Below are 72089 nucleotides of genomic sequence, written 5' to 3' on the forward strand. Positions count from 1 at the left end.
CATCCATACATAATCCACTCAAATTTCATTAATCATACATAATTCATAGAAAATTCATGATTCTTATATAATCTATATGTTTTATGATGTGAATGAAGTAGAAATGGTGAACTTAATAAGATGAATTAAAAAAATTTAAAATAAAAATAGGTTATTATTGAGGATTTTTAGGTGGGGGGTAAAATTTTCTTCAATAAGGTACCAACTTTAAGTAATAAGATGTGATATATAAAGATATATTAGTAATTTACTTAATTTATTATCGGGTATGGGTACCCATAGGTATGGATACAATCCAATCCGTGTCTATGTCCATATAATAATGGGTAGTCAAATACCCGTTTATTATACCCGTGGATACCAGTTTAGCTACCCGCTCCATACCCGTGACGGATTTTACCCACGGGTACCCATGGGCATGGGTATTTTTGCCACCGCTAGCAAAGGCAGATATTAACTGCAATTTAGTACCACATATATAAATCCTTTCACATGATCTACAACAAAGGTAGATAGTAACTGCAATTTAGTATCCATTCCTTTCAGGTGAACAAACTTCTGAATCAGACAGATAGTTGAATGTCTCTCTACTTGATTTATATCATTTTGCCTTTCAGTTTCAACGTATATAAATCATTTCACATGATCTACAGCAAAGGCAGATATTAACTGCAATTTAGTATCGAGTCCTTTCATGTGAATTATACGCACTTTTAAAAACTTGTTTTAAAGGAGAGATGTTCAAATTACGGAATATTACCATTCTTAGTAAATTTGAGAATGAAGTTCGCATAATCCAAATATTTGTGATGCATGGTTTAAGGCATGGGGTTCAGTAACGTATTTTGTAAAAAAATTGTTCCGAAGGAAAAATGAACAAATTAATGAATATTGCACAAAAATTAAAAAACTTTATCAAAATATTTATGAAAGCTTTATCAAGAGCAGGAAAACAACATAAATTACATAATAGTTAAAATTATAAAAGTGAGCGCTACTGTCATAGAGTTACCAAAAAGGGATTAACACCAATATTTACATGACACAAAATGAACGAAAGAAACACATTAAACTCTTTAGCGTCTTGTGTAGGAACTTGGTTATTAATATTTTGACCGTTAAAAAATAAAAAATCTCTTTGACATCAAAAAAGTAATATCATCTGAACAATATTCAGTCTCTTCACATATGCTTAGTAATATTCAGTCTGAAAGATTACATTGAAAGGATAGATGGTAAAATGACGGATAATTGTGAATCATTATAATATGTCAAAATATAAACCTTAAAAACCATGAACCATCAACTTAGTTTTAAATAGTTAAAAATAAAAAATTGTAAAATAGTTAAAAGTTTTTAAAAATATAAAAATTGGAATATAGTTAAAAAAATTGGTGAGGTAGCACTCAACCAAGCAACACTAAAAAAATTACATGCATTAGCGTAACAAAAAAACAGACAGACGGACATAAAATATTACTCTAAACGTTAATGTGTGTATATATTCGCGAGGTTGAAGAAAGGAGATAAAAATATTTGGGATCATTAAATGACATCGTGAATAAAAATATCTGTGAGATTGTGATGATTAAACGATATTGAAATTAAATATATAAGTGATAAAAAGATAATAAAATTCCTTTGAAAAAAAGGTAATAAGAGCATGTTTGGCCCTACTTATTTTCCACTTCTCTTCTACTTCTAAGAAGAAGTGGGGCCAAACACAATTTTAATAAAGCTCTTAATAAAATAAGTGTCTTTTTTACAAAGAAGAAAATCCAATAGAAGTCAGTTTGAAAATAAGTTGTAAAAGGGAACTTTAGGACTACTTTTCGGAGGTGAAATTTACTTCTGCACATTCGATTCCCGCACAGGCCAATATATTCATATTTTTTATTATTTTTTGGTAAAATCCCGCCGATTCTTTTTCCCTTTTCAAGAAACCGCCAAAACTGCATAAAACCTAGTCATATATATCTCTTCCATTTCAATGCTTTCTGCCACACATATGCTTGCTGCCGCCGCTGACCATTGGTGCAGGTACATTTTTATATCTTATTCTTTTGATTTAAATAGATCTTGTTTAATTTTTATCCTTTTGTTGCTTACCTTTCCTTAGAGCATCCACAATGGTAGTTCCTTAACAAGGACTCTTTAAATGGACCCCACGTGACACATCACTTATTTATAATTTTTTAATAAAAGTACCTATTAAGGACTCAATGACTCCAATGGCAATACACTAATAAGGACTCCAATGAAAAGTACTTAAATATGTCCCACTATCTTTACATATTAAAGAAAAATAATTTATCTATTACTCATTTTTACAAGTGGGACCAAGTAGTACACATTTTATTACTTCTTTATGCAAGTGGGACCAAGTAGTACACATTTTATTACTTCTTTATGCAAGTGGGACCAAGTATTACACATTTTATTACTTTTTTAAACGTGGGACCCGTTAGTTACCCAGGAGAGAGAGAGTCCTTATATAGTTGCCTGTTCCTTAACGGGGACTCAATTTTTCTTCCTCCAATGGAGGGTCCTTAACGGGGAGTGGTCATTGTTAAGTAAGGACCCCCCATTGGAGATGCTCTTATGATATATTACTGTACATAGGTTTTATACTTTGGTTGCTTTCTCCTGTCATCATCAGATTCAAATTATGTCATTTTGTTCTTTAGTGATAATCTTGTTAAAAGCCCAAATTAAATTCAGTATGTGTTTTATCTATTAGTACTAGCTTGCTTTTTTGTTTATTATATTGTTTGATTACATATGATCTCATATGGATCTTTATCTCGGTAAGTCTATTCAGTTGCTTACCTATTAGTTTTGTTAGATCTATTTTTCTTCCATTTAGAATAAACATTTAATTATTTATAACTTTCAAAACACATTGCAGCTATGGCTACTAACGTCATTTTTTTGAAATTGTTTACAGATGTCTTCTAATCAGATCAATGAGCATTCAAGAAAAGTTAAAAAAAGAAAATGTATGTTTTATAAAATATGTTATGGGGCAGCGATGATTGCATATGACTATCATATGAAGTACTTACTAAAGCAAGGTAATAGATTTCTTTATTCTCATGGATGGACTTGGGTTCGAGAAACTCTTAACACTCCAGGTGAAAGTTATAATATGTTTAGAATGGAAACTCATGCTGTATTGAAACTTGAAAAGTTATTAGTGAGTAAGGGATGGTTACACCCATCAAATGAAATGACATCCTTGGAGGCACTTGTTATGTTTCTTTGGAGTTGTGCGCATAGCGAGACTAATAGAAATATTCAAAATAAATTTGGAAAATCAGGAGAGACCGTAAGTAGGAAGTTTAGTGAAGTTTTAGAAAGTTTATGTTTACTAGCAAAAGAAATTGTGAGGCCTCCTGATTTTAACTTCACAGAAATTCCGTCCAAAATCAAGGATGATAAAAGGTATTGGCCTTATTTTGAAGGATGCATCGGTGCTATAGATGGAACGCATATTCCTGCCATTGTTCCCACTAAAGATCAAATTCGTTATATTGGCAGAAAAGGATATCCAACGCAAAATGTCATGTTAGTCTGTAACTTAGACATGTTAATCACTTTTGTTGTTGTTGGTTGGCCTGGTACTGCGCATGACACACGTATTCTTACGTCAGTCCTTGAAGAAATGAAAAATGTGTTCCCTCATCCTCCTGAAGGTACGATTAGTTTTTTTTTTTTTTTTATAATTAAAATTTGTGATTTATATAGTTCTGACAATAACTTTTATGTAAACTAACAATGATATTTTATTTTATAAATATTTCTAGGAAAGTATTACTTGGTTGATGCAGGATATCCAAACATGAAAGGATATCTATCACCATACAAAAGTGAAAGATATCACATTCCTGATTTTAGAGATGGAAGTCAAGCACAAGGCATTCGTGAAGTATTCAATCATGCACATTCGTCACTTAGAAATGTCATTGAAAGAACAATTGGTGTTTGGAAGAAAAGGTGGCATATTTTATGTGATATGAGACCATTTCCATTAATCAAACAAGAAAAGATCATAGTTGCAACAACAACACTTCATAACTTTATTCGAATATGTGGCGTTCAAGATGAGGAATTCAACAAATGGGAGCATATCACTGGATATATGTCCGAACAAGAAGAAGAAAGAAACATTAATGAAGATTCAAGTTCAAATAATTTAAGAGTACAAGATGGGAGCTACATGGATAGAGCTAGAAATCGAATAGCCACTAAGCTGTTGGAAAACAAAAATCGTTCAAGTTTATGATGTGTTATGTTTCTAATATTGGATTATTTCCAAACTCTTTCAATTTAATTTATGATAATGTTTTATATAATAGTTTATAAATTTTCATCTGGTCTAAAAAAAAATCAGGCCTTTGCAAAATATAATTTTTTTTTATAAGAAAATGCCTTTTATTTTATTTATGATAATCTCAAAGCTCTTTTAAAAATGTTTTGCCAAACAAATTTTAACTTAAAAGTACTAAATAAGTTGAAAAAAACAACAAATACCAAACAACTTTAACTTCAACTTCAAAGTTTTAATTTTCAACTTTATTCTAAAAGTGACTTTTAGACCTAGAAAAAGTAGGGCCAAACGCACCCTAAAATTAAATGGAATCTCCTTAAAAAATTAATGGAACGGTTAAAAAAAAGTTAAATGGAAGAAAAAAACATAATGAAATATAATATTAAAAAATAAAGAAAAAGTTCCCGGCGTGAGTTGAAAAGAGGTGCTTGTGAAATAAATTGTCGAGAAGTAGTTTTTTAAAGTAACATTCAACAGCTTCTGGTCAAAGCTCATTCCATTCAATTTTATGCGTTCAAAAAAAGTACTTTTTTTAGTAAGTAATTAATTGATATTGTATTCGGCCTAACTTCTCCTTAAAAATGTAGAGAAGTTTGAAAAAAGTCGGGTCAAACGATACCTTAATCTCCCACAAAGGCAATGTAGAAGCAATTGAATTTGGGAGAAAAAATTGAAAAATAGTTAAAAATATAAAAATTGGAAAATAATTAAATGTTATTAAAAATATAAAAATAAGAAAATAATTAAAAAAATTGGTTAGGGGCAAAAATGGAAATTCATAGGCCAAACCTTAAAAAAAAAAAAACCACTTCCAATAATTGAATTATCAAAATGCCCCTCATAGGGGCAAATTGGTAATTTCAAGGGGCATTTCCTTTCTTATATATATAAGTAGATTGATAATTTTACATTAATTATTGATTCCCTTTCTGGTAGCACATAGAGAGATCATAACTTGATGATGCCACAGTAGGAGAGTCAATAAATGCAATATAGTTGTTGTAAGCATCAACATCAGATTGAGAATTGAATACCTTCCAATGATCAAAAGATGAATCAAAGGTTGTTGTTGAGGTATTTGCTTGCATTGGAACATTAGCTACTTCAGCATTAGGCACTTTGTAGTGATAGAAGCTATTTGCACCCCCTTGTTGCGCATAAAAATTTTGGTCCATTTGAGGCTGTATGTTTTGGTTAAATCCGGGAGAAGCAACCATGTTCGTAATTGGCATTGTAGTACTCATCATTGAAGTATTCATCATGGTGTTGCTATTCTGTTGTTGGTGAACACTTGAAGTGTAGACTTGAGGCTGCATGTTTTGATTAACACTATGAGTTGGAACCATAGTGATGGTGTTTTTGTTTTGTTGAACACTTCAAGGTAGATTTGACGCTGCATGTTTTGATTAACAGTGATTTGGAACCAAAGCACTCATGTCGGTGTTGTTCTTCTCCGGTTGAACACTTGTAGGGTAGACTACTTGAGGCTGCAAGTTTTGGATAACACCAAGAGGAGTTGGAATAATGTTGGCAGGCGACACAACATTTATGTTGGTGTTCTTATTCAGCTGAATGCCTGCATTATATATGTCCATCAAATGAGAAACCACTTCTCCTCTCCGGAGTAATTACCTGCATTATTATCGAATCCATAATCCTCCTCCTCTTGATTTGCGTTGTATGAAGCTTCTCCCCTTGAAGGGTTAGCGATAGCACCATTATAAACTTTGGGATACATTTCTTCTGTATAAAAAAGCTTGTGCCAAGATTAAGGCCTGCATTAATGATATACACTTATAGTTAAAATTTGCTCAATTTTTTTGAGAAAAATCCATAAACAAATCTATCGAAGGAGAAATTCAATAAATGAAAATAAAATTACAACTCTAGCATTTACGTCGGATGTATAACTTCTCAGCATGAATCTACCCACAAAAAATTAATTTCTAAGCATGATATTATAATACTATCCAAGTGTAAGCATACTGTAAAACAAAGTGTTGCATATAATTATTATCATCAACAATGTAAAATGAAAACGATGCCAATATCCAAAGAAATTAGAGGATTAACAAAACAAATTAACACAATATTAATTACATGAAAAAATTTGAAAAAAAATATAATTAAATCTAATTATAATAAGTGAACACTGTTTTTGGATATATTTGCGGTGTTTTCTATATGTATGCAAATGACCAATGATCAAAGGTCATTTGCATACAAAATGAAAACAATGCAAATGTACCTCTACATAATATAATTCTTACTTATCCAAACATAGTTTGAACGAAAATTCTACCTTTTGATTGAATGAAACAAAATCATAAATAAAAAATTTAAACCTTAATAATCAAACAAAAAATAAAATTATAATATGTCCCTGATACACAAATATTGATATGTATATAAGATCATCCAAGAGAATTTTGTGACACTTTTGAATCAAAGTAAAAACAATCAAGCTAGAGAAAACCACCAATAACAAAAAAAAAATGATGAAAAAATACTATTGAAAAGCATTGGTAAAGAATTGTACCACAAAGCAACTGAGAAAGAGTGACACAGATTAAGAGAGTGATTGGAGTAGTGAAAATGTATGACACAACACAACTTAAGAGAGGCAAAGGAGACACCAACACTATTCTTATATATACACAACTTAAGATGTGCAAGTATCCTTCATGTGTAAGATGATAAGCATGATTTCAATTAATTAATTAATTAATTATATTCTACTAAAAAAAATAAATCATATTTTTGACTTTTTTATGACTATTAATTTTTCTTTATTTTATTAATATTTTTAATTAATTTTTTTATAACATTATTATCCCTAAACCACTTTTTTGTAAATATTTTTAAAAGGTAGGGGAAGAAAAACAATTAGTATTATTAATAATGGTGAACTTTTGAAGACGTCAGTTTATTTCTTGAATATTTGTATTATTCGCGTGTTTTTCTCACCTTCAATTTTTTCTCCTGTTAAATTTCTTCTTTGCTTTTCATTTAAAATATGTTTTTATATGCTACTTGAACTTTTAGAGAATGATAAAATCTTGCCAATTGTATTTCTTACAAAATAGGATTTTTTTTTGTCCACATTTTTAATTTGCTCTATCTTGTTGGAAACATTGTAGAATTAAAATGAAATTGTAATATTCGATGAAATTTAAAAGATTGTTGCAAATATGTTTTGTTCAAGCTTTTTAACTTGATTTTAATGTTTTTTTTTGTTACAACTTGATTTTAATGTTGAAAACAAAAAATTGTATCGTCTTGAAAAAAAACCGCATCAACCAACCCAACCCAAATGTTTGGTTTGGATTGGTTCGGATTTTATTTTTAGGTTAACCAAACCAAACCAAACCGCATGTTATTTAATCTTGAGGTTCGGATGACTTTTACCCTCAAAACCGAACCAAACCGCACCGCGAACACCCCTACTTTGTAATTCGTTAAACACAAGCGAAGGACCAAAGTTCAAATATTCGAAAATGACCAAAGAAAATAACATTATTTTACTAGTCAAATAATGTTATGTTGAGCTTTCATTTCCCTTCTTTATTATTTTGTATTTATAATATCTCTTCTTTATTGATTGAAGAATAGAAAAATACGAGAGAATGATTTTATTTTAAACGGTAAAATAGGTGAAAAATTAAATGAGTAAGGGAAAATAAATAACATGACAGTTAAAAAAAAAAAAAAGGTGTAGAGACACAAACCCTAAAATACTTGTCTGCATTTCACATGATAAGCATAAACACCACTTGCCTTCATATAATGGACACGCTCAAATTCATTATTCATAAGGAACACAAACTACTATGTATAGCTAGGCATCCCAAAGAGACACCTTGTGCAGACTAAAGAAAATAACACAAACTTAACAAAAGAACACATAACAAACACAAAGCTTCCTTTTCCAGTGACCTCTCTAAGCACAAGTAAAATCATAAATTACCAATTAATTGTTTCACTCTCTTTAATCAAAAGAGGCTATTTGTGAAAAAGTGGTGAAACTTTTTAAAAAATAATTCATGATTTTACCTTAACTATTGATTCCAATTATAACTTGATGATGCCACAAAGTTGTTGTAAGCATCAACATCCGATTGAGAATTGAAGGTTGTTGTTGAGGCATTTGCTTGCATTGGAACATTAGCTACTTCAGCATTAGGCACTTTGCAGTGATAGTAGCTATTTGCACCCCCTTGATTGCCATGAAAATTTTGGTCCATTTGATGCTGCATATTTTGGTTAAATCTGGGAGTTGCAACCATGTTCATAACTGGCATTGGAGTACTCATCATTGAAGTATTCATCATGGTGTTGCTCTTCTGTTGTTGATGAACACTTGAAGTGTAGATTTGACGTTGCATGCTTTGATTAACACCCTGATTTGGAATCATAGTACTCATGTTGTTCTTCTCCTGTTGAACACTTGCATGGTAGATTTGATGGTGCATGTTATGATTAACACCTGGAGTTGGAATCATCGTACTCATGACGGTGTTTTTATTCAGCTGAATGCCTGAATTATATATGTCCATCAAATCAGAAACCACTTCTCCTCCTCCTGAGTAATTACCTGCATTGTTATGGAATCCATAATCAACGGCGGCGAAGCTAACATTATTTTTACGAGGGGGTCAAATACATAGAAAAAATAAAATATATTTTAAAAATTAATATATTAAGCTTAATTAATAAGTAAATAACTTTACATTAATTTTTAGTTATATTTAATGAAACTACAACGAAGAAAATAAAATCTAACAATAATTATGTATAAAAGTTGAACTAAGTTTTAACAAATCAAATTTATTTACAATTTATTTAAAAGCACCTCTATTTAAACCAACAAAATTGTTTGGGGTAGCCAATGCTATGATTAACAACAAGCATCTCTATGCAAGTTGAGCCAAGTAATATATAATGAAATAGCTACATTCAAAACTATACTAATTATGCCAGATTTATTTTTCTTTTGGGGTAGCCAATGCTACCCCATTGATGTGAAGGGATTCGCCCCTGACCATAATCAAATTGTGAATTATAAGACCTATTTTCTAAAGCATGAGTCAAATCTTATTATGAATTGTAAGATATATAACTTATATGAAGCTAACATTATTTTAAGATGATGAGTTAAGTCACACTAATAAGTTTTAAGAATGATGTCCAAAATTGATACCTATAAGCTAACATTTTCCTAGTTAAATAACCTTTTTAAGTTTGAAACAAGCAACTTCGCAAACCTATAAGCTAACATATCATTTACTAGATATGTGGCTGAATAATGATAACCATGATTACCTATATGATGAATGATCTTATCTGCAACAGGTACCGCAGCTTGCACACGTTGGGCAAGAGGTGCAACATTTTGATGAGTTGTTGACACTTCAACTTCAACCATATCGAATTGGTTGTTGCTGCTTCCTATTTCAGCGCTAGTAAAATGATGATTGTTCCTCACATTTTTTTCTTGGTGGAATTCATGTTGGTCAAGAGGTGTAGCATGTTGATGAGTGTTAAGAAAAGAGTTATGATGAGTACTAATTCTCTTGCCAAGTTTATGTTTTCTCTTGTTAGTACCCTCATACGACGATGACGATGATGATGATGGTGAAGATGATGATGATAGTTTTCGTTTTGCTAGATTGTGCTCACCACCTTCCACAACATCAAAATCATTTGCCTCAACAAGCACATACTTACTTCCTTCAACAAGAGAATCATAACTTGAGAAAAATTCAGGATGTATTTTTCTTGCAATTGTTTCTTCATGATTAATAATAGCAAACCAAATAGATCACTACAAAAAAACACGTATTTTCCGGCGGCCAAAATTTGTATGTTCTGGCGGTTTTAGCCGCCGCTATGCACAATTCTGGCGCATTCAAAACTGCCGAAATTTTGTCTGCCACAAAGTTTAAAACGGCAGTTTATAAAGGATCGCCATGGAGACTGCCGAAATACGCGATGTTAATAACGGCGGCTAGTTCTTTGATTAAAACGGCGGTTTCAGCCACCACAATAGACACTAGTTCAGGAAAAAAATTGTACATAGTGGCAGTTTTAAACGCCGTATTGGTCACTTTTTTAAATAAAAAAAAATGCACATACTGGCAGTTTTAACCGCCGTAATCACCACAGATTTAACAAAAAAAAAGAGCTGAATAAATCACCTAAATAGCACTATTTAGTACGAATATAAATTATTTACTACATAAATTGTAATATTACAATGTGTAAAATAGTCCAACAACCTCGTGAATGTTGAAAAAGTAAAATTAACTCTTCAATTATATTGTACAATTTATCTAGGATCTCTTATAATATATGTATGGACCTCTCCTTATTTCCCTAATGTAGTGATATCCTTCAACTTCTCTGATACATGTACACACATACATATAGATCAAATAAAGTTCACATAATGCTAATTCATAAAACAACAATTTCATAAAATAAAAAACATTATAACAGCAACTTGAACCAAAGTTTACACCTATCAGCACTTCCTTCTCCAGACACAAAAAGGATGCTCTGGTGAGGGGACCAGCAATGCCTTAACAATAGCAGTGTGCTTTGTTAGTCTCAAAGTTGGTTGACAAGAGTGCTGATTCCATACTGAAAGCAGCCAAATAAACATGCCATTGAACAAGAAGTGAATTAACACTAGAATAATTGTACTAAACAATAATGTATTTGTGAATTAAAACTCTAGAACAGCAAGGCATGACAAAATGGACATAAATGAACAAATTTAGATTTTTAAGCTACACAAAGTCTTTACACAAAGGCAGAAGAAAACTTAAGACATAACAGTTTAAATATATGATATGTAAATGAAGCAAACAAGCACTCCAACCACACACACTTGAACATTCAAACCAACCAACCAACCAAAACAATGGTTTCAAAGGCATTAGTCACCACCAACATGCATATACATATAAACAACATATAATTATTGGTACAACCACACTTGAGCAATACTCTATCTGTACAACATATTTTCCAGAATTTCATTCACTTAGTAAAAATTATCAGAAAAAGTGAGTACAAGGGGTACTCAAACCATTACAAACTTAAGAGCTAGAGAGAAAGACCAAAACAACAAAACAGAACCAAACAAATATGCTAAGTAACAAGGAAAGTTTGGCTATACCAGTACAACTCCAACATGACAGAACCTACACTTTGTTATCAAACACCTTCACCTCTACTTTTCCAAGAGCGCCATATTAAACACCTCTACTTGGTTATACAAGTTTCCTCCACCCCCAATTCGCCAAGAGCGCCATATTGAATACCTTCACTTGGTTATACAAGTCTGGCTAAGTATAGGTAATTGAGGTTACGCTACAACTCTCTAATTGGCACATTTGCTCCACTGTACCTGAAAAATAAAAGGGGGAACCAAATTGCATGTGTTAGTCAAACACCTCAACTTCGTCAAGAGAGCCATAGTAAACAAACACCTCTATTTGTGATGGCCATATCTCTTTATAGGCATTCAATATTTTACGGATTTAATTATGAGAGATATTCATTAATGTTTCACACAAAAATTACATGAAAATTCATACATCTTATTTTTCTAAAAGATACTCAATAATGTCAAAGGCCTTCAATATTATATATATTGCATTGTGAGAGATTCTTGTTAACATTGAACACAGTCATGTACTAAAATTTAATAACAAGATAAAACATGACATGATTAACACAACAAGAGATTCAGCACCTTCACCTTGTTCTCTCTCTTAGCATGAGCTTTAAGCAACTCCTCATCCTCAACCATTGATTTGGATACAAGGGAAGATATGTCATCGAGATCCATCTCTTCTTCTGACTTAACTATTCTGACCATTATATGTAGTAAAAATGGATGTTTTACTACATAATTGTATTTGTTAAAATCATAAGGAAAAATACAAATACCTCTTCTCCTGGGACTGAAGTTAGTGACTCTAATGCAAAACCTTCATTCTTCACGTTGTTCTTGACATCCATTTTGAACCCTAAATGTAAAGCACAATCAGAAATTACTCGATAAATATTTAAAAAAATAGAAAAGAAAAGAAACAACATTGCTAGGGAGAGAGGATTAGATCAGTATCATCCATCAATCATTTCAGCATTACTTTACATCCATAGAATGGCCCAAATCTTATGATTTCATGCGATGGAGGACTCGAAAATCATTGTTTACAATCAATACATAAAAATGGAAAAACCTTTTTTTTTTCTTTTTGCAAAAACAATATTAATTTTCAGTTAAAGGATAACAAATCTAGAATAAAGAAAAAAAAAATACCCAGATCAGTATCAGTTTCCATTCTTTCTCGGTATATAAAAAAAATAGAAAACTGAAACAAATCACAAACAAAAAATCAAAAAGAACAAAGATTTAGCAATTTACCAGTCCAAATCATTAAGCAGTGATGATGAGTGTGTCTTCGAGAACCTGAATTTACATTCACGAACAAAGATTTAGTTAAAAGAGCTATTAGTGAAAAATTAATCGACGGTTTCAATAAGATATGATTAGATAAGAAACAAAAGCAATACGAACCTGAGTTCATCTTCAAGAACAGATGTAAATCGATTGTTTGAGAGGATTCGACAGAGAGGGAAGGGTTTGAGATGGGATCGACGGTTTCGATGGGTTTAGTCGAAGAGAGGGTTTGAGAAAGGGAAAGAAAGAATTCGCGGAGATTTGAGTTCGATGCAGTGATTAGAGTTCGCGGAGACAGAAAGAGTTCGATGGATTTGAGTTTCGATTCGTTTCTTCAGACGAAGGGTTTGCGTCCTGGGATTTGATAAGAAAAGGATATGGAAGAAAGATAACAAAAAAAGAAAAGGGTACTGAAAAACAAAACAAAAAAAAAGAAATAAAAAAATTAATGAAAGTAGATGGAGGGATTTTTCTGAAAAAAAGAAGGGGAAAAGAGGGAAAATAAAATGAAAGTGCAGCAAAGTGGAAAAATGAAATTGTGAATACCGGCGGCTCAAAATGCCGTAATGTACGGTGTGTATTGTTTGAATAAGGTAATGTATATAGTGGCGGGCTAAACCGCCGTAATAATCCGTTTATAGTGGCGTTCATATAAACTGTCGTAATTGACCGTTTATAGTGGCGGTTTTTTATAACCGCCGTAACAAAACCGCCGCAATTCTCGAGTTTTTTTGTAGTGGATGTTTCCTTAATACTGAGTTTATCTTGTAAACTCCTTGATTGTCTGACTATGTTCCTAATCTTATGAACATTAGGAGACATATGTTTAATAACCGCTGCCAAAACATAAACCTTCCAAACCTTCTTCAGATTATGAGGCTTTCTATAAGGGGGTAGGCCAGGATCTTCACTAAATCTCATCTCATTCCTCCATGATTCTTTCCCTGTTGGCCACCATGGTGGAGGAATGCCTTTTTCCAATGGAAATCTCCGTTGTGGTGGGTCACAATGCGGCACTAATGATGAGAGAAGTGAACCTAATATGGTATCGGGTAGTTCATTCAGCGAGTGAAGTGTAATTGGTTCACCATTCAACTTGTCATAATTTGTTGTTGTAACTCCATTTTCTGTTTCGTATTTAGCAATAGCCGCTGGCCCGTTTATGTCAAATTTAACTATATCTTTCCACCAGCCTCGTAAATTGTCTGATGAACCACTCATAGATGAAGCCACGAGCATCACAAACTTCCATCATCATTAACATGTACCTGTTCACACTAGGTGTCAGCTAAGAAATTGACTTTGTTCACCTCAAGGCAAAGTTCTCAAAATAAGGAGTTTAAGCAAAATCTATTTGTCTATAAAGAATCAACTGGTAAACTTGACTTATAAACTCATACGAATTTACCTCGTATTAAATATACTTACATAATACACTAAATTTATTACAAGTTCAAAATTTCAACCTAATTATTTGGCGAAAAATACATTAAAACAAAAGAAATCAAATGTGAAAACTGAGATGAAAAAATATCTTTCAAAAATTTCATGCGAGTTTACCTTAGTTCACTATAAGCTCAGAAGAGTAAACTCAATTCATTTCCAAGTAAACTAAAATTCAAGTTTATACCAAGTAAATCGAAAATGAATAATGATACCTAAATTTATGAAAGTATATGATTCCACGAGTTAACTTGTGATTTTAACCAGTTGCCTCAAGAGATAGAATTCAAATCTCATTTAAAGCAGTTGTAAAATGATTATTAAATTTTTTTATTAATAGTAAAATCATACTTATCCTTTATTATAAAAGCTAGAGTTGTTTGGCAATCATGTTTGCCCTAATCCTCTCTACTTTGCCCTAATTCCCTAACTTTTTTCCCTCCTAAACATTATTTATTGCTCGAGTAATCTCAACCGTTCAAGCACTTGATCACATCCGTTTATTCAAACTTGAAAAAAGTTCTCTCACTTCGTTACTGCAATTGAATACGTATTAAATCCTAATCAAGTCGGTCAACAATCACCTACAATAATTGCTAATTCCATTGACAATCAGAAATAACATAAACATCCCTTGATAATTGCTAATTCCATTGCTAATCAGAAATAACATAAACATTCCTTAGAAAGTGACAATTGAAAATGTTTAACGCATGCATTTTTTACACTATACTGTTTCACGCATACACTAATTCCTATCACATTATTCTACTGACATTTCAATGTTTCACGCATGCATTTTTACACTATACTATGCTATCCGATATAGAGTGATAGGAAGATATGTGTTTCAAGGTGAAATTTCCCTCGAACTTTTATTTGTTTTTATACGTTATGCACTAATCACTCTACCAATTACTACCTATTAAAAGCAATTAACTACGTACTTATTACAAAAATTAACATGTAACAAGGTTGGTTCGATTTTGAATAGTAATTATTATGTACTGTTAATGGCAATTAAGAGCAAGGGAATTAACACGTATCAAGGGAATTAACTACGTACTTATTTCAAAAATTAACACGTATCAAGGTTGATTCCATTTTGAATAGCAATTATGACGTAATGTTAATGGCAATTAAGAACGTGGTTAATGGCTTGAAAACGTCGTTAATGACAATTAAAAACTTTTAAGTCGCATATTTTCATATAGGAATTACTTTTAATTGCTTTTATGCATTATGCACTAATCACTCTACCAATTACTACCTATTAAAAGCAATTAACTACGTACTTATTACAAAAATTAACATGTATCAAGGTTGGTTCAATTTTGAATAGTAATTATTACGTACTGTTAATGACAATTAAGAGCAAGAGAATTAACACGTATCAAGGGAATTAACTACGTACTTATTTCAAAAATTAACACGTATCAAGGTTGATTCAATTTTGAATAGCAATTATGACGTAGTGTTAATGGCAATTAAGAACGTGGTTAATGACTTGAAAACGTCGTTAATGACAATTAAAAACTTTTAAGTCGCATATTTTCATATAGGAATTACTTTTAATTGTTTTTATGCATTATGCACTAATCACTCTACCAATTACTACCTATTAAAAGCAATTATCACATACTTATTTCAAAAATTAACACGTATCAAGGTTGATTCGATTTTGAATAGTAATTATGACGTAGTGTTAATGACAATTAAGAACGTGGTTAATGGCTTGAAAACGTCGTTAATGGCAATTAAAGACTTTTGATTAGTAATTATTGCCAATGTAAGACTATGATCATTCACATTTGAAACTAACGAAGAGAATTGTCAATTACCTATTTAAATACCAATTAGTTGTGCTAATACATTCATTCTCGACTTTAAGCAAATTTAAGCAAATATCACTCTTTCTTGCACTTGCTAATATGGCAAACATTTTCACCCCCATTGCAGCTGTGACAGGTGGAAGGAAGGATTTGAAGTTGATTGTCCGTGTGACACATATATGGCTGATCTGTGATAAGGAAAATCCAGACGATATTATCTTCATGAACATGATATTGGTTGATGAGAAGGTATATTATATAAATCGATTGTATAAATAAATGATCCTTTTTTCAAGTTGCCACTATGATAACATATATTATTGTTTATATTTGATGACATGTTATTTTTTGTTTAGCGAGGACGGATCCATGCCACTGTTCGTAAGTTCCTGGTGCCAACGATTCAAGGAATGGTTGAAGAAGGAGGAACATATAAGCTAGAGAATGTCATGATAGGATTTAATGAGGGGAAATTATAAACTCTTGCCACACAAGCACAAACTTAATATGGAATTGGTGTAAGGCTTGGATCAAGTTTCAAAGGAGTCAATTTTTGTTTGTTTTATTTGTAATGACTATTAACAAGAGTTACTTTAAGAGATGGGTTGAATACGTAAAAAAAAAAAAAGATGGGTTGATGATAACCAATGATGAATGTGAAAATACTAATGTCACTTCAAATGTCGTTTTTATAGTATTTCGTAATATATGATAACTAATGTAAAATGTACGGTTTTCAAACTATATTAATGTCAAGATGATATGATTAATGTAATACATTTTTATCATGTGAATATTTCATTTTTTTTTTTATTATTATGATATAACTTATTCGTACACATTTTAGTCGGTAGGACCCGTGCGGAGAACGGGTCGATGGTCTAGTTTCTAATATGAATAACATTGCTAACAATTTGTGTCAACCCTAATTCTGATGGTTTTGGCTCCAAACTGTTATGACCGTTAGATGCATCTGTGTTGAGCTCCACACAATCCACCTGTTCCCAATAAACAGAGTCTTTCAATTTCAACTCACAATGTATTGGTAACATACACACAAAATATATAGCATTTTCCAATTCCCATATAGACTCTGCACTTATCGATGCCCACCTTTTCTCCTCCATTTTTACCTTTCTCTTCTCTCTTCTTTTGTTTTGATCTAACTTTTCCACTTTCACCGTTGCCTTTTCTCCCCTTTTCTCCTCGCCGTTGTCGACTTCGCCGCCACCGTCTTGCTCCCGTCTTGCAATCTCAACTGAAAACTCCCGTCTTGCTCTCTCCCTTCATCAACAAAGCTTCTCCCCTTGCTGAATCTCAAACATCCATTATGCTCAATGCTCCCTTTCATCGCTGTTCAGATTTTCTAATTTTGAAAAGTTTCTCTCAAGGTAATCGATTTTCCCTTTCTATGAATTTAATTGTGTTTTGGGTCTAATCACTCTCCACCTCTCAGTTGTTTCTTCAATTGCATTCATTATTAGCATTAAATTTGCAATTAGGTTCACAACACAATCAGATTTGGGTCTCTGACGAGAATAGGGTCATGGTTGATTGAATTGGATCCACTAATTTTGTTGTTGTATTTGATCTCAAGAATACACCAGAAGCCTTACCCCTCGCATCCAAGCCAAATGAATGAAAACCTTTCGGTTTCATTCTCAGTTTCACCCCTCACTTTCATCTTCTCTGTTTTGGCGATGATCCAATTTTGACAGTTGAGGTAAGAAGCATGGAATGAAATGGACAAGATTGTAGCAGAAGTATGGAATGGAACATGATGTATCAGTTGTAGGTACTCCCTCTCACTATTTTTCCTCTCATTTAAAATTCTCTACTACCATCTTATATTTTTGAAACATTATGTTTTTAACTCAATTGAATTTTGAATTCCTTTTCTATTAGGTCATAATTTTTCTTACTCAATGGTTCTATCAAATTGGATTCTAAAATCTGAGCTTCAAAATCACTAAACAGTATTTGGCTAACGTGTCTCTGAAGATCAATGTTAAGGTTTGTTTGCCCTTGCCTCTTCAAAAAAAAAATGTTTGTTTGCCCTTAATCATGTCTAAATGCATACATTCCTGTATAATAATTGTTTAAGTTCTACTAAAAATTCTTCGTAGTAAATGAACTTAGTTTTTTTGAACAACAGTATTTGGCTAACGTGAATGAACTCAGTTTTTTTGAACAAATTCATAGAAAATGTTGGCCAAATCAAAGCTAGAGATACTTTTGGATTAACTTAAATTCTCAACCTATGAGGCCGAAATTGTGGCACGTGTTCTTTTATCTTTAGACAATGCAGCTTCCTTTATTTTTTTAATGTCAAAATTTCTCTCAATTCACATAACTACATCCAAGGATTAAAAAGTGTTAATTTACCCTCTTCTTGGTGCAGATGGGAAGGAGAAACACTGTTCTTGACGCTGCAAGCTATATAATACCATTAGTTAGCGACATACCGACCATAATTTTTGGAGCAGATGTTACACACCCTGAAAATGGAAAAGACTCTAGCCCCTGTATTTATCTAATCTATCATCTTGATTTTTATTAGCATTGTAATGTTTATTGAGGATTTTTTGCAACTGATACTTGCTTTCCAATCTATATAGGTTGTAGCCTCCCAAGATTGGCCTGAAGTGACAAAATATGCTGGTTTAGTGTGTGCTCAAGCTCATAGACATGAACTTATATAAGATTTATACGAAACTTGGCATGATCTTGTTCGCGGCACAGTTAGTGGTGGCATGATAAGGTAATAGTAATATGAATTTCACTCTGATAATTCTGAATGTTGTTTTTGGTTGGTTATCTAATGTGGCTATGTACCTTTTTCTTGTGCAGAGATTTACTGATTTCTTTTAGAAAGGCCACGGGACAGAAGCCACTACGAATTATATTTTACAGGTCATTATGTTTAATTTATGATTCAATATATATAATACATGTTGATGAAAGTGTTAGTTTATTGGTATACTACAAAGAAACTTAAATAGGGATGGTGTAAGTGAGGGACAATTTTACCAAGTTTTGCTTTATGAGTTGGATGCAATCCGGAAGGTCAATGTTGGCAATTGCTATCTCTTATCATACATTTAAAATGGTATTCATAACAAAAATATGTTCTGATATAATCCATATCTTTGCAGGCATGCGCTTCCTTAGAACCAAATTATCAGCCTCCAGTAACTTTCATTATTGACAAAAACGACATCATACTCGGTTATTCCCAAACAACCATAGGGACAGGAGCAGTACTGATAAGAATGGAAATATATTGCCTGGTAAGTTGAACATTACTAAATTGCATACATACATAAATTATTTCAGAATGTGTTTGTTCTTAAAGTTATTGTCGAATAAGATTGAAATATTTTCTTAATTTTTATCTGTCTTTCAGGTACTGTTGTCGATACTAAAATTTGCCATCCGACATAATGTGACTTTTATATCTGCAGTCATGCAAGCGACCAGGTAGATATTATTTTGATTTGATGTTTAATGCACAATGTTTCTCAAGATAACCGAGTTATTTAATTTTAAGATGGGAAGATTAAAAATGAACACAAAGTGAAACTCAATTATCTTGGTTAATGTTTACCATACAAATATAAATCTGTTGCTTTCCTTAACTATGGATTCTGTTTTGTACGCAGAAAATAAAGGTCATAATTGGATTCTGCTCCAGCAGAAAATAAAGAGTCATATCAATTCTATTAATGATTTTTCCGAAGTAATATTTTGATTTTTGGAAGACTTTAAATGACATCCATCCAAGCTTGAGTGATTCATTCCTTGAAGCAGGAAAACAACAAAGGCTATAATAGGTGACTTTTTATGATTTAAATGAAATACTATGAGTGAACTTATACATGTGGCTGCATGTTTATTTATTTATTTTTTTTCAAACATGTGGCTGCATGTTTATCATTATATAGTGTGTAATCAACTAAGTGCTGCTATATTATTAATTTTGAAGAATTAAAGTGCTGCTGTAATATTATTATATAGTTCGTAATCAACCAAAGTGCTGCATGTTTTGCTGTCAAAGTTTATAAATGAAGTCTATATGTGGTCATAAAACTATAATGTATCAATAACTATGTTTCAATCACTATTTTAATGTGACTCTAATCATGTATTTTTCTTCTTTAAGAGTTTCGATTGAAAAATGGTGTCTTTTTAGAGTTCTTTAAGAGTTTAGATAGAAAAATGGTGTCTTTTTAAAGTTTAGAAATGAATGCAGTTGATCTAAGTTTCAAACACATGGACATGTGTTCTAATAATTATAACCTGTATAATTGATTTTTCCGCGTTGAGATTTTATTTGGATAAGTTATTTGGATTCTTTGCCTATAATTTTTATTCTTATTCTCCATGAGAAATATTCTTTCTTTGCTAATTACTAATCACTACTAATTTAGTTATTACTAATGTTCATGCTATATCCATATGTTTTTCCAATTTGGCGACCTTCTATGTGTAAAAGTAAGTGCCTATGAGGTAGATACTACTAGCTAAAACTGACAGAATATTTATTAAGACAACAGTAAGGTTGTCTTTCCCCTCTTTTTTTTTTTTTCTTCTCTTATTCTTGGAATGATAGTAAACATTGCATCCTATATTATTTTCTCTTTGATTTAAATTTGTACATTGGCATGATATACCGACAATACAAGAATGGATAGATATGTTTTAGAAAGAAGGGTGATATCAGGAAGCAACATTGGTGATAAGGCGTATGTGCCGAGACTACAATTGCAACCTTCAGACACCAGAATTCCATTCAAGTTCCAACGTAGGCAGTTCCCTATTATGGTTTGTTTTGCTATGACCATTAACAAAAGTCAAGGTCAATCACTAAAACAAGTTGGCATCTACCTACCACAATCAGTCTTCTCTCACGGCCAATTATATGTCGCGATTTTAAGGGTAACATAAAGGAATGGTTTGAAAATTCTCATAACCGATGAAAATGGTTATTGCATTGATAATACAACCAATGTTGTATACAAAGAAGTATATAAAAACAACATGAGAGTCTTTTTTGTTGTATTTTGTACTTGACTTTCTCCTACATCTACAGATATTTTATGTCATCTTCTGCTTTCTTATATTACACAATACATATGAGAGCCTTTGAGCTTATTTTGTACTTGACTTCCTTCAACAGCAGCCAATATTATATGTTTATATTCTGCCTTATTTTATTACACACTATATATGACCCGTGCGACAGCACGGGAAGGAGATCTAGTGATTATTAATGTCATTTCGATTAATAATAATTTTTATATATCCTAGTTAAAATAAAAATAAGGTATCTACCTTAATATGTGTTCTTGTGCACGAGCCAATGTCTTTCTTTTCCTTTGTTCCAATGATATAATATTGTCTCTTTTACTTCTTTCTTCCTTTAACTTTCTTAGCAGCATTTCATCTTTATATATCTTTGCCTCTAGTTCCTCAATAGTTAACTCTTTTTCCTTTCCTTTTTCTTGTTTTGCATTGTTTGAAGCTTCCCCTCTTGAATGGTTAGCGATAGCACCATTATGAACTCTGGGATACATTTCTTCTGTATATAAAATAATAATAATAAAAAAAACCTTATGTCATTACCTATGTCAAAAATTTTAACTGCTGCAGAATTAGAGAGATATTTTTTTCTCTAATTATTTTCATTGGTTTTATTTTTTTACAAGTAAATTTAAAATAGTGAAAACATTACATAATTTCTCCACACGGAAAGACATTACATATTTTAAAAAATAAAACAGAGAATTAAATCGCAACAGCATAAAATAGGGGCGACAAAAAGTCAATTTTAACCTAAAATTTAATAATAACTCAAAACATCAGTATATATATGTGTAGAAGATCAATTGATTGATCTCAGGGGGTTAATGAACTTCTTTATGACAAATTCTGACGAACTATAGATTATCAGACTCTTTCTTCTCAAAATCGAACGGTTAATAAAAAAAATGAAGAGACATTACACTTACATATATTTCGGATTCAGAAGCTGATCAGAATCTAAACTCCTCTTGCAAGTTTATAAGTAAGGCCTGCATTAATGATATACACTATAGTTAAAATTTGCTCAAATTTTTTTGTGAAAAATCCATAAACAAATCTTTCAATGAGAAAAATCCATAAACAAATCTTTCAAAGGAGAAAAATAAATGAAATAAAATTACAACTCTAGCATTTACGCCAGATGTATAACTTCTCAGCATGAATCTACCAAAAAAAAAAAATAAATTAATTTCTCAGCATGATATTAAAATACTATCAAAGTGTAAGCATATATTTTATGTCCCTAGTACATAAATATTGATATGTATATGAGATCATCCATGTGAATTTTGTGACACTTTCGATTGAATCAAAGTAAAAATAATCAAGCTAGAGTAAAGCACCAATAACAAAAAAATTGAAAAAAATTATTGAAAAACATTGGTAAAGAATTGTACCACAAAGCAATTGAAGGAAACAACACAACAATAAGATCAATTGATGGTTGATGTGAGAAAGAGTGACACAAATTAAGGGGGATGTATTGGATTAGGATTCTAAGGGATTTTAAAAGACTTTTTAATTATGAAAAAATCTTGTGGTATTCAATCAAGACTCTTTGCAATTTAAAAAAAGTCTTGTGGTATTCAATCAAGATTCTTTGTCATTTTAAAAAGTCTTGAGGTATTCAATCAAGACTTTTCATCACTTAAAAAAAGTCTCATGGTATTCAAAATCATTCAAATTTCAAAGGATTGTTTAATAAATTAGATTTTGATGGATTTTGTGAGATTGTCTAGTGAAATTTTAACAAAAAAAAGTCTTTCATGAAGACATAAGATTTCTTGGGATTGTTTTTCTTTAAAAGTTTTTACTATCTCTTTCTTATCCATTCTTCCTTCTCTCTTCTCCCTTCCCTCTCTCATCTCTTTTCTCCTTCCTCTCCCTCTCTCCCTTCTCTCTTCGTCTCTCTCTCTTCTCCCTTCTCTCTCTCTCTCCTCTCTTTTCTCCCTCTCTCTCTCTCTCTCTCTCTCTCTCTCTCTCTCTCTCTTCTCCCTCTAACTCCTCTATTTTCTCCCTTCTCTCCTTCCTCTCTTCCCCCTCTCTCTATCTCTCATAAAAATAAAATAAAAAATAAGAGCATGTATTCAAAATATTACGATAGAGAGTGTGTTGTAATCATATCTTTTCAATGAGTCCTTGAAATTCATAAAATCTTTTGAAATCTTATAAATCCATAAAATCCTTTAAAATCTTATGATGTAAATCCATTGAAATCCAAATTGAAAATCCTGATTGTCTTTTAAAATCATGAAAGTCATTAAAATCCTACAAAATCTTTTAAAATCTTTGAGACTTTTTTAAGCAAAAATTGTACTTCAAAATCCTAATCCAATACACCCCCCTAAGAGAGTGATTGGAGTAGTGAGTATGGATGACAGAAATTGGCTAAGCACTCATGTATTCCTTCACGTGTAAATATTAAGATAAGCATGATTTCAATTAATTAATTATATTATGCTATTAATAATTTTTTTTGAAACAATTAATATTTTTTACTTTTTTATAACTATTAATTTTTTTTCTTTATTTTCTTAATTTCCTTATAACATTATTATCCCTAAACCACTTTTTTATAAATATTTTTGAAAAGGTCGGGAAGAAATAATTATTATTAATAGCGGTGGTATTAAAGAAAAAATATGTGGTCAAAATATATTTTTCATTTCAATTTATACAGTATAAATCTTCAGAGAAAGTTTTAATAATTGTGTACCAAAAAGGAATCAGTTATGAATAATTTCAGTGCTAGATTGTGTTGATTATAAGAAAATTGTTGAGATTGATGGTTCATCTTACACTTGTATGAATGTGTCTAATTCGCCTAGTGTTTAAATATCTTCCAAGCTAGTTGTAAATGATTGCTAGTGTCATTTTAATCACTACAAATTTCCTCCTTTCTCAATTTTTAAAAAAAATTGTTTTAAAATTGAAATTAACAAGGTGGTAACTAGGAGGATATACCATATGATCATTTAGTAAATTTTGAATCAAAAGGGAAAATTCTTTTTATTTATTTTTTGATAGAATTCTTTTTATTTATGAAAATCAAAAGGAAAAAGGCCTTTTATTTATGAAAATAAAGAGGAAATAAGTCTTTTTCTCTGATTTAGGTATTTTTATTTTAGTGATAAAATAAATCAAGTTTAAAGTATGTATAAATTTTAAAAATATATGGGAAGGGAATATTATTATTTTGAATGATGATTTTACTTTTAGAATCTATTTTTTTTTTTTATAGGAAAAGATGCTCGTAGCATTTCATAACTAATAACAAAATTGATACAATCGGGTACTTCAAAATAAACCATGGGACTAGCTGATAAAATGGCTTCCCCAACAAAAATATGAGCCGCCACATTTGCTTGTCTCCGAATAAACTTTACCCTAGAGTTTGTGAATTAGGATAAAAAAATATTTCGGCATGCTGTGATAACGTGACCAAACTCTAGAGTTACATCAAAGCGAGGAGAATTCAAAGCATCCGCTGTTACCTTTGAAACCACCATAAAATCGACATTATCGGATTGCATGTTGTTGGAACAAAATGTGTTTAACAATGAACCTTAAAGAGTTTTGATGATAACAAGGTATTAAAGTTTGTCTAAAGGTATGAGGCTCCCGGCCAGCAGTGGTATCAGAGCCTGCTTGCCAACAGCGGGGGTACATTATGGTATGAATATAGTAGACAAGGTGAGTAGGAAGGAAATCCTCTTCATCATGAACACTGCTAGCAGCTCAACTAAACCCATCACTCAATCTTCCGCCATAACTCTCCCAAAAACCTTTAAGAAAACCAACTCTCATAAAATAGAAAATCTAATTGAATATTCTTATGTTCCTGAGGATGTTCAAGTAGCTGAAACTATACCTCCTCTTCTTAGCCCGTACAATATCTTTAAGAGACAAAAATCCTTAACCAGGACCATCAGAAATCTTATCTCTACAAACCGCCCAAACATGAAGGAATATATCCAATCTTCTAGGTTGGATCAATGCACTCTTAAAGCCACAAACCAGGAACAATATGTTGATTTGGAGATCCCTCAGGATCTGATAGATCACTGGAAAACAGAAGGATACACAGCGCTCCACTTTGGGGCGGTAAGGTTGATTCTTTCCCTCCATGGAAGAAAAAACCAACCAATCTTCTGTAAGGTAGCCCTGCTTGATTCAAGCTACCTTCATTATGAAAATGCTGTCATAGGAACTGTTTTGACTTCGCTACATGCTGGAAGCGTCGTCCTTACTATCTTTCCTAATTACAACGTAAGTCTCAAAGACACCACGTTATCCACCAGGCTAAAAGTACAGATCCAGATTACCGGATCTGACCAGGTACCAGAAGCCTTGACAGCTACTCTGCACCACCAGATAATTTACCGCCTTCAGAATCATTCCATAGATCTGCCTCTAATAGGATGCGGATCAGACTCCCTGTTAGTTCTTGCTAGCAGAGAAGATGAAATTCCCTCCATAGTCCAGATCCCGAGAAAAGTCTCTAGGGAAGAATTGATCCAGCTGATCCCATTAGAATGGATCACAAATTATGAAAAAATGCAAGAAGACAGGAGACCGTTACAAACACAAGAAGCCAATTTCAGAAGATCATCTGTTGACAAGTCAGTCAAGACCATCTTCAAACCCATAGAAGAGAAACCAAGTTCATCATCTTCCATTTTTCAATCCATGATGATTGAACCAATTCTCAAAGAAGACTGGTGCCCTATCTATGCAGTAACAGCCAAGGGGGATCCCATCTATACAGACAAAATAGATGGACACTTTATTTGGGATGTCGATCCTGACATGTGTGATCCAGAATGTGACTGTTGGATGAATGATGATGATATAGACCAAGATATCATCATCCCAAAGAAAAATAAAAAGAAAGGTAGATGCAAACCATCACCTACTCCACAAAGGAGACCTGACCCAGACAATGGCCCTTGGGTGGGAATTCATAAGAAAGCTCCACCTCTTCCAATCTATGAAGAGGCTCTTAGAATTCTCAGAGAAGAAAACCTAATACCTCCTGATGACCCAGACCTAGTCACTTGGTCTCCTCATGACCATTTCAAACCTAACAGAACCACAGCATGCCTTGAACCCATCCCTTGTTTCATGTATACAGCTTCATCTTCCCAATATGAACAACAATTTCCTGCTTTGGAGAGGAAGATTGATCCTGTGACAAATAGAGCTTCCAAGCCTTTCATACAACCCAATGAAGTCCATCCCGATGGAAAATTCAAACCTTTGTCCCAGGCAGAAGAAGTTCTCAACTTGCAATCAGAAAACATAATTGCTCAGAATGAAAGTCTCCAAACCATGGGAGATAAGTTAGAGAAAGTCACAGAAAAAATGGTGGAAACAGATCAAGATCTTAAAATTTTGTCTCAAAAAATGCAAAGGCACTATAAGGAACTCAAAGAAGAATAGCCAAATTAGATCGTGATCTAAAGAACATGCTGGATGAAAGAATGTTTGGCAAAGCCTTCGACCAAAAAGAAAAAGAAATCAGGACTCTGCAGAAACAGCTGAAGGAGATGGATGACTTCATTCAAGCATCCAAAGAGCACAAGGCAGAACCAACAAGAAGTCGATTTTCTAACACCCCGGCATTCTCCAGCGTTCCAGCTTTCCCTCCTAGTTTTACTCAGCTCAAAAGACCTTCTCATTATTATGCCAACTTTGCTTTACCAGAATATAATCGCCAAGAATCTGTTATTCAGGAGACGAGAAAACCCAAGATGACAACCTCGACTTCTAAGGGAAAAGAAACCACCTTCTACAAACATGAATCCTCTTCAGATTCACAAGAAGCAACTGAACCACCTCCATCAAGACAAAGAAAGACAGATCTGCCAGATCTAGAATCACAGCCTCCTAGTCAACCTTTTCAGTCCTTAGCCATAACAACTACACAAGAAGAAGAAACACCAGATATCTCTTCTGAAGACTCTGCCTCAGACTTGTCTCACCAAAAGTCTCTCGCAGATACAGAACAACACATGAATGACTTTTCAGAGGCCTTCATGGTTAACTTCAAAAATGAAGAGTACTTTTATGAAGAGCCAATGGATGAAGAATCTACATCTGAAAAACCAAAGATTCATAGTGGACCATGGTTCAATCTAGACGGCATACCCTTAGAACAGAGAAGAAAAAAACTTCTGGAGTTTGGAGCCTGGTTAGACACTCAACTCATGAAACCAGGGTCAGACTCTTACAAAGTGATAGAGGAATTTTGTTGTCGAATGACAGGAACTTTAAAAGACTGGTATCTCAATCTAAGTCCTCTCAGGCAGGATGAGCTCCACCGGCTTGAAAGTACAAAAAATGTTCTTGGAGTATTGCATCAAGAGTTCATTGGAGACATAGATATTCTTGCTAGAAAAAATAAACAAGAATATTATGAAATGAGATGCTGCTCATTGAAGACCAAGGACTTAGAAAAACATTTTCAAAGGATGTCTCAAAGATTCTATCAGCTCAATGGCTTCAATGACCCTAGCCTCAAACATACGTATGTTTCCTCCTTACCTCAAGAGCTTCAACCCAAAATTCATAGAATGATAGAGACAGCCGGCAGAGACATTGATTCCATAACCTTCGGTCAAATTCATCAAACAAATCTAGAAGCCTTAGAAGAATTGTGCAACTTACACCAACAATTTTCAGAAATGATGGAACAAAAGTCCAAATTGGGGAAAGCTTGCAAGAAAAACTATCTAGAAATTGGATGCAAGGAAAAATGCCGTTGCCCGCCAAAACGAACAAAAGATCATAAATCCAAATCTTCAAATCATTCCAAAACAAAAAAGAAGACAAAGTTTTTCAAGCCAAAGCAAGCCAGAGGAAAGAAGAAGGGTCAGAGATGTTTTGCTTGTGGCAAAAAGGGACATTATTCAAAAAACTGTCCCAATAAACCAGAAAAAGCTGCAAAGATGATAGACTCTCTCAACCCTGAAGAAGCAGACCTTGAGTCCTTATACTCAGAACAAAGCTCAGCAGATGAAGAAACCGCTTTTGCCCTCCAAGAAGACTCTGAATAAGAAAACAACTCTGACTCAGGAGACAAGAATGAATTACCAGTCTACTTCCTCAAACAGGTAGCTAGCTCCCTACCTACTCCTCCACTTCCTTGTGTTGAGGTTCAAATACTTGCTTCCAAGTTTGCCATCCAAAAAAGGCTATCGCCTACATGGACACAGGTGCCCAAGTTACCATGATGAATCCCAGTGTTCTTCCTCCAGAAGCATGGACTACCCATGCTGCATTCTTCATGGCTGCTGATGGGAAAATCTTCAGAACAGACTTGATAACAAAAGAAAAAATAGGTATCAAGTTTTTTCAAGAATGCGTAGACTGGACTAAAGTAATTGGAAGCAGGCTCCCTAATAAAGACATTGTCATTGGGTTTGATGTTTATTCTGCGGCTGACAGACTTCAGATACTCCCCAGAGGAGTAAAATTCAAAAGAGAATTCAGGCCATACTCCACTACAGTGAAAATATACTCTCTCTCCAAAGCTCCTGCTGAATATGAAGAAGTAAAGGCCAAGTTGCTCAAACTTTGTGCAAACTCTCATGAAGAATTCCAGCATCCTAACCCTCTATGGAAAAACAAAGACTTCTTTGTGGAACTTCCATTCAAACTAAATGAAGATATAAATCCTACCAAAGCCACCCATCCTGGAATGAGCCCTTCTGATTATACTCTCGCTAGAGAAGAATGTAATCAACTTCTTCGACAAGGACTTATTGAACCAACCAAATCCGAATGGGCTTGCCAAGCATTTTATGTTGAAAAAAGAGCTGAAAAGACCAGGGGAAAGAAGAGACTGGTTATAGATTACAAACCTCTTAACCATTTTCTTAAGGATGACAAATTCCCCATTCCAAAGATAGCCACCTTGAATACTTTCATAAAGGATGCCCAAATTTTCTCAAAGTTTGACCTCAAGTCAGGATTTTGGCAATTAGGCATTAATCCAAAAAACCGCTACAAAACAGCCTTCTGCATTCCAAATGCTCAGTATCAATGGACCGTTGTACCTTTTGGACTCAAAGTTGCTCCATCCCTATTCCAAAAGGCCATGATCCGAATTTTTGAACCTATCCTTGACAGTGCTATTGTGTATATTGATGATATCCTTCTTTTCTCAAAAGATAAGACAACCCACAAAGCCTTATTAACCCAATTTAACCACATAGCTCAAGACCATGGTATCATGTTATCCGAAAAGAAGAGTCAAATAGCCCAATCTGAGATAGACTTCTTAGGGATGCATTTTTCTCAAGGAAAGTACCAACCTCAACCTCACATTGTACAAGAACTCCTAAACTTTCCAGATGAAAACCTCACAATCAAACAGATCCAACAATTTCTAGGAATTATCAACTATATCAGAGACTTTATACCCAAACTTGCCAAATACACCAGCCAGTTATCCTTATTACTCAAGAAAATCCTCCACCATGGGGTAATAGACAGACTGAAGCAGTCAGAGCTTTGAAAAAGATTGCACAAAACCCTCCTGCTTTAAAAATACCTGGTGAGGGAAAAAGAATTCTTCAAACAGATGCCAGTGATCATTACTGGGGAGCTGTTTTGATAGAAGAAATTAACAACACCAAGTATTACTGTGGTCATGCCAGTGGACAGTTCAAAGAAGCAGAAAAACACTACCATACCACATACAAGGAAGCTTTGGCGGTAAAACTTGGAATACAAAAGTTTGATTTTCATCTCAGAGGCCATCATTTTGAGGTTCATATGGACAACTCCTCTTTTCCTAAAATCCTAGAGTTCAAAAACAAGATGCCACCAGACCCTCAAACCCTTCGCCTCAAAGATTGGTTTTCCAGATATGACTTTACAGTAAAACACATCAAAGGAAAACAAAATCTTATCCCAGATCTTTTATCCAGACCTAACAAACCAATCCAACTTTTCACCCATAACCATTCCTTCCCTCTGATTATCATGATCAGATCCTTACCTTCCGGAGCCACTACCTTCAAAGACTTTCCTCCAGGATTAAATCCATCGTGTCCACTCTCCGCAATTCAGGATTATGCTAGAAGAAACATTTTTTATTACATGGCAAAAATCATGAGAACCATTAAAACCATACCAGACCTTTCTCCAGTCCATCCAGACACCCCATTTTACTTACCCTTTTTAATAAATCCAAAGGTCCAATTCACTGAAGATCATTTATGGTATTTATGGTGCACAACTTGCCTGTATGTTATGCCTATCCTCATTCCTACTGAAGCAATGTACCGTTATCTTATGGAACCAGAAAACCATGGATCATTAATCTGGACAGCCCTTCAATGGTATTCCCCTCTTGAAAGATTGAGAAAAGAACTCGAAAGGGCTTTGCATGAGTTGTATAAATTCAAATTCAAAGGAGATATGTTCAAATTCAAAACAGTTTTCATTTTGCATAAACCATATGAGACAGATCCAAGAACAAATTTCTTGATCAGCAAACCTCAATGTACATTATGGGAAACTGTTAATGATTGTCCATTAGATCCAAGGATAAGTCAGGAATTAAGAAGTTTCATGGGACTTATGAATTTTCATAACCCTAAGAAAACTACAATTGGTACTACTTGCATTAGCCATGGGAATCTCCCTCCACAATTCCAACCAGTTGAATTAGGAGAAAGTTCTACTCAAGCAGCAGATGATCAGATGATAATTGATGAATATGAAGCTCAATGGATTAAAGATCATCCAAATCATCCCGAAAACAACTCAAGCAATCCAATGGAAGGAGATCTAGAATATGCAGCACTATTCCCTTGTCAAAGAGATTCTCCAGATCCCAATATGTCACCAAGTCACGAACCTATCAACAAACATTATTGACGTGGCAAGAAGAGCCTACTGATCCTCAAAGCACATCCCGAGATTTTAGGCTTTAATTATAAATATCTACTTTATAATTTCCTTGTCGGCCATTTGTAAAAAAGTGTGGGCCACTCTTTTGTTTGCTTGTATTTGTTTGCTAGTGTCGGCAACCGTTCTTTAGTTGCTATTTTAGATAAGAGGGAATCTTTCTTTTGTTTTATCTTGGTTTTCGGGTGTCAAACATTGATTACGTCTGAACCTTTTAAACCGGTGATATCTTATTTTTTCTTGGGAAGGGAAAAAGTAAGCAAAACCCTTGAGAATCGAGGTCCGGGAGTTGTTTTCGCTACGGGAAGGTGTTAGGCACCCATAACGACTATAGTAACCTATAGGAACCGTCTTTAATTTCTACGCGCGCGCTTTATTTTTAAATGCTATTTGAAAATGTTACTTACACCTAAAAGTTACTAAATGAAGAATTTGGAGGGAGAAGAATGTTTTTGAATTTTTATTTTAGTTGAATTGAAGGAATTTTGATTCCTTGCCTACGTACCCGATTAAGGGATCAAATCCACCGTAGTTCTCTCTCAAAAATGTTTTTGTTTTTGTTGGTTGATTTTAAGTTTGAAAATGGAATTTTGAAGAATAGAAGGAGGCCTCAAGGGCATGAGATTAGGAAATGGTGAGGTTTGATTAGTGATTTGCAAAAGAGGTCAAAGTTGGATTATTTTCATTAAAATTTGATTAAGAAAATGGAAGAGACAATACAATGGGATATTGGATCCCAAGGTTTGTTTGGAAAATATTTGAGTGAAGTTGTTCATATTTATTTGGAAAATTGGTTTTTTCTAAGTATAAATCCTAGGCATTCATCTAAACATACAATCCTAAACATACATCTAAACATGCATATTCTAGCTACTTAGTGATGTGTGTGCATGTGTCGGTGCTTGTGTCGGTGTACATTTTTAGAGTCCATTGTCCTTTACATCATACCCTAGATACATTCTATGGCCTCTTTGCCAAGAAATTAAAAGCATGAAAGAATATTACAAAATTTCCTAAGTGTTTACATTCTAACTTTTGGTACAAATTATATTGCAAGAAGAAAATAGAGATGAAAATGGGATGCAATGAGGATGCTTATGATGAATATGAAACAATGAATAAATGGTTAGTAGCACATGACAATATTAAAGGAAATGAAGTAAGAGAAATATTAGAATGTAAAAGGTAGAAAATAAGTGCAAACATGGTTAAAATTTGCTCATAAAATGCAAGAACCAAGTAACCTATAATTCTCACATTCCAATTACATTTTAAAGGTTTAGAAGCAAGTTTTGAAGTGGGAATTAAGGCTACATGGTTTACTTGACATTTTAGAGCAAATTTTAATCATGTTTACATTATTTAACTACACAATGACTTGTAAGCCAAGTAACTAACCAAAATTCACAATTATGCAACAAAATTAAACACAAACAGTAGCTAAAATCCTATGGAATCAAGTGGAATAGGTCACCAAAATTCATTAAGCAAATTGGATTAAAATCAAGTAAATTTCCATTCATTTTTAGCACAAAATACCACAAAATAGTAAGAAAAATATCCACATTATGTTCACCGATTTTTATTATGTAAGATTGACACAAAAACACCACAAAGTCATCAAGAAATGTGTATGAAAATTTTTAGAATTTTTAAAGGATTTTTAGGCTAAAAATTGGCAAGAAAATTGCTAAGTTTGACAAGAATAAGAAAAAGCTTCAAATATATTTTTTTTGCTAAGTTTTTCAGCATGAAATCAATATAAAACATCACAAAAGTACTAAAAAAAAAACTCTATAAATCTTCCTAGAATTTTCTAAAATATTCCAAGCATGCCAGGGGTGTGATTATCAAACAAAAGCATGAAGATAGCAAAAAAACACTGAAACACAGAAAAAGAAACGGGCTTAAGGCCCAACCCAAACACAAATGGATCCTGGATCACCAGGAAGCCTGTGGAACGCAGGATTGATCCAGGAACACTTGACCTAGATCCAACGGTGGAGATGCAAGGGGACCGAGTTAAAAACAAACCGGACCGGTTCAACACCTTATATAAGGTATGAGACCGGTCCAGACCTCATTCTTAACACATCTCTCTCTCTCTTCTCTCGTTCTCTCCTCTCATCTCTCTAGACTTTCCACCGTCTTCTCCGGCGGAAACAGCCACCGCCGGCGACGATGAAACCCTAGACTCATCAAAACTTTACGATCTAAGACTTTCTACCGTTCGTTTTTTAATCTAAGCATGAATCAAGCATCAGAAATTGCAAAGGACTCTTAGATCTATGTAGATCGAAGCTCAACTGTACGGTCTTCAGATTTTCTTTGAATCTTTTCGCACTTTTTTGAAACGAGGCTTTAATCTATGCTATCTTTTCTGCTAGTGATGAATTTGATCTTGATTTTACAAACGAACGGTTAAAATGTTCAGATCTGTCTCTTAGGGTTTCGTTTTCGAAGCTTTTGAAACCTTTTTGAATATGTCGAAACGAAACCCTAAACTGAAGTGTTTTTCCCTACTTATGATGATTATAGGCCTCGTTTCAAGAAATAAACGGTGAATCTTTGAAGATTCACATCTTTAGGGTTTCGTTTCGAAGTTCTTCGAATCTCTTTCGAAGTTCTTCTTCAACTTCACCGTTTATTTCTGTTTGTTGAGCTTCGTCGAGCTTTTGCGATGAGAACGAAGAGGTTTTTTCGAAGATTACCTGGTTTTTTTTTGGAGATTCGAACAAAAGATCCTTGTTGAAGCTTCTGGTAAGTTCTGGAACCGAAAATAAATCGGTGATCTTCTTCTTCTTCTTCACTGATTCACAATTGCTTCGATCTTTCTTCTTCTCTCTCTGAATCCTCTTTTTGTGATCGCTCTAAGCTTGAATTGCAAGAAGAGGATGAAATAATGGTTCAATGATGAAGATTTTTTGTAGAAAAATCTCTGAGAACTTCGTATGGATTCAACTGAATTTTTTTGACGAACACTTGTTGAATTGAAATGATTTCTGAAAATTTGTGTTGATTTTTGTGTTTCTGATGGTGAATTTGGAATGAAATTGGTGTTGAATTGTGTTTGTTACGGTGGTTGTAAGGGCTGAAAGAGTTTGTTAGGGTTTGTTATGGTGGCGCGTAGCGCGCGTGGCAATGGGTTGGTGATTCTATTCTGATGAGTTGGCAACGATTGTGTGGTGACCTCTGACACATTGCAGTGAATGCTCCTTTTATAGGGAGCCATGTGGCCTTGGTGGCCAATGAGAGCTTGCCACCTGTTCTGGACTTGTAACTGACTCGAACTGGACTGAAAATTTGCTTAAGGACCCTTTGTGCAATTTCTGGACTTTGAGGGACTAACCTGCAATTTTAGGAAAAGGACTGGACTGCAAAAATTTAGACAAATTGACTTAAAAATGTTTATGGGACAAAAAAGAAAAGTGGACCAGAATGCAATTATTAAAGATTAAAGGGTTGGAAAAAAGAAAAGAAAAATAACCAAAAGGACTAATATGCAAATCTTTAGGACTTAGAGGACTAAAGTGCAAAAAATGAGAAATAAAAATAAAATTGAATTAAAATTGGTAAAATTGACTAAACGTAAAGTGAAACGTTTAAAATTGACAAAACGGACTAAAACGAACCAATGGCCTAAATGAGGTACTTTAAAGTACCTCTCTGCCGAAATTTCGTGTGAAATGACCAAAATGCCCCTGGGGCTAAAAACGACTAAAAATGACTCAGATGAAATTTTAAAAGGATTTCTATCAAGGAATTGAATCAAAGACTTACACAAGCAAAAATTAAAAGACTCAGAGACAATTTTTCAGGATTTAAACAGTGACTTGACACTTGAAAAGACTAAAATGCCCCTAGGGGCAAAACTGACCTAAAATGACTTCAAATGCAAATTTTGGAATGGATTTTGACATAGAATGAAACAAAGGCTTATTCAACCTATTTGAAAGGACTCAAAACAAAATTTTGAAAGACTGAGAAAAATTTGACATAGGAAATGACTAAAATGCCCTTACATGTAAATTTTGCAAATGAAATTGAAATGAAGTGCAGAGAAAGATGCAATTGATCAGAGATAGTTTAAATAACTTGAAATGCAAGAAAAGGAACATTGACTAGTATTTTTAGGTCCAAAATTAGGGTATAACAGCTGCCCCTATTTAAGTTTCTTTGTCCGGAGAGTCAAGAGACGAAGTCTTAGAGTTGACGGGACGAAGATACTTAAATATTAACATTTGCACTGTTTTTGGACGTAAAAATACGCTTTCAGATTTTCAAAATTATGAATGCTATGCAATATTTGATTATGAATGCAAGACAAACAACTGGAGTCTATGGAACCTGTCATGTCACTGGGGATTCAGGTGGACATTGACAGGGTAGACAAACTAGGGATAGAAAATAAGGTACAAGCTGTTCTTTGGGTCGAACTAGCCACTTGACCAAGGAATACGACACAAGAGATAGGTGCAAGCTGTTCTTGGAATTGAACTTGGCACTTGACCGGAAACATAGACATATAGGCAGATGCAAGTGGTTCTTTGGATCGAACTTGACACTTGATTGGAGATACAAACAGATAGGCAGACACAAACTGTTCTTTTGGATTGAACTGGCTGTTTGGCTGGAGACATAGACAAAAGGGTTGATACAAGCTGTTTCTTTGGATCGAACTTGCTTGTCGGATTATCACCACATCATGTGGGAGAGTGCAGACTGTCCTCTTAGATCGAACTTGTCGTTTGACCGATAACAAAGCATAAGCTGGGTACAAACTGTTCTTCAGATTGAACTTGCCGTCTGACTGGTAACAAAGCATAAGCTGGGTACAAACTGTTCTATCGAACTTGCCGTTTGACCGATAACAAAGCATGAGCTGGGTACAAACTGTTCTATCGAACTTGCCGTTTGACCGGTGACAAAGCATAAGCTGGGTACAAACTGTTCTTATCGAACTTGCCGTTTGTCTGGAGGCATAGGTACATAAGTGGGTACAAGTGGTTCTTTTTTTGGATCGAACCTGGCACTTGACCAGTAACAAGATACCAATTGAAGGTCTGGCTTAACAAGATACCAACTGAGGGTAAATTGTTATTGACTTGATTTGAAAATAGACATGACCATTTTTGTTGGCCCAAGAGTAAATTGAGATTGGTTTGGATTGAAAATTGACATTGGCAGAGGCATAGACATAGACATTGGATTGAAGAGTTGCAATTGACATTGGAGTTGAATTAAAAATTGACATTGACATTGAAATTGGAATTGAAATTGGAAATTGACATTGGAATTGGATTGAAATTGGAATTTGACATTGAAATTGGATTGAAAGTTGACATTGACGCTGTCATTGGATGTCAACATTGGAATTGAAAGATTGACATTGACATTGTCATTGAAATTGGAATTGAAATTGGAAATCGGCATTGGAATTGGATTGAAAAATTGGAATTGACATTGACATTGGTCATTGGATGTCAATCATTGGAATTGGAGATTGACATTGACGTTGTCATTGGATGTCAATACTGGAATATGAGATTGACATTGACATGGTCATGGGATGTCAACATTGAAATTGAAGATTGACATTGACATTGTCATTGGATGTCAACATTGAAATTGAAGATTGACATTGACATTGTCATTGGATGTCAACATTGGAATTGTCATTGAAGTTGAGATTGCTTTGAATTTGACAGTTGAAATGGAAATTGAGATTGGAAAGTTAAGGTTGCATCGAATTTGACAATTGAAATTGAGTTGAATTTGACAGTTTGACATTGAAGTTGAGATTGGAATTGATATTGGAGATTGGAAACTTGCATTGAATTTGGCGGTTGACAGTTGGGTATGCAACATGTTTGTATGATATAGCAAAATTATTGGATGTATGAGCACATAAAATGCATGATTATGCATGTATGAATGCTTGAAATGCATGATTGGCTGGCAGTTTGACAGAGAAGTTTCACAAAGGCAGAGGAGACATTGGAAGATTGGGCACGTAGTGGCTCGTGCTGCAACATATTCATAGGGGAAAAACCTCTTTGGAGAGACCGTCGTTGAGAGACGTATCGAAACCATGGCTGAGGGCAATAAAACTTGTAGAGGAGGGACCCTTGGAAAGTCCCTGGATACAGGTCGCCGTTGCTAGGCGTGTCAGTGCTGGGTAAACATTGGATGTTCGCATCTGTGGTCAATGCTTTTTCAATTTTTCATTCTTTCATTTTCATTTTCAAACCCACTTTTGCCTGAACCGCCCTTTCGGGTTTTCGATTCACCGGGGAGTAAAGATTCTTTTCGTTGCCCCATTTTTGCCTGAATTGCCTTCATAGGTTGTCAATCAGCGGGGTGCTCATTTTTCCTAAGCCGCCCTTTCGGGTTTTCAACTTAGCGAGCTTTTATTTTCATTTTTTTCATTTTTCATTTTCATTCTGTTTTTTCATTCTTGCCATTGACCACAGATCATCCTGGGGAGTAACCTGCTTGTAACATGTATTGAAATAGACATTGATGCTCATTCATTCATGCATGTTTCATTGAAATGTACCCTGTTGCTCAGGTTTGCTTTCAAAATAGACAGGAAAAGATTTTCAATTTTCAAAAATGTTTGTTTCAGACATTAACATTATCAAATAGAAGGAAAATATTTTGTATAAAGCATTGAAAGTAGAAAGGAAAATAGAATTGCAAACAGTAGAAAGGCTCAAATTGATGTAGAAGAGTGAAAGTCAGCCAAAGGCGTGACTTCACGGATTTACAAAGCTTGGAACATGGTAATTTTATTGGTTGGTGATACATTGAACACGATGACCGCTACATTTCATAGAAATTTTGAATTCACAGGTACAGAAGCCTCTGATGAAGACAATCATTGACAGTTGCAGATGCCCCAAGGGGTGATGGTGATTTGCCAGATATAGTTACTTGTCTTTTATTGTCAACCTCATTTTTGCATGAACCGCCCTTTCGGGTTTTCGGCTCATCGAGGCGCTCATTCTTGCCTGAGTTGCGTACAATCTCAGCGAGCTCTTTCATATTTATTTTTTTTGTCCCTAACTTTTGCCTGGATCGCCCTTTCGGGTTTTCGATCCACCGGGAAGCGCATTTTTGCCTAGGCCGCCCTTTCGGGTTTTCGACCTACCACGCTGTTCTTTTCTTTTTAGACAAAGTATTTCTTGACTATATCGGCATTGACAGGATTTGGGAGTTCAACACCATCCATGTGTGTAAGAATCAAAGCACCACCAGAGAAAGCCTTCTTGACAACATAAGGACCTTCGTAGTTAGGTGTCCACTTGCCCCTTGGGTCGGGTTGCTGATTTATTCTTCTTTTCAGTACAAGTTCGCCTTCCTTGAATTCTCGAGGTCGGACTTTCTTGTCAAAAGCATTCTTCATTCGCACTTGATACAACTGTCCATGAGCCATAGCATCCATACGTTTCTCTTCAATCAGATTCAATTGATCATACCGACTTTGACACCATTCAGCCTCAGTTAGCTTTGCTTCCATGATCACTCGAAGAGATGGAATCTCCACTTCCAGAGGGAGAACTGCTTCCATACCATACACAAGAGAGAAAGGAGTTGCCCCGGTTGAACTACGCACCGTAGTACGGTAACCATGCAAGGCAAAAGGTAGCATTTCATGCCAATCTTTGTAAGTAGTGACCATCTTCTGAACAATCTTCTTGATGTTCTTGTTAGCGGCCTCAACTGCACCATTCATCTGAGGTCTATAAGGAGAAGAGTTGTGATGTTCAATTTTGAATTCTTCACACAAAGCTTGCATCATGCTATTGTTCAGATTGGAACCATTGTCAGTGATAATTTTGTTGGGAACACCATATCGACAGATGATGTTATTCTTGATAAACCTGACAACCACTTGCTTGGTTACATTAGCATAGGAAGCAGCTTCAACCCACTTGGTGAAGTAATCAATTGCCACTAGAATGAAACGATGTCCATTGGAAGCCTTCGGTTCAATTCTTCCAATCATGTCAATGCCCCACATAGAGAAAGGCCATGGGGAAGATATAACATTGAGAGCATGTGGAGGCACATGAATCTTGTCAGCATAAACTTGACATTTGTGGCATCTTTTAGCATGCTTGTTGCAGTCACGTTCCATAGTGATCCAGTAATAGCCGGCTCTTAACAGCTTTCTTGACATGGTGTGACCCGAAGCATGGGTCCCAAAGGTACCATCATGTACATCATGCATCAATTTCTCGGCTTCTTGCTTATCAACACATCTCAGCAAGACCATGTCATAGTTCCTCTTGTATAGGATTTCTCCGTCCAGAAGGAATTTGCTAGCCCATCGTCTCAGAGTCTTTTTATCCCTGTTGGAAGCACCAGGTGGATATTCACGGTTCTGCAAGAATTGCTTGATATTGTAATACCAAGGCTTTTTGTCATTCACATCTTTGTCAGCTTGATCTGGCATATTTTCAATGGTGAACACATGAGCGGGTCTATCAAGACGCTGCACTTTGATTACGGGCACATCATTCCAGTGATTGACACGAAACATAGAAGACAGAGTAGCAAGAGCGTCAGCCATTTGATTTTCATCCCGAGGGATATGGTGCAGCTCAACCTTGGTAAAGTATGTCAATAGACGTCTTGCATAGTCACGGTAAGGGATCAGCTTCTCATGATGAGTCTCCCATTCACCCTTTATTTGATTGATGACAAGTGCAGAATCTCCATAGATGTCAAGATGTTTGATTCTCAGGTCAAGGGCTTCTTCAATGCCCAAGATGCATGCTTCATATTCAGCTATGTTGTTTGTGCATTCAAAAGTTATTCGAGCAGTGAAAGGAATGTGATGCCCCTGCGGAGTTACAATGATGGCTCCGATTCCTTTACCGTAGGCATTAACAGCACCATCAAACACCAATCCCCATTTGCTATTGGGATCTGGCCCTTCATTGATCAGCGGCTCTTCACAGTCTTTTGCTTTCAGATACATAATCTCTTCATCAGGGAAATCAAATTTAATTGGCTGGTAATCATCAAGAGGTTGACAAGCAAGATGCTCAGCAAGGATACTTCCTTTGATTGCTTTCTGAGCTTTGTACACAATATCATATTCAGACAACAACATTTGCCAACGTGCGATCTTTCCAGTAACAGCAGGCTTTTCAAAAATATACTTGATTGGATCCATTCGGGATATCAACCAAGTTGTATGATTCACCATATAATGACGCAGGCGTTTGGCAGCCCAAGCTAAAGCGCAACATGTTTTTTCAAGCATTGTATACCGAGTCTCACAGTCGGTGAACTTCTTGCTCAGATAGTAGATAGCATGCTCTTTCTTACCAGTCTCATCTTGTTGACCGAGAACACAACCCACAGAATCATCTAACACTGACAGATACATAATCAACGGCCTTCCTTCCACTGGCGGGACAAGGATAGGTGGCTCCAACAGGTATTCCTTAATGCTATCAAAAGCTTCCTGACATTCATCATTCCATACAACAGGCTGATTCTTTCTGAGCAATTTGAAAATTGGACCACAAGTAGTAGTCATGTGAGATATGAATCTTGAAATATAATTCAGACGTCCGAGGAAACCTCTGACCTGCTTCTCAGTTTGAGGGGCCGGCATCTCCCTGATGGCTCGGACTTTGTCAGGATCAACTTCAATGCCTCTTTGGCTGACAATAAAGCCTAGCAACTTTCCGGATCGTACACCAAATGTGCATTTGTTAGGATTCAATCGCAGCTTGTATTTTCTCAATCTTTCAAACATCTTTTTCAAATACACAACATGCTGCTCTTCATCACTTGACTTCACAATCATGTCATCAACATATACTTCAATCTCTTTGTGAATCATATCATGAAACAGAGTGGTCATACCCCTTTGATAGGTAGCACCAGCATTTATCAAACCAAACGGCATCACTTTATAACAGAACGTTCCCCATGGAGTAATGAAGGAAGTCTTTTCTCTGTCTTCAGGTGACATCCGTATCTGATTATAACCAGAAAAACCATCCATAAAGGAGAACACTTTAGATTGAGCAGTACTGTCAACAAGCACGTCAATATGAGGCAATGGGAAGTTATCTTTCGGACTGGCTTTATTCAGATCTCTGTAATCAACACACATTCGAACTTTCCCATCTTTCTTTGGTACTGGTACAATGTTGGCAATCCACTCAGGGTATTCAGCTGTCATGAGGAAACCCGCATCAATTTGCTTTTGTACTTCAGCCTTGATCTTAAGAGCCATGTCTGGACGAGACCTTCTCAATTTCTGTTTGACAGGAGGACATTCAGGTCTTGTCGGTATCCGATGTTCCACAATCTTGGGATCTAGACCCGGCATATCTTCATAAGACCATGCAAAGACATCTGGATAATCATGGAGAAGCTGAATGATCTTCTTTTTCACCTCTGGCTCAAGTGCAGCACCAATCTTGATCTCTCGCTTGTTCTCTTCAGTACCCAGGTTGATAAGCTCAATCTCTTCCTGGTGAGGCTGAATGGCTCTTCTTTCTTGCTCAAGCAGTCGAGTGATCTCATACGGTATCTCTTCATAATCATCATCCTCATCTTCAGCTTCATATACAGGGAATTCAAAATTTGGAGGAACCATAGGGTCACTGTGTTCAACGGGTTTATTATGGTTCAATCTGCATAATATGATTGGGATGATTTTTTAGAAAAATGTTTTTCTATGCAGATTTTTAAAATTAATAAGAAAAATAACAAATGTTTTGGTTTTTTCTGGCATTACCATTATTTCCAAGAAAAAGGCACTAAAAAGTAAAAAACAAAGAGTCGTGAGAAAAACGACAACTTTTTATTGATTAACGGCAATGCCGAAACAAACACGCCCTTACAAAGATATCACTTTCGCCTTGGGCAGAGCGAAAGGATTGTTATTTTGAAAACAAAAAAACATGAGCAACAAAACACATTACATGGAAGCATGCATGACTAAAGGAACATCAATGGCTTCCCAATTTCTCACAGTGCCTCCTGGTATAACAAATGCAGGCACGTGACTACTTTCAGCAGCATCTTCAGCAATAGCATTGATGTACCCAGCACTGTAGAAAGTTCCTTTTGAAACAGCAGATGTCGGGGAGAATCCAAGGCCCTCTTTACGCTTGTTTTCCAAGATCTGAATCACCTTGCCCCAGCCAGCGGCCTGCCCTGCTTGAACAGCCTTCTGGGCGTCTTTCAGTGAAGCCATGCTAGCACCAGCTCTCCGGGGTTCTGCACCCTCGACAGTTAAGCCTTGAAATGACGTTCCTTCCGCGGACCCTGCTTCAACACAAGAGAATGATGATATTTGGCTAACCAGAAATGCCTCCTCACCATATACAGTGACAACCTTACCATTCTTCATGAACTTGAGCTTCTGATGCAAAGTGGAAGTTACTGCTCCAGCGTCATGGATCCATGGTCTTCCGAGGAGACAGCTGTAAGAGGCGTTGATATCCATGACTTGGAAAGTAATTTGAAAGGTCTCAGGACCAATGGTAATGGGCAAGTCCACTTCCCCGAGAACATCTTTGCGGGATCCATCGAAAGCCTTAACCAGATAGCTGCTGCCCCTCAGAGAAATTCCATGATGACTTAATTGCCTTAGTGTGGATTCAGGCATTACATTCAGAGACGATCCAGTGTCTACCAATACGTTGGATATCATATCAGACCCACAGTGCACCGAGATATGTAGAGCCAAGTTGTGGCGTTTCCCTGCTTCGGGGAGCTCATCATCACCAAACCCCAAGTTGTTGCAGGCAGTAATATTGCTCACTATCCCATCAAATTGATCCACAGAGACTTCGTGGTCGACATAAGCTTGCTCGAGTATCTTCATTAACACCTTCCTGTGAGCTTCTGAGCTCATGAGCAGAGACAAAATGGATATCTTTGATGGGGTTTGTAGCAGCTGGTCAACAATCTTATAGTCACTTTTCTTGATAAGCCTCAGGATTTCGTCCAGATTGGACTCTTCAATAGATTGGCCTGCTGGGCCGGTGTTCTTGTCGACAGGAGGAGCAACTGGTGGAGTTACCGTAGCAATGGGTGTGACCACCTGCCTTTGAAACAAGGGTGGACGGACTTTTCACTTCTCAGAGCTGTAACTTCACTAGCAACATTATCAACTGTAGCTGGGGATACCAGAGGTACTTCCACCCCATTTTCAATCATGGTTGCATTGTATTTGTAGGGAATTGCCTTGGTAGAGGTATAAGGTACAGGACCAGGTAGCCTGATCACCAGAGGCTCAACATTCTTTGCACTTTCAACAGGAGAATCGTGGAACACTGGTACAATCACACATACATCACTGGCAATCAAGTACTTGTCATCCATCAGGCTCTGGATATCATTTTGCACAACACAACAGCCCATAGGATTCTGCAGACATTCCGAACAAGAATCATGATCATGATTGAACAGGGAAGCCTGGCAAAGTTTGACATGTAATGGTACCAAGGGAGTAACGACATTGCGGACATCCAGCCTGGGATCCTCTTGATGAACGGGAATCCTTTCAAAGGCCTCAATCATATTGACAGCAGCATGGTTTGGAAGCGGGTTGTCAAGGACGTGAGGAACGCTATTCTCAAAAGTCAACCGTCCCTTTTCTATCAGATCTTTCACAATATACTTCAGAGCAAAGCAATTTTCAATATCATGGCCTTGAGCACCCTGATGAAATTCACATGTTAGGTCCTGTCGGAACCTGGGAGGCAATGGATTAGGCGGAGGCTTGCCTGGTCTGGTGACACAGTGCCCCTTGGCCAGTAGAGTTGGGAGCAGCTCACCATAAAGCATTGGTATTGTTGGAAAAGAAGGTTTGGGTCGGGGACCCTGTTGTTGCTGCCGTTGCTGTTGAGCAGGAGGCTGTTGTTGTACTTGCTGAGGAATAGCATTGACGGGCATTGGTGGTTGACCCGGTGGCAGAGGGTATTGCTGGTAGAATGGTGGGAAGAACGGATGCTGAGAGTATTGCATGTAGTGATAAGGCAGAGGTAGTTGCATGGCTGCTGCAGACGGGTTACCAGATACCATCCCTACATCAGATTCCTTTCTCTTGTGATGTCCGTTACCGTACTTCTTTGGTGCACTGTTTGAAGATTCACCCTTCTCAAGGACAATAATGCCATCTCGGACAGCCTCCTCTAGTCGAGTGCCCATTGTAACCATAACAGAGAAGTTGTTTGGGGCAGAGACTATCATTCTCTCCTTATATTCCTTCTTCAGAGTCTTCAGGAATGTCTGTGTCAGCTCTTCCTCATCAAGTCGAGGAGAGACACGGGCAGCTGCCCCTCTCCACCTTTGAGCGTATTCTCGGAAGGTTTCATCTGATTTTTGAGATAGGGCTTTGAGAGAATCCCTGTTTGGCCTCAGACGGGTATTGAATTCATATTGACCTTCGAAAGCAGCAGCAAGTTCCTCAAAGGTATGGATGTTATCTTTGCTCAGACTAGTGTACCAATCTGCTGCATCATCTGTCAAGCTACTCTGAAAGCAGTGGATCATCAGTGCATCATTGTCGGCGTAGTTAGCCATCTTTCGGACATACCGGATGACATGGTTGTGTGGGCAAGAAGTCCCATTGTACTTGTCAAATTCTGGCTCTTTGAATTTCTTCGGAATCTCAAATCGGGATACCAAGCACAGATCACGAGCTTTAGCAGGAGCACCATTGCTTCCCCGGCTAGCCTTGACTTCACGGAGTTCTCCAGCCAACTCCTTCAACTGTCTTTTCATAGCTTCCATCGCGGGATCTTGTCCACGCGGAGTATCAACATCAATCACCTGTTGCACAGTGTGTACAATAGGGTCGGTAACAACAGTGGTTACTTGAGGCATAGCAGTAGACACAGGGATCTGTCCTTGACCAGCAAAACCAGAGACACCAGCAGCAGTATTAGGAGAATAGAATGGTGGGAGCCCATAAGGACGGCCGTTGGGCATAACAAACCGAGCATCAGTAGCCACAGTAGACAGTGGGATAGAGGGAATCACCTCAGCGGTAACTGGAATAGAGGTGGCTGGTTGTTCTTGTGAAGCCATCATGGTGGACATAGCGTCATGAGCCTTAGCCAGATCTTCTTTCATAGCAGCCAATTCGGCCCGGAGCAGAGCATTTTCTTCTTCAAAGTTAGCCATTATCCTTCTCTTGTGAAGTCTTGTCTGATGAATTCTATCTGGTTGGCAGACTTTGCGAACACGAGCCACTTTTCAGACTGCGGCGGACAAAACCAGGAGGCAATGAGCACGAGAGAAGTTTTTTTGTGGTCAATGAATGCATATGATGCATGAAATGTGTAAATGCATGCAAAAGACTCTTTTTATGTTATCGAAGGGTTTTAGACAAATTATAAATTCGTAAACATTACTAAACAACCATTGACATAAACGGGAAACAAACAACCAACATATAGTTTTACAAGACAATTTCAACGTAAACAAAAGGAAATAACAAACAGGAAATGGAAGTCCTCAAGCATAGGAAGTGGAAGCATCGTCCTCAGTGTCGGACTCATAGTCGCAGTATCGTGCATAGAAGTCACGGGCCCCCCTAGCTCTCTTGGAGTCCCTCATAAGCAGTCTATCTTTCTCTTCAATCTCTCTCTTAGCCTTAGCTAACTCTTTCTTCAGTGTCAAGACCTCATGAGTCTGCTGCTCACCCTTTCCATCCAAGGTCATGATCAAGTTCTCAGCCTCATAGTATCTAGCTCTCCACTGATGCTTCTCCCGACTCTCCATAGCTAGATGCTCCTGATACATCTCCTGGGTAGGTGGGAGTAGAGGCAAAGGCATGGTAGGAACAGTTGCAGACACATATCTCATAGAGGGGTAAGGCATACCAATTTCCTCAGCTCGGCTTATCACCCACTGTGTATAGGCCTCGTGAGCAATACCGGACCTTACACCCATATGCTTCACTTCTTTCTTCCGAAGCTTAGTCCAAGCATGCATGAAATCTTCTCTAATTCCGGTGGGAGCATTGGAGTAGTGAAAGAAGTAAGGAGCCGTAGCAAGATTGATGGGCTTATCTCTCATCGGGAAACCAAACTGTCGCAAAGCAAGCTCCGGGTTATAGTTGATTCCACCCCGGGTACCAAGAAGAGGTACATTAAGAAACTTCCCACCACCAAGGATAATTTCCTTAACCCTTGAAGCGGGAGTGAGCCAAACCACTTCATTAGGAGTGAGAGCCATAATCCTCTGTGAAATAGACCAATTCCTCGGATTGTCGTGGAAAGACTGCGGAAGGTGCGAAATAAACCACCTATAGAGGAGAGGTACACAACAAAGAATGTATCCACGACCTTTGCTGGAACGATCGTGAATAGCATGGTATGTGTCAGCTAGTAAAGTAGGAACCGGATTCTTGGAGTGGAAGATCATAATAGCATTCATGTCCACGAAGCCATCGAGATTCGGAAAGAGAATAAGTCCATAGATGAGAAGTGCAAGAATAGCCTCAAGAGTGTCCTGACAAGTGGTATTGAGGTTGGCTTTCCAAAGAAGATACTCTGAAGTGAACCCCCGGATATGTGCCTTAGTAACAAGATTCTTGGAGACATCGGTGGTCTTGAGATAGAGATCCTTAGCAATAACCAATGGAGGAAGAGGATTTTCAGGCCCTGAGAAAGGTATCCCCTTAGCAATAGATAAACCTGTCAAGGAAGAATAAGCCTCTAGAGTAGGCACCAACTGAAAGTCTGGAAAAGTGAAGCACCGATACCCCGGATCATAGAATTGCACTAGAGTGTGCACAAGCTTCTCATCCACATTAGTATGGAGAATAGGAAGTAAAGCCCCGTAACGGTGTCGGAAACCAGTCGGATCCTCAATCTTGAGTGCCAAATCCCTCAAACTAGCCAAATCCACTTCCTTGAACTTGTAGGACTTAGTCATCTTCATGCCTACAATGTTTACGAATTCAACTTGTCTAAGCCCTTCGATAACAATGCATGACAAAAAGTTTATGCATGTATGCATGTATGCATGAATGCATGATTATGTTCAAGTTCGGAGAAAACATGGTGGGTTTGAAGTTCAAAGTCGAGGAGTCATGGGTGGACACGGTGTCCGGTGAAACTAGGGTTTTAGGATAATAGTAACCGGGTTCTAAAAAGGTTCCCAAGTTGCAACCTCTCCGACGTATCTCATGGTGCCACGAGACAACTCTCGCTCCATGATTATACGTGGAAGGTCTAACTTGAGTGTAGTATCGCGTGACGACTAAAACTCGAGACGACACTCGGTTTAGCCTCCGCACTACGTCCTAGAAAATGGCCATGGATGGGTTTGGTTATCTACGGTCCATAGCGTCATAGAACAATTAGAAGCAAAGTGCCTAAACGCGACAACCCGCGCCGACAACATCACCCCCAAAATGCCTCAGCTATGTGGGATTGATCGCATAATCCAAAACACGAGGCAACCCCCGGAATGAATTGTCGATTATATCCCTCCTAAATCTTAAGTTCACTCAGCCCGGGTGCAGGACTTTTGATATTCTCACCCCACACGTTTGCAAGAAATTAAACATTTATTCACATAGGAAAGCAAGTAAAAGAAGCAAGTAAAAATACAAGCGCAAGCGTGGAAATAAAGACTAGGCGTAACTCTCGAATCTCCCCAGTGAAGTCGCCAGCTGTTTTATCTTGGTTTTCGGGTGTCAAACATTGATTACGTCTGAACCTTTTAAACCGGTGATATCTTATTTTTTCTTGGGAAGGGAAAAAGTAAGCAAAACCCTTGAGAATCGAGGTCCGGGAGTTGTTTTCGCTACGGGAAGGTGTTAGGCACCCATAACGACTATAGTAACCTATAGGAACCGTCTTTAATTTCTACGCGCGCGCTTTATTTTTAAATGCTATTTGAAAATGTTACTTACACCTAAAAGTTACTAAATGAAGAATTTGGAGGGAGAAGAATGTTTTTGAATTTTTATTTTAGTTGAATTGAAGGAATTTTGATTCCTTGCCTACGTACCCGATTAAGGGATCAAATCCACCGTAGTTCTCTCTCAAAAATGTTTTTGTTTTTGTTGGTTGATTTTAAGTTTGAAAATGGAATTTTGAAGAATAGAAGGAGGCCTCAAGGGCATGAGATTAGGAAATGGTGAGGTTTGATTAGTGATTTGCAAAAGAGGTCAAAGTTGGATTATTTTCATTAAAATTTGATTAAGAAAATGGAAGAGACAATACAATGGGATATTGGATCCCAAGGTTTGTTTGGAAAATATTTGAGTGAAGTTGTTCATATTTATTTGGAAAATTGGTTTTTTCTAAGTATAAATCCTAGGCATTCATCTAAACATACAATCCTAAACATACATCTAAACATGCATATTCTAGCTACTTAGTGATGTGTGTGCATGTGTCGGTGCTTGTGTCGGTGTACATTTTTAGAGTCCATTGTCCTTTACATCATACCCTAGATACATTCTATGGCCTCTTTGCCAAGAAATTAAAAGCATGAAAGAATATTACAAAATTTCCTAAGTGTTTACATTCTAACTTTTGGTACAAATTATATTGCAAGAAGAAAATAGAGATGAAAATGGGATGCAATGAGGATGCTTATGATGAATATGAAACAATGAATAAATGGTTAGTAGCACATGACAATATTAAAGGAAATGAAGTAAGAGAAATATTAGAATGTAAAAGGTAGAAAATAAGTGCAAACATGGTTAAAATTTGCTCATAAAATGCAAGAACCAAGTAACCTATAATTCTCACATTCCAATTACATTTTAAAGGTTTAGAAGCAAGTTTTGAAGTGGGAATTAAGGCTACATGGTTTACTTGACATTTTAGAGCAAATTTTAATCATGTTTACATTATTTAACTACACAATGACTTGTAAGCCAAGTAACTAACCAAAATTCACAATTATGCAACAAAATTAAACACAAACAGTAGCTAAAATCCTATGGAATCAAGTGGAATAGGTCACCAAAATTCATTAAGCAAATTGGATTAAAATCAAGTAAATTTCCATTCATTTTTAGCACAAAATACCACAAAATAGTAAGAAAAATATCCACATTATGTTCACCGATTTTTATTATGTAAGATTGACACAAAAACACCACAAAGTCATCAAGAAATGTGTATGAAAATTTTTAGAATTTTTAAAGGATTTTTAGGCTAAAAATTGGCAAGAAAATTGCTAAGTTTGACAAGAATAAGAAAAAGCTTCAAATATATTTTTTTTGCTAAGTTTTTCAGCATGAAATCAATATAAAACATCACAAAAGTACTAAAAAAAAAACTCTATAAATCTTCCTAGAATTTTCTAAAATATTCCAAGCATGCCAGGGGTGTGATTATCAAACAAAAGCATGAAGATAGCAAAAAAACACTGAAACACAGAAAAAGAAACGGGCTTAAGGCCCAACCCAAACACAAATGGATCCTGGATCACCAGGAAGCCTGTGGAACGCAGGATTGATCCAGGAACACTTGACCTAGATCCAACGGTGGAGATGCAAGGGGACCGAGTTAAAAACAAACCGGACCGGTTCAACACCTTATATAAGGTATGAGACCGGTCCAGACCTCATTCTTAACACATCTCTCTCTCTCTTCTCTCGTTCTCTCCTCTCATCTCTCTAGACTTTCCACCGTCTTCTCCGGCGGAAACAGCCACCGCCGGCGACGATGAAACCCTAGACTCATCAAAACTTTACGATCTAAGACTTTCTACCGTTCGTTTTTTAATCTAAGCATGAATCAAGCATCAGAAATTGCAAAGGACTCTTAGATCTATGTAGATCGAAGCTCAACTGTACGGTCTTCAGATTTTCTTTGAATCTTTTCGCACTTTTTTGAAACGAGGCTTTAATCTATGCTATCTTTTCTGCTAGTGATGAATTTGATCTTGATTTTACAAACGAACGGTTAAAATGTTCAGATCTGTCTCTTAGGGTTTCGTTTTCGAAGCTTTTGAAACCTTTTTGAATATGTCGAAACGAAACCCTAAACTGAAGTGTTTTTCCCTACTTATGATGATTATAGGCCTCGTTTCAAGAAATAAACGGTGAATCTTTGAAGATTCACATCTTTAGGGTTTCGTTTCGAAGTTCTTCGAATCTCTTTCGAAGTTCTTCTTCAACTTCACCGTTTATTTCTGTTTGTTGAGCTTTGTCGAGCTTTTGCGATGAGAACGAAGAGGTTTTTTCGAAGATTACCTGGTTTTTTTTTGGAGATTCGAACAAAAGATCCTTGTTGAAGCTTCTGGTAAGTTCTGGAACCGAAAATAAATCGGTGATCTTCTTCTTCTTCTTCACTGATTCACAATTGCTTCGATCTTTCTTCTTCTCTCTCTGAATCCTCTTTTTGTGATCGCTCTAAGCTTGAATTGCAAGAAGAGGATGAAATAATGGTTCAATGATGAAGATTTTTTGTAGAAAAATCTCTGAGAACTTCGTATGGATTCAACTGAATTTTTTTGACGAACACTTGTTGAATTGAAATGATTTCTGAAAATTTGTGTTGATTTTTGTGTTTCTGATGGTGAATTTGGAATGAAATTGGTGTTGAATTGTGTTTGTTACGGTGGTTGTAAGGGCTGAAAGAGTTTGTTAGGGTTTGTTATGGTGGCGCGTAGCGCGCGTGGCAATGGGTTGGTGATTCTATTCTGATGAGTTGGCAACGATTGTGTGGTGACCTCTGACACATTGCAGTGAATGCTCCTTTTATAGGGAGCCATGTGGCCTTGGTGGCCAATGAGAGCTTGCCACCTGTTCTGGACTTGTAACTGACTCGAACTGGACTGAAAATTTGCTTAAGGACCCTTTGTGCAATTTCTGGACTTTGAGGGACTAACCTGCAATTTTAGGAAAAGGACTGGACTGCAAAAATTTAGACAAATTGACTTAAAAATGTTTATGGGACAAAAAAGAAAAGTGGACCAGAATGCAATTATTAAAGATTAAAGGGTTGGAAAAAAGAAAAGAAAAATAACCAAAAGGACTAATATGCAAATCTTTAGGACTTAGAGGACTAAAGTGCAAAAAATGAGAAATAAAAATAAAATTGAATTAAAATTGGTAAAATTGACTAAACGTAAAGTGAAACGTTTAAAATTGACAAAACGGACTAAAACGAACCAATGGCCTAAATGAGGTACTTTAAAGTACCTCTCTGCCGAAATTTCGTGTGAAATGACCAAAATGCCCCTGGGGCTAAAAACGACTAAAAATGACTCAGATGAAATTTTAAAAGGATTTCTATCAAGGAATTGAATCAAAGACTTACACAAGCAAAAATTAAAAGACTCAGAGACAATTTTTCAGGATTTAAACAGTGACTTGACACTTGAAAAGACTAAAATGCCCCTAGGGGCAAAACTGACCTAAAATGACTTCAAATGCAAATTTTGGAATGGATTTTGACATAGAATGAAACAAAGGCTTATTCAACCTATTTGAAAGGACTCAAAACAAAATTTTGAAAGACTGAGAAAAATTTGACATAGGAAATGACTAAAATGCCCTTACATGTAAATTTTGCAAATGAAATTGAAATGAAGTGCAGAGAAAGATGCAATTGATCAGAGATAGTTTAAATAACTTGAAATGCAAGAAAAGGAACATTGACTAGTATTTTTAGGTCCAAAATTAGGGTATAACATCTTTTGACTCGTGTCGATGGGGCCCAATGAGCACCCGACGATCAAAATTATTGGTTTCCCCTATCAGTCTGGTTCTTCAATATAAAGGACCATTAGTGTATCAAGGAGATCATCGAAAAATAAATAAAACCTCCTATGTTTTCTATAATCATGTTCTTCTAAATTTCTCTTTCCTTCCGAAAATCTTAGCTAATATATTCATATCATGATAGCCCTCCAGTAGAGTCATATAATGAACTCTATGATCAATGATCCATGCTACGGTCCTCGTTACCTGGAGACTTGTAAGTCCACAGGGGTTGGCAGTTTGTCTAAAGGTATGAGGCTTGCTTACTGGCCTACAATGACAAAGAATATTTAACTGTGACAAAGAAGAAAAAAAAAATGAGACTATAGTCAAAGCTAGGAGAGATTAGCCATAACAAATACCGAGGTTGTAAAACCTCAGTAATGAGCCATGGGCCATGTTTGAAAGCACTATGTTGCATTTTAGCCAACATTTCTGATTACACTTTTAAGGTCTCTATATGCATCTCATGTTTGAAATGCTTCCTGTTTTAACAGATTCTTAGACCAAGGATGTAACTACAATAGGAAAATGACAATACTCTAACTGCAAAACCAAAACAATATAGTTAAATCTGTCGTAAGTGGTAGTTTAGAGACACCACCCGTGGTTAAAAACTTAGAGAGACCACCTTAGGAGCCACCTCATTAAAATTGATCTTCATTGATTTGAAACATCAACTAAAATCCTCCAAAGCATAATTCACCAAATGGCAAGTAGGTAATGAAGAACAATGACTGTTTCACACAAGATAGTACATGGCTCCGTGTATAAACTAGGATAATTTTGGGTGGTAACTCTAATTGTTGTTATGGATTATTTTGCTTTTGAGGCAAGTATAATGCAGATAGCATCATAAAACTATGTTACTTACTCAAACACTAAAACTAATAACCATAAGAACAGAGATGTAATACACCCCTAACCTCTGCTGGAGTTACCCTCAAATCTGAAAGGAAAAACAATGTGAAGAGACCATATAGACAATATTATAACTTCAAAGCCTCTATTGCTTCTTGCCTAAAATAAACTTGCAGACGCAATGCACCCCTAACCTCAAACACCTTTTCTAAATATAGAATTGTTGACATTTGAGTATGACGTGCAAACTTATCGTCTTACTCAAATGATCTGACAATTTTGCATTTGGGTTATGATAAACATGTACTAATTAATTAGCAAAATTGTACCACAAAAGATACAACCAAGGTATGACAAAAAGTGATGATCCTTTCTCTATTGGTACCAAAGAAGCATCATTCTTTCTTTACTAAATATATACATACCGAGATTTTGAGCATTGACACTAAAAGCAATATGAGAATTAAGTAGTGAAAAATATTCCACCTACATTGTTCTTCAATTTCATGTTGCAATATCCGTCCATGTTTTTTGCACACCAACATCGCCACAGAACCTCTTAAATTACATTCCTTTGAAAGCTAACAGATTGCATATATAATACCATCCTCACCACATATAAACCACTTAAATCATTGGAGCGTAGTATACACTTCCTCAACAGTTACTACCACTTTTGGGAATTTAAATGATTAGGAAGGGGTGTGTTTGCAGCTCTTTGCTTATCATGGCAGGCTCCTCTTAGTTTTTGTTCTTTTGTTGCTAAAGGATAGCCTTAGGCTTCCTTCATTTCTTTTGTTACTAAGGGATAGCCTTAGGCTTCCTTCATTTCTTTTGTGTAAAAAGGTTCAGGCCTTAATCCTGGTTCGCAATTTATTTTCGTAGCTTTGATCAAAAAAAAAACAAAAAACTACCCCTGCATTACTTCCTGCATACGTTGAATCTCTGCATATAATCTTGGAGATACATAATTATTGATACTGTTTGGTCAGTATTGTTGATGATCCATATTTTTGTGTATCTTCAGGACTTGGCTGGTTATGCATATATGGAGTTGTTGTTGATGCATGCTTTTAATTATTGCTATTATGAAAGAGCGAAAAGTGAATGAATCTCTTATTTTCATTAACTGTAACTAAATCATTACAAGAGTATTTATACAAGAAATGAGTTCTATGCTAAGAATTGTAAGCTAGCAACTAGAGGAACACCACTCTAATAGATAACTTGCAGTGCAAGTTATCTCTAATAACAGAGATGAAGTGTAAACTGTAATAGTCCCCCTCAAGTTGGAGGTTTATATATGTCAACTAAACCCAACTTGAACAATAAAGAGTTGAATGGTTGAGGAAGAAGAGATTTAGTAAAGAAATCTGCCAATTGATTTTGTGAGGAAATTGGAAGAAGCTTCATGATTCCTGCTGCAAGCTTTTCTCTAACAATGTGGCAGTCAATCTCTAGATGTTTAGTTATCTCATGAAACACTGGATTGGCTGATATATGAAGAGCACTTTGATTGTCACAATACAAAACAGGAACTCTAGTGCATGTGACTTGTAAATCCTTGAGCAGATATAAGAGCCATTGCAGTTCATAAGTGGCTGCACCAAGCGCCCTATACTCAGCCTCAGAAGAGGATCTGGAGACAGTAAGCTGCTTCTTAGTCCTCCATGAAATCAAGGAATCCCCAAGAAAGAAACATTGTCCAGATATAGACCTTCTAGTGTCCTTACATCCTGCCCAGTCTGCATCTGAATAGCCTTGAATGTAGGGAAGTGAGGATCTGGGGAAGAAAAGGCCTTTGCCAGGACATGTTTTGAGATACTTGAGTATTCTTAATGCTGCATTGTAGTGTGTTTGAGTTGGCTTTGACAAGAACTGACTCAACTGCTGGGTAATGAAAGTGATGTCTGGCCTAGTTGCATTCAAATACAATAATCTGCCAACAAGCCTTCTATAAGCAGGAATGTCTGGATATGGAGGTGATGAGTCATTGTATAGTTTGATGGATGGATCTGAAGGGGTGGCTACAGGTTTAGAATCCAAGAAACCTGAATCAGTCAACAGATCCAAACAGTATTTCCTCTTACATAAAGAGATACCCAGTTTTGAATGAGCAACTTCCAAACCCAAAAAATATTTGAGCTGGCCCAAATCTTTGATTTTGAAAGAACTATGAAGAATGTTCTTAATGAAAGTGAATTCATCCAGAGAGTTGCCAGCCAATATAATATCATCCACATACACTAAAAGTGAAGTAAAATGATGATCAGTATGCTTGATGAATAGAGAATGGTCTGCTGAAGCATGTGTATAGCCATGAGCAAGTAACAAAGAAGCCAGTTTCTCATACCATTTCCTACTGGCCTGTTTAAGACCATACAAGGATTTGAGCAGTTTGCAGCATTGATTAGGCTTAGTGATGGAAACACCAGGAGGAATCTCCATGTACACATCTTCTTGGAGGTCTCCATGCAGGAAGGCATTGTTTACATCAAGTTGATGAAGATGCCAATTGTTTAAAGAAGCAAGAGCCAGTACTAATCTGATGGTGGTATGCTTAGCTACAGGTGAATAAGTGTCAAAATAGTCCAATCCTTCCACCTGATTATAACCCTTAGCAACCAATCTGGCCTTGTATCTCTCAATAGTGCCATCTGCATAATGCTTAATTTTGTAAATCCATCTGCAGCCTATTGGTTTGGCAGTGGGAGGTAAGTCAATGATTTTCCAAGTTCCAGTATTTTCAAGTGCAGTGAGCTCTACTTGCATAGCTTGCCTCCAACATTCAAACTTGTTTGCCTCAGTGAAGGATTTTGGTTCAGTATGAGCATGAAGAGACAAAATGAAATGAGAATGAGGGTTAGAAATATTATGATAAGAAATAAAATTGTCAATAGAATGTAAAGTATTAACAGATGCAGATTGTTTATTTGGGCAAATGAAATCCTTCAAATAAGAAGGAGTGGTTTTATTTCTGGAGGATTGTCTAAGTGGGGGAGGAGGAGTAATGTCATTGATGGGTTGAGTGGTGGTAAGAGTATCAGAAGAAGAAGAGGGAATAATGGCAGTGGTTGATGAAGGAGATGACGGTGCTTCATCAGATGAATGATCTGAAGAAGAAGGAAAAGATGTGAAATACTCCCAATCATGACTCTGAGATGAGGAATTTGACTTATAGGGTAAGACACATTCATGAAAAACAACATGTCTGGAAATGAAAATTTCTTTGGTGTGAAGATCATATAAGACAGAACCCTTGAAACCTAACTTGTAACCTAAGAAAACTGACTTTCTGGCTCTTGGTTCAAGTTTGGTTCTGTGACTTTGAACAGATGAAGCATAGCATAGGCAACCAAAAACCTTAAAAATATTGACATCTGGTGGATTGTCATAGAGTAAATGATAAGGAGAATGATTGTGAAGAACAGGTGTGGGAACTCTATTGATTATAAAGACAGCATATAGTAAAGCATATGACCAAAAGGATAAAGGTAATTTGGATTGATACAATAAGGCTCTGCCTATGTTCAAAATATGTTGATGTTTTCTCTCCACTCTCCCATTTTGCTGGGGGGTTTCAACACAAGATCTTTGATGCAAAATACCTTTAGAGGCATAATAGTCATGAAGGAGAAACTCAAAACCATTGTCAGTTCTGATGACTTGGGGTATTGTATGAAATTGATTTACAATCATGGCAATGAAATTTTTAATGTGAAGGGGTACTTCAGCTTTAGTTTTAAGTAATATGATCCACAAGAATCTAGTGTGATCATCAACAATGGTAAGAAAATATTTATGCCCATGAACCGGCTAAGAATTTGTACAAGAAATGAGTTCTATGCTAAGAATTGTAAGCTAGCAACTAGAGGAACACCACTCTAATAGATAACTTGCAGTGCAAGTTATCTCTAATAACAGAGATGAAGTGTAAACTGTAATAATTGCATACTACAAACTCCAGTAGTTGATCTTTTATCAAAAGCAAGTTAAATGATAACATTTGATACATTATGCTTTTATCTTGCAGTATGATCATATACCCATAACTAATGTAAATTGTATTGAAGATTTTGTATTGAAGGTTACATTGTTTGATTTTCTTCTAAAAGATGGTTTAGTCTAATTTTCCTCTATAACTATGGAATATACAAAAACATGCTAACATCATGTGCAATTGCACATGTTCAGTTCTTTATTATAAAAGTATCATCTATAAATAAATAAATACCGAAAGATTTTTTAATTAAAATAAAATACAAGAAGAGGAACCCACTACATAACATTACAGTTTACACACTACATAACAAAATTGACTTTGACTACAACAAAGAGTATGCAAAATATCATTGATTGAATAGGTGTTTTCATCTTTGAATTTGCATCGTTTTCATCTTAGTCAAGCTAGGCCACTAAAATTGGCATTGGTGATAATGGAATTTGAGATGAGACCTACTCTAAAAGGTTCCAAACCAATACCACAAATCAATCTAAATGGGTTACAAAAAAAAAAAAAAAAGACCAACACTTTTGATTCTTCAATGTAATAAAACTCACTTGGAGTTAAAATAATCGAAAGTGTAAGTCAAGACTAATCCCTCTTGAGACCCCTCAATTTTTACTTGGTTCATGACCAAAATGCTATCAATTTTCACTTGGTATTTGAATCAAAAGTGTAAGAATCAATATGCTATCAAATATGAAAATTGAGGGTGTTGGTTTGTGACCTTAAAGTGTTGGTTCAACAAAACTATTGTAAAAAAATATAAAATTTGAGAGGTCAAGAACTTCAACTTCAAAAAAGAGGGATTATCCTTAAATAGGATAAAATATGAAGATACAAAATGCAATTAAACTTTAATAAAATAATTAAACAAAAGGTTAATGAAAATAAAAAAAGGTTAACGAAAACAATGGCTTGAAAATTAACATTCAACCTATTTTCTCATCAACCACAAACAGTCTCTACACTCTGAATGTCATAAACAATATCTTAATACTTCTTGGGATCGATGTGGGACTATTATTAGTTTTGGTGCATCTTTTCTTGCTTTTTAAGATTTAGTTGTAGAAGAAACATAAAACACTAATTCAGCAGCAGCAATTCATAATCATATTGTAAGCAAAACCCATTGCATCTTAAATGTTGAACTTTAATTTGAAAAGTTATATGAAAATAAAAGCTACATATTTTTATGTTTCCACAATAGCATCTTAGAATCGATGATTATTTAAGACAAGATTTGAACGATAGAATTCAATTGGTCATCCTTAAAAGTTTATCTCTTAACTCCTTACATTAATTTATATTTCTTATTTTCAAATAGCATGATCTGTATAAGCATGAACAACACCAAATATGAGACCAACATTATTGATGTAGTCATAACAGGTACTATCTGGAATTTGGAACCATTGAGCTAATATTAGAGTATTCTATCATAAAGTTTTATTTATTCATTTAGTAGAGGAAGCTAATATTAGAGGAGTTCATTTGTGTGTGTGTGTGTGATTTTTTTTTTTGCACGGTTAACCTGTTGATGAATATCTGCTTGTACATAATCTTCATTGTTTAATGGTGTTTTGAACACATACACAATATTACATTGGTGTTTAATTCATATTTATTTCGTTTTCCTAAGTGATCCAATCATGAGTGATCCAATCTTCATTGTGTTTACTAATCTTTGATCAACATGGTTATGAATTCATATTTCTTTGATCTTCTGTGATTCTTTATGAATTATGCATTTGATATGATGCAAAAAGGATTGAATTCTCGTGCCAACTGTTGCATAACAAGATTCCAAGTAGAAATAACATAGCTCGTCGTGGAGTCATTTTGCAAGATATGACTGGAGACTGTGTTCTGTCTATAATGCAAGTTTTGTACGATGGGTTTAGATGGTTAGGTCTGGTTGGTAGCTGTCTGCTTTCTCTGCTTATGTTTGTATCAACCGGTTATTGTTTTGGCTAGTGTTTGGTTTTTCATGAAGATCGAAAACCGGAAATCTTCAAATTACAAGGAAGGAAACTAAAAAAAAAATTACAGGGTGGAAAACCAGAGATGGCTTATATTACAGGGGGTAAAACACTATTAATCCTATTTTCTAAACGAACGAGAGCCAATCCAAGTTCTTCCCTTCTGAATCAGGAAGATTGATATCGGAAAGAGGTTGACAATAAGTTCTTTCCAAATTGACTACTTCTTCATCTATTAGAGGTGTTCCATAAATGTTATACTAACGAACGAATGGATCGGATCGTCTTGATCAAAATTTTATAAAAAACATTGTTCGTAAATTTGAAATGTTAGGGCAATAAAAAGAGCGGAAAGACGGGCACTTGTGAGTGTCTGTCTTTTCGCTAGCGATTATAATGTTATAAAATGCTCTTGCACAAAAAAATGAATTAAAAATTAGATTTCTATGTCTATGTTTTTGTAACTTATTTTTCTTTTTCGAACAAAAATTTGTGTAACTTATATCTTGACCTTTTGCTGCTAAAAAAATTCATATTAAATTATTTTTATGTTAATAAATTCTATTTTTGAGGAACTTTTATAATAATATTTTAAACATGAATAGAATATATTATTTAAATATTTAAAGGTTAGTGAATATGTTATATGACTACAAATATAATAAATATTACATTAAGGAGAAAATCATATATATTTTCTTATTATCTCTCTCTAGGTTCTCCCTTTCCATCAAGACAACCCTAGCTACTTTCTCCACTAGGTTCTCTCTTCAACTTCTTCTTCTTCTTTGACATTGATTTTGGGTCAATTTTTAACTCCAAATAACTTTTTTCGTCTTGTGCAGTGTTGATTGTTCTTCCATATTGTTGTGGTGTGTATTTGGTTCCTATTGTTTTTGTAAAAAAAAAAAGAAATAATAAAAAAAAAACTGGTCAGTAAAAACTGGTCAGTTACAGACAATAACAAGATGTTTATGTATGTCACCGCCAACTTTGTGCATGGTAAACATTTAAAGTTTATAAACAATATAACATTATATCTTTTGGTCGATGTGGGACTATTTTTAGTGTCTCTTCTCTTGCTCAGTGGTATGTATGCATAACATGATGCATGGAATCACTTATAACATTGCAACAAATAGGCTAAAAAGATTAGTTGTCTGGTCTTTTTTTGGGGGACAAAAATTTCAGCTAATAGTTTAATCGTTGTGATCATTTATAATAGTTGCATAGCACAATTTTATCTTCCCCTTTAAAATGTCCAAACCTATTTATTATCTCCGCTTTATTATGCACAAGACTGCAAGTCGATATGTGTTGAAGTTGGGCTACTTGTACTTTGCTTACTGTTTCTGTTGCACATTGTTAGTTGTGTCATGTAATCTTAATTTGATTAGGTTGCAAATTGTATTGGAATCATTGCTACTCTAATTTCACCTAGAGAATGACATATTCTGTAAGTTTGTCACTTTGTTTTCTAATTCATGAAGAATAGGTGAGAGGCTCTCATGCCTGGTTCCATAATTGACAACAAAAATCATGAAAATGAGAAAGAAGAAGTCAATCAGCTTAGTATAAAGACACCTAAAATAAGCAAACATATTACTTATGTATCATGGAAACTGTCAGCATGCATGCTTACTCACATCAGCATTGATGTTCCACCTCATGCAGTAAACAACATATTTTGTTTGGCACACAATAAGTATGATAACTATATAATTAACATAATAGAAGTCCTCAAGATGCATATTGATGACATCTTGTCATTACGTAATTTTATATGTATTTTAGCACAAAAATGGAGTTCACAAGGAGACTTATGCAGCAAAAGAGCAGAAAAACTGAAGAAAATACAAAGAAAGAAAACGTGTCACGATATATCAGAAACGTGACACGATTTAAGAGCTTCAGAAAGGTTTGGTTCGACATTATGAAAACGTGTCACGATTGGTAAAACGTGACACGATTTAGTGAAACCCTAATTCAGTTTCTTGCTCCAGAAGGTAAAAACGTGTCACGATTCACTTAAAACGTGACACGATTTGGGCGATTTTCTGTGCCTATTTATGCTGAAGTCTATTCCAAAAACAGGGGTTACGAATTCTAGAGAGCCAAGTGCGATTTTGCAACTGCAAGGAAGACCAGGAGGACGATTTCTTCATCTTCCAACCACTTTGTGTATGTTTTATTACCTCTAATGATTATGTTATTTGTAAACACTATTATGAGTAGCTAAAGTCATTAGAGGTTAGGTCTGAGATGATTCGTTGTAACCCTAATTGAGATATTATGTTGTGAAACTCTATTTATTGTGAATGATATTCTAGTCTTTATTCAATTCAATTGTTCTTAATGCTTTTTATATCCTGATCAAATATAAATATGATTTTGTGAGAATGAATGACTACTGACCATAGCTTTCTACTTTGACCTATTGAATTGTTCTAATAAACATGGTTAGTCTAGGAATGGATAATCGTTTATTAGTGATATTAGGTTAACGTGCTTTAAACCTTCAAAGATTATTAGACCACCTAAGGGATTAGGGGCTGTAGTTTAAGAAGAGGGTCCTAACTCAAGGGATTGATTAGGACTATTTTGTTAACTATCGTGGGATTAGAAGATCATTCATACGAATAGGTGCAACATAACAATTAGGGGAACATAGATGATTCGAAAGACCTAAACTCATCTCTCTCTTATTCTTGAAAACCAATTTATTTTTAGCAGTTACTTTTATGCAATCAAACCAATCTACTGCCTAGTGGCAAATCAAAATAACCTTTATACATCCTAAAATACAACGTAGTTGAATTATTGAGATTAAAAACAGTCCTCGTGGGATCGATATTTTTACTACTTCGATAGTATTTGGTGCACTTGCCAGAGATCTATCAAGTTTTTGGCGCCGTTGCCGGGGACTGTTGAATTATTTCAACAAGGCAATTACGTTATAATGTTAGGGTTTTTGCAATTTACTTTTCTGTTTTTAATTTTTTTTTTTTTTCTGTTTTCATATTCACTTGATTACTTTGCGTTGTGCAGTGCTACTAAGGTATTTTGCTGTTTATGCGAGGTAAACAGAGCTCAGACGACTTAGAGTACGATCCGGAAATTGAAAGGACTGCTAGAGCACTTCGGAAAGCTGTCCGATCGCAAAGGTTAGCTCAGTCCGTTCCACCGGGTGTTCGAGAACAAATACCCGAGCCACTCTCAACTGAATCTGAAACGATCTCTTCTCCTAAATCTGCAACTATGGAAGGAGAAGGTGTTGTACCACAAAGACCTAAGCTAGGAGACTACGGGTTAGCCACTCATCGCGGTCAACTGACCCACACTTTTCAACCAGCTAACCCCGTAGCTTTCGACATCAAGACAACTGTCCTCAACGGTTTGAGGGACAAGCAATTCGATGGGACTGAAGCTATGAGTCCTCATGAACACTTGAGCCGCTTTGCTGAAACCTGCGAGTTTTGTGTGCAACCAGCCACCGTAACTGAAGCACAAAAGAAGCTAAGGCTGTTTCCTTTCACCTTGACGGGAAGAGCAAAAGATTGGTTGCTAACAATACCGAACGAGACTGTCCAAACATGGGAAGAGTTAGAGCTGAAGTTCTTGGAGAAATATTTCCCTATGTCTAAATATTGGGAAAAGAAGATGGAGATCTCTAACTTCAAGCAAGGAGAAAGTGAATCATTGTATGATGCTTGGGAGCGATTCAATTTGCTTCTTAAGAGATGCCCTAATCATGAGTTCACCGAGAAGCAATACCTCCAAATCTTCACTGAGGGGGTAACACCAAACACTAGAATGTTCTTAGATGCTTCCGCGGGAGGTAGTCTCAAGAGCAAAACTGATCATGAAGTGCAAGCTTTAATAGAAAACATGGCTGGAAATGAGTATCGTGATCAAGCTAAAAAGAAAGAAAGAGGAGTGTTTGGGGTGAGTGAACAAACTGCTATTCTTGCTAACCAAGCAGCTATGAATAAACAAATCGAAGCTCTAACTAAGGAGTTTCAAGGCTTCACTTTGGCTCATAAGCAACAACAAGTGGCTGCAATCAAATGTGACTTATGTGGTGAAGAACATCCCAACGGTGAATGCGTTCCGGAAGGATCAAGTGAAGAAGCTAACTTCATGGGAGGCTATCAAAGGCAGAATCAATACTACAATTCAGGCATTAATAAGCATCCAAATCTAAGCTACTCAAATAACAATGCTTTGAACTCTCAGATGCTTACTCCTCCTCAACAACAACAAAGGAAGCCATCAGCTCTTGAAGAAACTATGATGAACTTCATGAAGATGACTCAAGGCAACTTTGAAGAGATGAAGAAGAGTCAAGAAGCTGAAAGAAAGAACAATGAAGCTTCTAGGAAGATGCTTGAAACTCAACTGGGGCAATTAGCTAAGCAATTGGCTGAACAAAGTAAAGGTGGATTCTCAGGTAACACTAAAGATAACCCTAAGAATGAGTCTTGTAATGCTATTGAATTGAGGAGCAAAAAGGTTTTGACACCTTTAGTTCCAAAAGCTCCAAAGAAGGTTGATGAAGTAGTTGAGGTGGAGGAGAACGATGTAGTTGAAAATGAAAAGAAGAAAAAAATAGAGGGAGATAAAAGTGAGAAACTGATAGATGAAGACTCAATCTTGAGGAAGTCAAAGAGTCAAATCTTGAAAGATGGAGACAAGCCACAAATTATTCCATCATATGTGAAGCTTCCTTACCCTCATCTAGAGAAGAAGAAAAAGAAGGAGGAAGGACAATTCAAGAAGTTCATGCAACTTGTCTCACAACTTCAAGTGAATATTCCTTTCAGTGAGGCTCTTGATCAAATGCCTTTGTATGCCAAGTTCATGAAAGATTTGCTAACGGGAAGAAGAAAGCCTAAAGATGATGAAAATATTTCTCTTTCCGAGAATTGTAGCGCTATTCTTCAAAAGAAGCTACCACCTAAGCTGAAAGATCCTGGTGCTTTTACTATCCCTTGTTCCATTGGACCGGTAGACATTGGAAGAGCTTTATGTGATCTAGGAGCAAGTATCAACTTGATGCCTCTTTCAATGATGAAGAAGCTTAAGTGTGGGGAGCCAAAACCAACAAGAATGACCATTACTTTAGCTGATCGGTCAATCTCTTATCCTTTCGGTATACTTGAAGATGTGCTAGTCAAAGTTAATGATCTTGTGTTTCCAGCAGACTTTGTGATCTTAGACATGGCTGAAGATGAAGATATGCCACTCATTTTAGGAAGACCTTTCCTTGCAACTGGTCGTGCTTTGATTGATGTTGAGATGGGAGAGCTAATGTTGAGGTTCCATAATGAGCAAGTGGTGTTCAATATCTTTGAAGCAATGAAACACCGAGAGGAAAACCCCAAGTGTTACCGGATTGATGTTGTTGAAGAAATAGTGGAAGACAACTCTCGTGAACCTCAACCACCACAACCTCTTGAAAGAGCAATTGTAAATTCACTACACCATTTATTGTCTCTGGCAACACTTTTTTAGGGGATGTGTAAAAATTGTCCCCTAAAAGTCTCTGAGGCAACGTTTTATGACTGATGCCAAAAATAGTTTTGCAACCCCTAATAAACGTCCCCTAAAATACTTTTGGGGACAATTTTGGAGCGTCACACTATTATTTCTTTTGTGACAACCATTAATTGTCCCCTTAGATACTTTAGGGGACGATTTTGAAGCCTTACACTATTATTTCTTTGGTGACAACCATTAATTGTCCCCTTAGATAATTTTGGGGACAATTTTAGATTGTTGCATAAAAATTTCACCAACATCAAATTTTTTGTGGCAATCTTCCCTCCAAACTTGTTTACCAAAAAACAATTTTTCCCTCCACTTTGGCCTGGTCAACACACCACATTTCTAATTTTTATTTTTTTACTACTGTAAAGAAAATAACTCCTTTCAGCTCTTTTGGACCGACTTTTTTCTCTTTGAAAGAGTGCCCTCAATTTTAAATGCAAATAACACATGTATCAAAGAGATAAGAATAAATTTAAATATAAAAAAATGTAACAAATACAATATATATATATATATATATATATATATATATATATATATATATATATATGTCTGTTTTTTATTCCATTATCATTTAAAAAGTGTAACAAACTAGATGAGTATATTTATACTTACTTTTTCATTATCCCAATTATAATCTTAAACAACATTTTTATAATAAAGATCATTGTTGATGTCATTAAAAAAAAGATTATTTTTTTTTGTTATATTGTTGGTGTCATTGAAATAGATAATCATAGTTAATTTGGTTTGTTATAATTGAAAGCAATAAACATTTATATTTTTAGTTTTAATTAAAATCAAAATTTCCTTAAAAAATTTGCTCATCATTTTCAAACGTTAGCACAGTAAAAAGAGCATAAAGACGGGCACGTAACGTACCCGTCTTTTCGCTAGAGTAATATAACGTTAAGTTTTATGGGTCACTTCCTAAAAAAAATATGGGTCATAGTATTATTAAAAGAAAAAATAAAATATTGTACATCTTTCTAAATTTTTTATACAAGTCACCGTGTATACATTTTTGTTATATTCATTAAACTATATAAATAAATATTAATAAACATAGTTCATCCTCCTTAAAAAAAAAAATAATCAACTTAACTAATCCGAACTTATCCATAAAGAAAAAGTACACATTTTTAAAAAAATTAATAAAATAATACACACATAACTAGAAATTACACAATTTACACATTTAGTTTATAACATTATCCCTTCCAGATACAGAGACACGTACGCTTGCAGCCACTCACTCGCTTCATCCCTTCAATTTCTCTCTTCAAATCCCTAACCCCTTACGATTTCGATTTCTACGTATGCTCATCTTCTATCTACTTTGGATTCTCACTCCCAAATTCTCTTAATTTTGCGGTTCCTTCCAAACCCTATTGTGATTTTGATTTTCACAGTTTACGCTATGAAATGCGAGAGAAACAAAACCCTCTGCAGTGCTGTGACAGAGAAACGACTGCAAGTTTGATTTCACCGTTCACACCTAAATCCTATGCGATGGCTGCTTTAAATCCTTCAACAGACTGTGTTGGGGTCATTTTCGGGTTGTTAAGGTAATTTTCGTTCATGGCTCTCGTTCTTGTTTATTCAATTTCATATGTATATCAGTGGAACTAGGTTTCATGATTCAGTTAGGTTTTTCCCTAATTTTTATTTAACAATGATTGATCAATTTGAATAATTTATCAAATTATTGATGGTGATGAAATTTGTATGTTATTTAATTTATCAAATTATTGATCTTAAAAAAAAAAAATCAAATCATTGTGATTTTAAACCCAATTTGTGTTATCTGTTGTTTGGGTTTTGGAGTTGGTTTGAAGTTCTGCAAGGGATGTCAATTAGTAAGAGATGGTACGAAATCCATTACGGCCAGCACCTCCAAGCCTTGGGTGCTACAAAGCAACGCTGAAACTAGAGAATGGTGACATGAGTGCAGGCCATACGATGGTACAATGATCAAGTGAGGTTTTTTTTCTCTTATTGTTAGTTGATTGATTTATTTGTTAATGTTATTGAGTATTAATTGAAACTTTAACTGATAGATATGGTTTTGTAATACTAAAAGATTCAATAATACTTTTCATTGTTTTTCACAAATATCAATATTAGAAGTGGACGGTTGTAGGTTGCTGGTATATTTAGATGGCTTCAAAAGTACCTATTGTTAGTAGTATATTGTTGTAGGTTTTGAAATTATACACTTCAATGACATGTAGCTACTTTCTTGCATTCATTGTATTGTTCAGGAAAAAATAATAATTAAGGATGTGTTGGGTTCTACTATTGAGGATTGTGTTATGCTTCTACTAGATTCTCTTCATTTTATTCTGCCATTGGATTTTGTTGAAAGCTCAGAGATGTTTTAATTAATCTATTTCTAATGGTTTATGTTTTAATCCTAAATTCCATATTTTTGTTGTTGGGTTCTCTGCATTACTTGTGTGTTGGCTCAAACACAATTGCTTTTTTGTAATATGTAGATGTGTATACTTCCTTATTGTGTAATCACTACAAGAAAAACTGCATTTTGCGACATTTAAAAACGCTGATTGCGACTGTTAGAAGGGTCGCAAATGTACATTTGCGACTGTTCCCCAACAGTCACATTTGTTGGGGTCGCAACAATCATTTGCGACCCTTCCTAGAACAGCCACTCCAACTGCCGCAACAGGTGCTGCGACCCTTCACCAACAGTCGCAAATGTTAAGTTTTTTTAAAAAAAAGGGGCTTGCGACCCTTCACCAACAGTCGCAAATGTTAATTTTTAAAAAAAAAAAGGGGCTTGCGACCCTTCACCAACAGTCGCAAATGTTATGTTTTTAAAAAAAAAAAAAATTAATGGGGCAGTTTTTGTTGCCAATTTAAATAAATATATTATTAAATACTTAAAATACAGAAATATATAACTAAAATTAATAATCTACATGAACTGACATCAAACAATAATAACGACAATACTAGAATTAATAATCAGAGGTTTCTACAAATAATTTGAGAGTTTCCCCTAAACTGCAGAAGTTTCAAAATATCATGAACCTGTACATAATCTACTCAAACAGTTCAGGCCAACCAGGTCCGGATTAAGCATCAAGAGCAAAGTTGTTTTGGAACAATATATCTAGTTTTGCAACAGAGCCATTAAATATTAGCATATATTACAACCCCAAAAGACATAATCACATGTAAACGTGACGACAAAGCATGCTTTCCAAAACACACCGGAACCTCACCAAATATGAACAACTATGCTCTCTAGTAGATGTGCTCGGTTCTGCACGTGTGCTAGTGGATCTGAAACATAGTAGAGAGAGACGATGTGAGTCACCAGTGAGTAGATAACGAGTAATATAACAAGCAGGACATAGTAGTATCAATGAAACATCAACAATAACATAAAAGATTGTTGAATAAACTATATAGACTATTTATATACATACATATAAACTCTCCGTCGGTAATTAATAATAATAACAACGATATAAGCTATATGTCTCTAAGTTTCAATAGTCGGCTCCCCGCCTTAGGCTCCCTGCCTTTAATTAATAATAACAGTAGGCTCCCCCCGCCTCTATATGTGTTAATTATAGGCTCCCCGCCTTAATCAGGCTCCCCGCCTTAGTTAGGCTCCCCGCCTGTAAATAGTGACGATAGGCTCCCCGTCAAAGTGGCTCCCCGCCGGTAAAATTACTATTAATAATAATTAATACTAATAATAAGCTTTCAGCTTCAAGTACGTTAATAGTGTACCAATGTTATTATCCACAGATACTACAACTACCATGTTCTGATGACATTCTTCAAAAACAGTCCAAACCCAACATTGTTCCAACAATTTAAACTCCCAAAAGTATCCAACGAAATTCATGCATTTGACTTTACTAAACCCCAAATTCAAAGTAATTACCATACCCTTCTAAAGAATCAATGAATGAGACAGTGTAAATTGATAGATAGAAAGAAGCTTAAAGTGATAACATAGGACTAGTTATAGTCCCCATAATTAACTCACAAGTTTTCTAAGTTGCTGAGAAGTGGATTGAGAACTGATGTTGGTCAATCAGATTCACCGTATCAACACAAATCCTTGTTCTCCCTCTTCTATCCTTAGTATCCCAAAGTAACCCAATTCAGCCATCTATTCCTTATTGCATGTTACACTACCCAGCAATAAACTTGATCTACACCTCTAATTTCATGAAATCTCTAGCTAATACATTCAATTTAGACATTGATTTTGAATTGATGACTCACTCTCCAGCTCCCTTCGTTTCCCTTTCTAACTCCCTTGTACCCTTCTCTTTTTCCCCCTTCTATTCTCTTATTTTATTTTTTTATTTTTTTCTTAATGGCTTTTCAGCAACTAATTGGGTTTTGAGCTTCTTTTGAAAGCTTCCCTGTCACCAAGACCATTTTCTTCCTCTATATAAAAGTGATAATGCCTATATAAACTCTTATATTATATAATAAATTAGTTACTAGTATTTTATTTATTTTATATTGTTTTTATTTTTTTATACCAAGTCTATGTAAAATTCTTGTAAGCTTTCACTACTACATATGCTAACTATTTTTTTATTCTCTAAATTTAGTAAAACTTTTGAGGGTATTACATAGTTATTTCATGGTGACAGTTCACTAGCTGCAACTAAATTGAAATTGAAAGAAATAAGACTGAAGTTTCAAAATAGTGGACTAAAACAGATAAAACACTAGGAGTTAAACAAGCTATGAAACAAGTGTTTTCGATCGCAACTTGCATTAAAAAGAGCCATTCAAACACAGAATGAGACAATATTAAAACTATTAATACTAGAAACTTTTGTCACCTTAATTAACTTATCATCTCCACAAGTTACAACGCATAGCTGGTTTTTTTAAATGAAAAGGCCAAGTCATTAACACCACCATCATGAGCATCAATCTGTAATAATGAAACAAAGACATTATTAATCAAGAGTTAAAAAAATTAAAATTGTATTAGATTCATCTAAAAAAATTAATTTCAAAATACCTCCAAATGCTCTTGTAGGCCATTATGGACTTGATGGGTATATAAATGAATCAAATGTTTTGCAAAAGCAACACCTGAAAAGAAAATAAAATATCATAAAGCATTAATCAAGCAACATCGGAAAAAAATTACAATATTTACCAATAAAACACGCATCCGGGCTCCATGATACACGATTGATGGATATCCACGATTCTTTCAAATTCAAAGCCTGTTCAAAAGATCATTTTACTAAACTCCACCATAACATAAAGGATCATTTTAATGCCATAGCAGTGCATTCATCACTCATATACACTACCAACTGGAAATATTCCATATTTTGAAAGGCTTTGATATCAGCCTCTCGTAACCTTGCTTCCCAAAGTGAAATTTCTCCATTTTCACTACCAACTGTTTCAATTAAACTTAATAGGTTAGTAAAATAACTAATCAAGTTTCTGGTGTAACACAAACAAGACATGTTATTTATTTTAATTTACCAGCAAGGATAGAATGAATTGATGGATGAAACTCCATATTTGTTACAGTTGATCCTTGATGTAACTTGCAAACAATAGTTGTAGGAAGTTCATCAAACAACCGAGGCGTTGGTTGAGATGTAAAGGTATATGCAACTTTCACCGCCTGTAAAGAGTTGTCAATATAGCAATGCTATTACAAATAAAAAGAAAAGAAAATATGCAAAACTAATATTCAAGTACCACTTCAACAGATTGTGAAGGACCGGGCAATGAGGAAGCTGCGAGCGCAGCAAGTGATTGAGAAGATGACGAAGGATTTCCATTCCCCATCCATGCTGCCACAGCATTAGCACTAGGAGCAGCAGGGACTGGTGGAAATGGCTGTACAAAATTAAGTAATAATAAGTGGAAATGCAGCAATCCAATGTATATAAACAACCGAAAATAACAATTTTATCAATGAACATGAAAATAAATACAAAAACCAAGTTCATACTGCAATTTCAGCAGGAAGTGCAGCTAAGGTAGGCGTGCAATGTCCATTTCTAGGTGAAATTGAAATCCCATAGAATATGGATCCTTCCTTTAATATTAATGCAGATGTCCTTATAACTGCAGTCATGCTATCAAGACCAAAAGGAAACTTAAGAAACCAGTCCCATGGTAACTAATGTTTTTTTTTTTCAATCTTGTTTTAATAAAATCCTAACCAAACACACTGTAAACATAAAACCAATTTGAATAAGTAAAAGGTCATGTGTAGCATGTAATTATCTCGATAGCAAGGAATCATTAAGCACTTAAAGACCAAAGGGTAGTAATTTGTCCAAAATACAATCATGTACCAGCAATTTCCCATGTCACTAGAATTAAACACTCTCAAGTGAACAGCCCCAAACAAAATTAAAAAACCTTAATCCTTCATGAGGCAAAGAACACAACAGAATTTAACAATAAATGGCAAGACCCAAAAATATAAATAAAAGTAATGTACGTATGAACTAGATGGTATTTAATATCTTCAAACCTTGCCAGGACAACCAACAATGTCTTAGAATAATGGCTATTGCACAAATAAGCAAAAACAAGTAAGAAAAACCCAAACTAGAGCATTATTAATCAGAGAATCAATGAGTAAAATCTTAAGTAGATCATTATAATATAAAGCCTATGTACACAAACTCATAGAGGGACACCGGACACACTATTAATAATTTGCGAAAAATGACATAAATCAATGTAATCATATGCATCGTGTCATGTCGGACACGATACATATCACCGAGACTCACCTAATTAGATAATTATATGTGCATCATAGAGTAAAGCATACAAAAGGGTCAACAAAAATCCCCTTTCTATTTAAGTAATGTCCTGATTCTTTCCATACCAAAAACAAAGGTTGAAATAAATAAATTTTACCTTGAAAATGTAAAGTAGGACAGCTGAATAACTACAAAAGACGGCAAAACCCGCGAATGAAACCCATTTGCACAGAACAGAGATCGCAAAGTTGAAACAAGAAATTACAAAGTTAAAAAAGTCAAGAAATTAACAAGAAAATCACTCAAATCAAAAGAAATTAAGAAACTAACCAGAAGTTCGGCGACTAGGAGTGATATTCGAGGGTAAAACGAACGGATAGGTAGTGATATACGAGGATTGTGACAGTGATTGAGAGTGATATTGTGGGAACTGAGACGAACGCTTGAAGTTCTGCGAATGGCTGGTGGTGAAACGAACGAACGATTGAAGTTCTGCGATTGAGTGATATTGCTGAAATGAGATTGTGGGAACTGAGATTCTGCGATTGAATGAGATTGGAACTGAGATGAACGAACGATTGAGTGTGGGTGGCGAGATCGACAGAAAAGATGGTGAATAGCTCGGTGATGAGCGATGGTGAGAGTGAGATTGAGGAGAAAGTGAGAATGAGGGAGAGATTGGAATACAATTGAGATCTAGGGTTTTGAGTTGTGGGAGTGAGATGCGGTAGTGAAATATTTGAGCAAAAATGATTTTTTTTTTTTGTTTTTGAGGAGGAGCCAAAATTTCTTTTAGGAAATAGATAAACGCGTTGAAAATTTTAGATTAAAATATGCGGCTGTTGACCACAAAGGTCGCAACAACCGTCGCAAATGTGCACTTTGCGACATTTTTGAACCAAGGGTCGCGGAGGAAATGTCGCAAAATGCTAAATTTCTTGTAGTGAATTGTTCTCATTTTTGTGTAGGAAGTAAGTAAATGAGATGTGGAAAGGAGCATTGGCGCATGAAATTGATTCATAGAAAGTAAGACAAAACTTTTAATATTGTTTAGTCAATACTTAATGTTCGATGTTGGTTGTTTTGAATCATATAAAGTAAGGCAAAGCTTTTCATA

The 72089-nt window shown here is 35.4% G+C and overlaps 2 protein-coding genes, 1 long non-coding RNA gene and 2 pseudogenes across 4 annotated transcripts; 2 read left to right on the forward strand and 3 right to left on the reverse strand.

Moving 5' to 3' along the window:
* Positions 1 to 5244: 5244 nt before the first annotated feature.
* On the reverse strand, positions 5245 to 21657 carry LOC146916759 (uncharacterized; annotated as a pseudogene).
* Positions 10552 to 13419, reverse strand: LOC146916760 (uncharacterized). Its single transcript, XR_015015264.1, has 6 exons — positions 12924 to 13419; positions 12771 to 12815; positions 12290 to 12369; positions 12099 to 12205; positions 11514 to 11744; positions 10552 to 10972 (listed from the first exon to the last, which is right to left on the reverse strand). It is a non-coding gene; the product is annotated as an uncharacterized LOC146916760 (long non-coding RNA).
* Positions 17177 to 21242, forward strand: LOC146916761 (protein argonaute 10-like; annotated as a pseudogene). Its single transcript, XR_015015263.1, has 9 exons — positions 17177 to 17472; positions 17679 to 17872; positions 17987 to 18094; positions 18483 to 18606; positions 18700 to 18842; positions 18932 to 18994; positions 19084 to 19147; positions 19237 to 19371; positions 19488 to 21242. The product of XR_015015263.1 is annotated as a protein argonaute 10-like (transcript).
* A 43804-nt stretch (positions 21658 to 65461) lies between the features above and the next one.
* Positions 65462 to 66192, forward strand: LOC146916762 (uncharacterized). Its single transcript, XM_085718716.1, has 2 exons — positions 65462 to 65782; positions 66042 to 66192. Exons 1-2 carry the CDS (start codon positions 65640 to 65642, stop codon positions 66139 to 66141), a joined length of 243 nt encoding a protein of 80 aa, XP_085574842.1. The 5' UTR covers positions 65462 to 65639; the 3' UTR covers positions 66142 to 66192.
* A 970-nt stretch (positions 66193 to 67162) lies between these two features.
* On the reverse strand, positions 67163 to 71792 carry LOC146916763 (protein TPR1-like). The gene is made up of 10 exons (XM_085718715.1): positions 71303 to 71792; positions 71130 to 71220; positions 70204 to 70330; positions 69948 to 70088; positions 69726 to 69870; positions 69545 to 69636; positions 69385 to 69454; positions 69244 to 69317; positions 69059 to 69153; positions 67163 to 67523 (listed from the first exon to the last, which is right to left on the reverse strand). Exons 3-9 carry the CDS (start codon positions 70327 to 70329, stop codon positions 69085 to 69087), a joined length of 717 nt encoding a protein of 238 aa, XP_085574841.1. The 5' UTR covers position 70330; positions 71130 to 71220; positions 71303 to 71792; the 3' UTR covers positions 67163 to 67523; positions 69059 to 69084.
* Between the last annotated feature and the right edge of the window lie 297 nt (positions 71793 to 72089).

This window comes from Medicago sativa, chromosome 6 (assembly GCF_051527215.1).
Source record: "Medicago sativa cultivar Bolivia chromosome 6, Bolivia_mono, whole genome shotgun sequence".
In the NCBI taxonomy this organism is placed as follows: Eukaryota; Viridiplantae; Streptophyta; class Magnoliopsida; order Fabales; family Fabaceae; genus Medicago; species Medicago sativa.

Bases quoted from the DNA above. Each gene is read 5' to 3' on its own strand.
- LOC146916762 (XM_085718716.1), top strand. From the start codon at position 65,640: ATGCGAGAGAAACAAAACCCTCTGCAGTGCTGTGACAGAGAAACGACT. The intron at 65,783-66,041 runs GTAATTTTCGTT...TGGGTTTTGGAG, and splicing joins GTCATTTTCGGGTTGTTAAG to TTGGTTTGAAGTTCTGCAAG.
- LOC146916763 (XM_085718715.1), bottom strand. From the start codon at position 70,329: ATGACTGCAGTTATAAGGACATCTGCATTAATATTAAAGGAAGGATCC. The intron at 69,455-69,544 runs GTAGTGTATATG...TCTTTTGAACAG, and splicing joins ATATGGAATATTTCCAGTTG to GCTTTGAATTTGAAAGAATC. The intron at 69,154-69,243 runs GTATTTTGAAAT...TCATTATTACAG, and splicing joins GCCTACAAGAGCATTTGGAG to ATTGATGCTCATGATGGTGG.